This window comes from Scomber japonicus, chromosome 22 (assembly GCF_027409825.1).
Source record: "Scomber japonicus isolate fScoJap1 chromosome 22, fScoJap1.pri, whole genome shotgun sequence".
Taxonomy (NCBI): Eukaryota; Metazoa; Chordata; class Actinopteri; order Scombriformes; family Scombridae; genus Scomber; species Scomber japonicus.
In genome coordinates this window covers 25,315,275-25,387,363 of record NC_070599.1, presented here as the reverse complement: position 1 = coordinate 25,387,363, position 72,089 = coordinate 25,315,275, and the positions used below count along the sequence as shown (strand labels likewise).

The window sequence follows — 72,089 nt, the reverse complement described above, 5'->3', positions numbered from 1 at the left end:
AGTAGAAAAAGATACAGATAAGCTGTGACAAAATCCAGTCTCTGGGTCCACCCAGTGGTCATAACGTGCTTTGCAAGAATCCACCACTCCAGAATCCAAACAACCAATCAGAGCCTGGAGCCTCCTCCTTTGCTCTCACTCGGTCAAACAGTCTTCCTCTCTTACTTTGGGGACAAGCCTTCTTGTACGTGCAGCGCAGCAGAGAGGAAGAAGGAGGGACCTGCAGGCTGAACTCGTTCAAATTGTCTGGAGGCATGGACAGCAGCTTGGTGTATTTTGGGCCCTCAGCTCATTTTACAGGAGCCACTGATCAATAGAGGACTAATGAGATATGCAGGAGTATTGTAAGTCCACTTTTTTCTCACAACTACATATTGCAGCTTTAAGACACAAAACCCTAATTCAAATACTGCTGTCTGCACCTGTTGTCATTTGTGCAGTTATTCTGAGTATATATGCAATGTGTTGCACTGCACATGTAATGTATCATCTTGAATTGGGATCTTAGTAAATCAGGCCCTAAGACTGAAAAGTAGTGAATGACTAGAGAATTAGATGACAGTTGACATCGGGAACAATTTCCCGATTAGAGATGACAACTGCTAGTTGGGACAGTTTTTTGTCTTGGTGTTTATTCATGCCATAACAACATTTCCAATGATAAGCAAAAAATGTGCTTGCTGTAGGTGACCATAAGTTGGGGTTGATTTTTGTGGCAATAACAATGCCAATATTTCAAATGATCATTTTAACCCAAACCATGATCATTCCCTAACCATAACCAAGTGTTCTTTTTGTCTAACTTGTTGCTCTGACTATGTAAGATGGTTAGAAATGGGTCTGTTTCGGATTTAGTTAAATGTTTCTTAACCTATGCCATTCACTTATTTAGCTGTAGTCACATAAAGTAGCCTTTATTACGAGAGCTTTGTCAATTTAACACCATTCAAAATCTCTGAATACTGCCATATTAAGTGACGCTATCTAATTGTCCATCAAGCCAAGGCGTGTAAAATTAGCTGTCCTGTCATAATTTATCAAGTAGAACGCTTTCGACTTAGTCTACGATTTGAAAGAATCTGGTTTAAAGATTATTTAAGTTTTGACGTTTATTGTAGCACTAACAGACACTATGTGCTGACTATACTGCATCTACTTACCAACAACAAGCTCAACTAAGGACTCTTCATTCATGTCTGGAATGAAGCATCTGTATTTTCTTTTATCGGAAGTTTTCACTTTGGAGAGTTTCAATTAAATGTTTCCCTGCTTCAGTTCATCAATGGACAGTGATGTTCTTCCTTTGTAATTTGGATTTTATTCTATCTACAAGGTCCTGACTAGCACGCCACACAGAGACAAATCTGGGATCCAGATCAGGTCTTGTCCAGTCCAACGTCTTGGAAAAAACATCCACAGCCGGTTGAAGATGACATGGCAAAATTATGTCATTTCCAACTGTTGCCACTATAGGCTGAGATGGACCAATTAACTGAGACTGACCTGGAGAGAAATACATGTCTATTAGTTCTTGCAGTATGAACCAGCTAGAAGTGATTCTGAATAATAACTGCTGCTGTTTTAATTTTGTTTGGATGTGCTATCTATCTATCTATCTATCTCATCTTGTCTCTCTCCTCCCAGATTGAAGGAAAACAATCTATCTATCTAACTTTTAGTGCCTAAAACTTTGGTCCAGTACTGATATTTTAAGCTAACTAAAGATACATGATTCAGCTGGGAGGGTATAATTTGATCCATGACTAGAACGTAACGACTGACAAACTGCACAGGAAGAGGAAGTTCTCGATCACAATAGACTTCAGCTGTATTTCACTCTGTTGCTCAGTCAGTCAGCAGCAAGACAGCATGGAGGTTACAGCGCTGTGCGTCAGACTGTGTGAGTACTGAGTCTAAGGTTTCTTCTTTTTTGAAGGTTTTCTATGTTCCTGTACACCAGAGCAACTTTGGCTGATGTAGAACTTTGTTAATTTGTTTATTCAGTGTTGCTGCTGGGGATACAAGTTCAACACTGTTGTACTCAGGACAGTGGTGAGTAATACAGATAAATGTATAAAATACTGCCTTTAATTCCATTTAAGTACCAAATTCAGTTAATGCTTAACATATGTGCTATAAAATAACAAATAAAAAAATGTTTAATCATCACAGGAATCTTTATCCGTTATTATTCAAATATATAATACTTTTGATGTGTGATAGAAGCATAGTATATTCAATTATATGCAGTTCGTGTTCATGTTTCAGTAGTTTTGTATGAAGCAAATGTCTTAATTCATTCTCTGTCTTCTTCTTTGTCTCAGATGCAACTCTCTGTATCAACCCAAACAGACTGCAGTTCTTTGAATATGAGTCTGTAACTTTTCATTGTGGGGAGTTTGATGGTTCAATGGAATGGAAAATTGTATATAAAGTCAAAGGGGAAATACCGAATTGTGAAACTAATATGACAGAATCAATAGGCTTATACTGCAGGATTAAAAATGTTTATCTAGAGGACAGTGGTGAATACTGGTGTGAAGCTGCAGATGGGAGGAGAAGCAACAGCATCAACATCACAGTCACTGGTATGTTCACAATACGACAAGATATTTCTCATGAATGTATGTTCAACAATATATTAATATTAAACACTTCTTGCTCAGCTGGTTCTGTGATTCTGGAGAGTCCTACTCTTCCTGTGATGGAGGGAAATCCTGTGATTCTCCGCTGTAGAAACAAAACTACTTCTACCAACCTCTCTGCTGATTTCTATAAAGATGGACTCTTCATCAGGGGCAGCTCTATGGGAGAGATGATCATCTACAGTGTTTCCAAGTCTAATGAAGGACTCTACAAGTGTAAGATCTCAGGAGCTGAAGGATCAGCAGAGGGCTGGCTGGCTGTCAGAGGTGAGACACTGAAGGACTTTAACTTTTCTTTTAGAATTGTTTTTTCAATTTTTATCAATTTGCCAGTTGCTTTAGTTGCTTTATCGTCATTAGGTTTTAAAACAACAAATAATTTGATCTTGTATTAATTCTTGAAGACGACATATTCTATACATTTCCAGGTCTTTATTTATAGTTTAGAGCTCTATTGGAATATCTCTGCATAATTAACAGTTCAAATCTCTTTTTGTAGCCCTTCAATTCAGCCTCTGTCTGAAACAGTTCATTTTAGCTCCTGTCTCTTTAAGACCCTCTTCCACATGAAAACATCTCCATTGATGTACAGATCTATATCTACAGATCTTTCAATATGTAAGTCGACACAAAAAAGTCTTTTTGGGCCCAATAGCATCACATGACATTGTAATTTGGCCACTATGTGAAATTGGCCAAAAAGGCCGGCACAGTTCGTAGGAATTGAACTTTGCAAGAAGGACTATCCAAAGCAATTGAAACCATTGGTTTTGACTTGCAGGTGCTATTTTTACATCCCAGATAGCTTACAGAAATGGACCAATTCAGGCATTGACGTAGCACTATTAGCCGTCTTGTGGCCCAGACAAAATAGATGTGAGCCTAAAATGCCCCACATGTAAAATAACAAACATAGGCCTTCTTTGGTAAAGATGCAGTATTCTCTGGAGTGTGGGTTCTGGATGTGGGCCAGTTTTGATTTAACAGTTTTATTCTTGGTTGACATTAAAGCAATGCTATGGCTTGCCTGTGTCCCAAATCTGGTAAACAGAAGTCAAAGTGCCATCATTCTGTGTGGACTGTGGGCCATGTGGGAAAGTGCCCAGAATGTTGGGTATGGGTTGGACCCGGGCCACAGCAATTTTGTGACCTGGTATACGTTCTTAAGTTTTGAAGCTTTGACCATCTTTAACATTCGCCATTATCACAGTATAGAAATAACAGAAAAATCAGTTATATGTCTGCTTTACAGTCTGCCAATTTCCTAGAATGTAGAACCAGTATAACAAAATGCAGTTTGATAACTGGACATATCATCCAGCTGCCAAACATTATAACCCTCTTCATATTGTTAAACAATTCACCAACAATTGATTCCATTTAGTTATTGTTTCAGAATGGTGATAAAACAGAATAGATGACATTTAAGTATCACTGGCTCATGCTGATCATTTCTGTCATCTTTGCAGACCTTCATGAGGCGACTCGTCCATCCTCAGATCACTGCTCTCTTGTTTACCTCCTGACAGCAGTGTTGGCCTACAAGGTGCTGCTGCTGCTGTTAGGACTGCTTCACCATGGGACTCGGTGTCCTAAAAGCTAGTTTGGTCTCAATGATATTAAATTGAAGGCTCAATGTCCACTTTGTTTATCTGCGCATGTTTTATGATCTGTGTTTTATATGTATGCTTTTGATCGAATGTCCCATTTTTATATGGTTCATATTTTACTTATACACAGTCACACTGCATGATAATCCACTTTGACAATAACTCTGACAGACACACTCATTTTAAATACAGTATGTTTGACAAGATGGTGGTAACAACATCTCCTACTGCTCTTTCATTAATTGATTGGTCTAAAAGCATTTTGTTCTGTGCTGTGAGATTCTCAGAAGTCAAATAAAGACAGCTGTAGTGTTTCAAAACCAACCTGCTCGACTCTGACAAACCCTCTGCAGAATAACCACAGCAGCTCTACATCTCTATGAATAGACTCTGCGTGTGTCTGTGTCTGTGCTGTATGTATCATGGAACAATAAGCTTAAAATTAACCTTTAAGTTTCGAGTTTCATTTTCTGCTTGTTTCTTCTACTACCTAAAAATGTAATGAACTTGTAACTATTATAATTTACTTATTATCTTATTGTTTTATAATATTTAGAGGGGGACCATTTTGTAATATTTTCAAATTCTTAATGCGAATAAAAGATTTATCAATCACATTTATGTCTAATTTCTTGACTTAATACATTTTTCATTGAAATATGTGCATTTACATAGTATTCATGTTTGGGTTTAATGATACACAGTGATGTGAATAATGCACTGCAGGTGTTAGAGTAGGTCTCGTGAAATAGATGAGTTGTACTGTATACATTATATGCTGTGAGAGAGAGCGTTTAGAGAGGACCATAAAAACAAAGGAAGGAAGACTGCTATTCCCCTCCAAGCCCATGGTGGCATATTATCAACATCCGGGGTCTGTAGGTTGACCTACTAACCTCTGATCAGGATGATCAGACGTCTCTACCACAGCCCGGTTTATCATTGAGCTGGAAAACCTCCAGTGTTGTGATACAGACATTTATTGACACATCCAGACGCGTATCTCCTGGCCTCACATGCCACCACGGGCTCGGAGGGGAATAGCACTAATGTATCATAACAAAACATTGGTGAAATTAACTAGTTTCGCGGCAGATAATGCATTATATAGAGGTTGCGCTTCGGTGCCCTGTGTACTCGCATTATACGGATATACGAGGCGCTCCACTGGAGCTAATTTCGTCTGAACAACTCCAAATGACACCAAAGTTGTCTGGGTGAGTAAATGATCGTATTTTATGCTAGAAATAATGTCCAGGTTGTAAAAAACGGTAATTATCCTTTAAGGCCCATTTATGCCCAACGTTAAATACGAATCCGGACGGAGCCTTCTGTATGGCGTTATTTCAGTGCCAAATACCGCGCGCATGAAGACCACTCTCCGCGCGCTCGCCGTCACTCTCTGCGCGCTCGCCGTCACTCTCTGCGCGCTCGCCGCCACTCTCTGCGCGCTCACGGTCACTCTCTGTGCCTTCTACTTGCTCGCCTTTGCTGAGTTTTGGCTCAAAGGGGGCGGGCATTGAATAGACGGCCCCGTAAACCCCCCTCCTTTCTGATTGGTCACTACTGTCTCCAGGTCAGAGCCAATCTGACGCAGAGTAGGGCGGGTCATCATTGCGGGTCCAGATGTCAGAGACAGAAGAGGTAAGTTGAGGAACAGAGACAGATATACAATGCTAGCCTATAACAGTAGTGGCTACGTTTAAAGTTACGCTACGAAAAATTGCTGACCCAATACATAACATTCTCATAACCTTCCGTTATAGTGGTCTGATCACAGTGGAGAAGACCTGGCATTTTCATGGGGCTATCATGGCTGAGCAAGTAAGTCTTACACAGTTAGACTATCTCTCATATTATATATATAGGCTAGCATTGTATATATGTCTTTGTTCCTCAACTTACCTCTTCTTTGGTGCAGGCAACACCTGCTAAATACCAGCATGTTAACATTGTCAGTGTAAGAATGTTAGCATGATGACGTTTGCTCTGTTATTTGACTCCACCCACTCCATTCACTCCACTGCTTTAACTCAACCACTCAGTCTACTTCTACCACAAGAGTAGCTCCGCCTCTTAGAAGAAGATGAACTAAAACTAAATGGTCCAAAATAGGCCCCACAGCAAGAGCCTGTTTCCCACCAACAATACACCTCAGTCTGGTGTTCACACAGTCTGCAGCAAGACAGCATGGAGGTCACAGCTCTCTGCATCAGACTGTGTGAGTACTGAGTTTGTCTCCATTTCCTGTTACACTTACGAATTAACAAAATTGCAGAGAATTTTTTTGAAGTTGAAAAGTATACAATAAAAATATTCAGATTCTGGTGCACAAAACCAGATAATGTTTCACAGGTTTCATGTAGAGGAACTGGTTTTTAGCATCTAAATGTATTTTTCTGCACCTGTTATAATATTTTTAAACAATATGCTGCCTTAAAAAGAGAAGCTACTATTGGTTTAGTTTAGCTTTCAAGTCAGGCAGCAGTACACTCATAGATGTCAGCATGATTATGTATTTCAGAGTCCCTAAAGTGATCATGTATCATTGTTTTAAACAATAGAACAGAAATGATACAAAGCCAGACCTGCCAACCTTGGAGAAAGTGTTTGAGTACCGCTTTATGCTGGGGGGGAAACAATCGGATAATGTACATGTGTGCAGCAAAATATATAGAGGTTAGCCCATCTCTCTTCGACACAATTGAGCTCAATTTAACATCAATGTAAGATTTTTACATTTTCCTAAGACATAGCTTTCCTACTTGTGTCAGTGCAAGTCCAATTTCAACTCAACTGAAAATCTTAAAATACACTTTTGCTATTCTCTTGCTACTGATTTAGATCAGAATTCTATTATCTCTAAATGAGAGTTACTTTTTATTTGCAAGACAAAGACAATAGTGTTGTGAGCACAGCTGCAATATTTTCCTCTGGGATGTTATCTCCACTCTGGCCTACATGAATATACACCTTACCATTTTTGTTGTAGGCTAATTGTATCCTTTTTAATTCTCAACACAAAAAAATGCAGCATACCTCTTAAGTCTCATGTATATCACATCTTTTTTAACGGGCCATTTGTCATGTTTCACATTTTATGGATCTCACTAAGTATCATAGATGTAATTGCAAGCCCAATATGCTGCTTACGGCATGCCCCATTCATACACTGAACAGAGCCTAATGCACCATCTCTGATTCATACAATGTATCAAATTTTAGCGGGCACTTTCATCATTCAACAACTTTTCTCTATGGGGTACATTATGACGTATTTTTTTATCGGGTGGGGTTACCATGGTGCTCACTGCAATTACAGACTGGGGCAGGTGAGGGGGACGAATACGACACTATGATTGGACAAACTCTTCTTCTTTTACTTTTCGATAGGACAGAGATGTGTTGGCATACACTTGCTTACAGCACAACACAAGAAACTCACCTGGCATCATCAAGCTTTTAGCGTACTTTTAATGTAACATATCATACTAGCATGTCAAAATATGTGCCTGGTACACAAAATGCGTGCAGGTTGGCAGGTCTGCAAAGCATATTGATGCTCTAAATAAAAGTGTCTGTATGATGTTGAGCTCTCTTCTATTTTTTCTCATCAGTGATGACCATGTTGACCCTGCAGTGTTCATTTGCTCAGAAAGATGGTGAGTACCACATAGTTTCTCATTGATATCAAAATTACTTATGTTGAACATTGTTTGTGGTCAATTATTTAGGAAAAGTAGGAAAATATGTTTTTGTTGAACTGACCCTTTTCTTTATCATTTAATACAGGTATAATAATTGTTTCAGATGCAGCTCTTTATATCAACCCAAACAGACTACAGTTCTTTGAATATGAGTCTGTAACTTTTCGTTGTGGGGAGTTTGATGGTTCGACAGAATGGAAAATTTCATACGAGGTCAAAGGGGAAACACCCAATTGTGAAACTAATAAGGTGGGATCAATGGGCTTATACTGCAGCATTACAAATGTTTATCAAGCGGACAGTGGTGCATACTGGTGTGAAGCTGCAGGGGGGAGGAGAAGCAACAGCATCAACATCACAGTCACTGGTATGTTCACAATACGACAAGATATTACTCATAAATGTATGTTCAACAATGTATTAATATCAAACATTTGTCACTCAGCTGGTTCTGTGATTCTGGAGAGTCCTGCTCTTCCTGTGATGGAGGGAAATCCTGTGATTCTGCGCTGTAGAAACAAAACTACTTCTACCAACCTCCCTGCTGATTTCTATAAAGATGGACTCTTCATCAGGAGCAGCTCTATGGGAGAGATGATAATCTACAGTGTCTCCAAGTCTGATGAAGGACTCTACAAGTGTAAGATCTCAGGAGCTGGAGAATCAACGGCGAGCTGGCTGGCTGTCAAAGGTGAGTTATACCAAATAAAATTATAAAATATATTGTTTTACTTTTTTTGAACAGATTTTTTTAAGATGTTATTGTCTGTGGAATATTTTGCTTATGTTTGGTTTTTTTCTTTGTTAGTTCCCACCATGGTCATTTTGTTGATTTTGACCAAGTTTTTCAAATATTTTTATAGTCCCTTTTGTTTGTATATGATTTCCAGAATCTCCTCCCTGCTCCTGTACTGCCCCATGGATCATTGTGACTTTTTTACTAGTGGTTCTGTTGGTGGTGGTTGGCATACAGTACTTTGGAAAAGGTTATTGGCTCAGAGGTAAGAAACATAAAATGAAGGATTTCACTAATAGCTTTGTTGCTATAAGCACTCCATGCCTTTGCGGTACTGCTTACATTCACATCAGTCAAAATGTAGGCAGCTTTTTATAGGATTCTGTGTTCAAGAAATTTGGGAGTTTGCTAGTAGCACCTTCTTATTTTGTAGTCATGGACTAACTATCGTGACAACCCAGTTCTGCTTTTGTGTAGTCCAGCAAAACTTGGAATTGGGATTATTTAATGATATCAAGGCTGAAGGAATGAGTCAACAACAATGTAGGCCCAAACCTCAACTCAAAATTTGGTCACATACCAGATGCCAGACATGGCTACATTATCACTCTCGAATCAGTCTCTATAACTTATTTACAGCCTTATGCTGGTCTCGTATTTTATATACAAAACATTTTCTATTATATCTTTTGTTGCTGCTCTCTTCTTTCACCACATGTCATGTATATCATTTTATTACTTTTGAAGCATTTACATTGTTCCTTTTCTTATTTTTCAACTGATGCTGTCATTCTTCCTTTTTCTTACTGTTGTATTACTCTATTTGTCCTCACTTACACTCGGATCAGGTGCAGCTTTCCATCAAAGAGGTGCGTATATATATATATATATACGTATATATAAACCATGCATATATAGTCTATATAGGATACAATAAAAGTACACATTTTCTTGGGATTAAAAAAATAGCACAAAAATGTAAAGTAGATCATTACCCTGCTGTTCTTCCTTCCTCTTCATAGTGTTGCTTGTCATGAGGCCTTCTACGCTTATCACGGCACAGCCTTATACCCACTGCAGAGCCTCTTTAATATGATCTCTGGGCTCTCAGATATACTAATAACTCACTGTGTATTTGTTTACCTTTTAGTATCTGCTTTTTTCAGTCACTGTCCACTGTCCACAAGCTGATTCTGAGAGAATGACAAGATAGAAACAAAGAAAAGCATTGAATGGAACAAACAGATATATTTAGCTGATTTCCAATCTCTCTTACCTTCAGATGAAGAGGAACTCTCACCTGGGTCTGGAGCTGTTTACTACGCCTTGGATGAGACTCAACAACTGGGTGAGACTTAAAGGGGATCTTCACTAGTTTATGGTGTGTTTTAGATGTATTTGTGTGTCCAGAGGGAGCTGAAATCTGATTCATTGCCTCAAGTGGTGTCATTCAGGTGTCGGGTTAGAATAATTTGGGGCTGAAGACTACACATTTGAAAGTAACGGTAATCTGGGGTTGTAAGCTAGAAAGAAAGCCTACAGGATGGTGCTATCTGTCATGAATCCTCATATTTTAATATGTATTGATAATTAATTGTGTCTGTATTTGTTAACCTACTGTATCTGCTTTTTCCATCTCTGTAGAATCCAGTGCAGCTAATGAGGACAAATCGATATATGCTTCTGTAAAAAAAAACAGGAAGAAAGGTATTTCACTTGACGTGTTATTGGTCTTACATTTACTACTTTAATGTCAAGTACAGACAACAAAAGTGAGCTGTGCAAAATCTGCCAAATTACCTCAAGTGATGTCACTGAGCATTAGTTGGGGCTGAAGTAAGAAAGAAGTTAAGTTAACAGATCTCTGGAGACGACCCCCCATCTCAGCTTCAGGTTAGCTGCTCCAGGCTACATTAGATGCTTCCAGAATAACAAACCCAGAATTGTCAACAGTTGAGTTGCATTGTGGGTAATTGAGGCGCTTGAAATTGAGGGCTTGTTTATTGTGCTGTACCTACTCTTAAAAGATTTTCCTCTCCTCTCTTCTTTCACCACGTCATGTATATAATTTTTTTACTTTTTGAGCATTTACGTTGTTCCCTTTCTTATTTTTCAACTGATGCTGTCATTCTTTCTTTTTCTTACTGCTGTATTACTCTACTTGTCCTCACTTACAATCGGATCAGGTGCAGCTTGGCATCAAAGAGGTGCGTAAATAAACCATGCATATATAGTCTATATAGTATACAATAAAAGTGCACATTTTCTTAGAATTAAAAAAATAGCATAGACATGTGAAGTAGATCATTACCCTGCTGTTCTTCCTGCATATAGTCTTGAACTGCTTTATAATGTCAGTGAACTACACTGTTTCTGAATGGTGAATCATTTGTGGTATCAAAAAGGAATTGTGTCTAGATAATATAATTTACTGTTCGATTGCTCCAATATTGTTTGTTGTTGTGTATTTTGTATTGTTCAGATATTTCTTTATTAATTTGAGACTGAACCTCGGCCTTGTGAAGAAAATCTAAAGTGTGAAGAGATGTTAAATGAAAAGACTGATGTAATAATGTCCATTAGACTAGGTCAGGGCTAGAGGATAGTGTTGCTCATCATGAGGCCTGGTATACTTATCACGGCACAGCCTCTTTAACGTGATCTCTGGGCTCCCAGGGGAATCCCTACCCAATGTTTGGCATATTTTACTGCATACTAATAACTCACTATGCCTGTATTTGTTTACCTTTTAGTATCTGCTTTTTTCAGTCACTGTAGAATCCAGTGCAGCTGACGCAGACCAACCGACATATGCTTCTGCAACAAAAAACAGTAATGTCTTACATTACTACTGTGTTACATGTGTAAATGTTGGTGATGTTTGTTCCTGAATTCACACCACACAAGAAACCACAGAGAAAACAAGGCTGAACGGCCCCTTAGAATTTGATGTATTTTTGTAATTTATCATATTTAATCAACACATTAAAACATATTTTTGTATCATTTAAATCTCACTAATCTAAATTTGATTTCAAACTCTTTATGGATCAAGCTTAGATTTGTTTAGCAGAAATATAAATTTGACTGTCATATGCATTATAATGATTTTTTAAAATTAAAATGTGAACCTAATGATAAAATCAGTCAAAGTAAATTAAAAAAATGGATCAAGAGTTGAATCCTGGGCTACACCACAGCAGAACTCCCAACACTTCAAGATAGATACAAAGAAAAACATTGAGGGGAACACACAGTTCATATCATGTTCATATCAACATGAATCATAATATGTCATACACATTGTTCACATATGGGTGTTTGCTAGTAGAGACAGGATCTACTGCACAACATCCACAGTTTTAGCACCAGGTAGGCAGTGCCAGGTAATACATCGTCACAGCCCAGTGACACACATGTCCACCAGCTGATTCTGAGAGAGTGACCAAGATAGAAACAAAGAAAAGCATTGAAGGGAACAAACAGATATATTTAGCGGATTTCTAATTTCTCTCACTTTCAGATGAAGAGGAACTCTCACCTGGGTCTGGAACTGTTTACTCCGCCTCGAGCCTGGATGAGGCTCAACAACTGGGTGAGACTTAAAGGAGATCTCCACTACTTTTTGGTGTGTATTTTAGATGTATTTGTGTCTCCAGAGGGAGCTGAAATCTGATTCATTGCCTCAAGTGGTGTCATTCAGGTGTCGAGTTAGAATCATTTGGGGCTGAAGACAACAAATTTGAAAGTGACGGTAATCTGGGGTTGTAAGCTAGAACGAAGGCCTACAGGATGGTGCTATCTGTCATGAATCCTCATATTTTAATATGTATTGATAATTAATTGTGTCTGGATTTGTTCACCTACTGTATCTGCTTTTTCCATCTCTGTAGAATCCAGTGCAGCTAATGAGGACAAATCGATATATGCTTCTGTAAAAAAAAACAGGAAGAAAGGTATTTCACTTGACGTGTTATTTGTCTTACATTTACTACTTTAATGTCAAGTACAGACAACAAAAGGGACCTGTGTGAAATCTGACAAATTACCTCAAGTCTTGTCACTGAGCATTAGTTGGGGCTGAAGTAAGAAAGAAGTGAAGTTAACAGATCTCTGGAGACGACCCCCCATCTCAGCTTCAGGTTAGCTGCTCCAGGCTACATTAGCTGCTACCAGCTTAACAAACCCAGAACTGTCAACAGTTGATTGCATTGTGGGTAATTGAGGCGCTAGGTTTTGACAAGGACAGAGGATGCATAAGAAAGATGATATCTATAGTCTGGGTCCTTTTTCAACAGTCCACTGCGAGTTCTTTTTTTAAACATGGCTAAAAGTCCCAAGGTTAGTATGATTTATAATACCATAAAATTACCAGCAACACCTGTCCTACTGGATTATTTAATACTTTTATAGGAAAATAATCACCAGTTTGACCTTGCAGCCAAGGAAATATTAGTTTTTACTCAATTAAGTGAACATTTTGACAAGAAAATTACCTAATTTCATCTATTTTCAAAGCAGAAACCGGAGCATCCAGCATCACAACAGGAGCAGTTCTCTCAACCGACACCAACCCACATTCAGCAGAGGATGCTTCCTCTTCTACCATTGAATAGGTAAGACTGAGCAAAATATTGGTGTGTAGCTTCTGTTTTCTTAGCTTGTGTTTCCTTAACACCTATCTATATATTTCATATTATGTACATCAATTGTGTCTTACAGGTTGTTGAGAGCAAAGACACTGACTGAAAAAGGGGCTGCCATTTTAAAAAAAAACACAGTAACAACAGTAACAGAAGAACTAAGCTACACATACATTTATATAATAAAAACAGCACTGCTTTTTTTCAATTGAGACGTGGCAGTCTGCTTTATGTTATGTATCTGGGCATTGTTTAAAGTTTACAGAAAGTTTGAATAATTTCTAAAATGGAGTTATGTGGTTCATCTTGAAGTATTTCTTTGAGCCCTTCCTCTAGTTCACATCATCAGTGTTTATTTTTAAAAAAGCTTTCAGTTTCTTACATGTAGCTACTGTAACAGTTAACCACTTTGGCCTCTCTGCTCTTCCTGTTCACATGGTAAAAAGCTGCCTACAAGAATAGACCTGCTAAAAAGCTGCTGCAGCTCCGAGTTTACAGTTAGCGGTTTAATAATCCTATGAGAAGATGTAGAATCATTTTTGTACTTGTCATAATGTCACATTTGTATATTGTCTTTGTTATGCAATAATAAAAATATTTTCTTTGAGGTGATTGATCTGAACCTGCTTTAAAATAGTTTAGTCGTACATCACACAACGATGTAGGGCTGGGCGATAAACCGAAAATTTATCGATACCGAAATTTACGACAATAACGGACGTCATTTCGCCCATGTCGGTATATTCGGTTTTTAACCTCTTAACGCACGCTGTTCCGTCTACGGGACGGGACGGATGTTTGGAGGTAGCCACACGTTCTTCTGAATGTTTTAAACACCAACCCTTAAACATATATATTCATGCCGTACATTGTTGGAAAGCTTAGATTGCCCTGATTCATTCAAGACCACTCACGACTTATATGGTTGCTCACAGCCGTAATAGTATTAGCGATTAGCTCGGCTAGCCCCTCAGCTAGGTGAGAAAAGCTATAATGCCTACATACCTTCAAAGTCTTCCCTTTATCCACAACGATCATCTTATCACTCAGGACTTCCTGTACAGCTCACCAAGTATCCATTCTTGTGAAATATGAAATCCGTTTCCATAAAACCATAAAAAATACTTTCCTCAATATGTCAACATGTATTTAGTCCAACACGTAACGTGATAACACAAATAACAAACCATATACGGCCCGTTTACGTCATTTCCTGACCTGCACAGCCATCTCAGAGTACACGTGACTAGATGTTTACGACCGTGAGCCTCTCCTGCTTCGACACCACACACAAGCCAATCGGTGTTTAGGATTAGGCAGTACATGTCTCCAAAGCCAATGAGGACATGTGACCGGTGACAACGTGGCTTTGATTGACTGCTGTTCCAGCCAATGGAAGTATTCGGTGAAATGAAGTTGATAACCTTTTAGCCAATAGTCAGAGGTTTCTAGCGGTGTATGACACTAAGCTATCAAGTTTGGCTGTCCATAAACAAACTCCAAGCGTAACCAGCGTGCGCCCGTTGTGTAAAAGAGTTGAACCATATCATTATGCACTCGGCATTTTGGTACGCGGTTGGTTCTTCTTCGACTTGACATATGACTTATAGCAAAATAAACAGATAGATAGATAGATAGATGGAGGACAGTTCAAACGTCGAAGGGGCAGCTGCAGCGCCGGCGGCGGAGGTACACCTGGTGGAGGAGGAGGAAGAGCAGCAGCTTGTTCCCAAGAAAAACGCGTCTTCAATCGTGTGGCAACATTTTGGTTTCAAAAGGGAAGATACTGCTCAGAAAGATGTAAAATGTAAGTTGTGCAAAAAGCCAGGGCAATACATCTAACCAAACCTTTTTTTAGCGCACGGGGTGGTGGTAGTCAAAGCGATAGATGTAACATATGTTATAAAGATATAACCTATGTTATATCTATGCTCTGGTGGTAGTTATCGTCCATTTATCGTTATCGAGGTGAACTGCTCAATATACCGTGATATTGATTTTAGGCCATATCGCCCAGCCCTACAACGATGCAATGTTTGCAAAGATTGAATATGTGATTCATGGTGAAAAAGCAAAGTTGGAACATTTGGCATTGAAGCGTTCTCTGAGAGCTGATTGTCTTACCGCAAACCTTGTTCCTCTGCCCTCCTCCTTCCACAGGCATAGTTTAGGATTGCGCAGAGCTAAAGTCACAACAAAAACTTTATTATAAAAGGTGCAGCCCACCTGAATCCAGTTCTGCCAACATTAGTGTCAACGAGAGGGATGTCTAAGATTCAGTGATTACTGGATTTAAATGAGAGAAGAGATGTGTGGTACAGAGAACAATAATGAGTGTGAGGGTTTAACTCAAGGACAGACTGCAAGAGTAACATGGGTGACATTTAAAGTTTTAGGGTCCTATCTTAAGCCCGGCACACCGCGGATGGTGTGCACGACACGTGTCTTTGTTAGTTACAGACCGACATCATTTTCTCGCCCCGTGAGCACGTTGTCTAAATAGCAATTGCACTTGCAAGATGAGGTTTGGTCAGGCGCATTGACCAAAAAAACCACAGTCTGAAGTCACTGGCGCATATTTCTGTTATTTTAAGGGCACATTATCATGATTTTAACAGGCGGGTTCACAGTGCATGTACACTCTTGCCTGTTACACACACAGGGACAGGCAGTAGCACACAAACATGCAACTCTCTTTTAACTGAAATATTTAATTTTATTACTTGTAAAATCACAACTGCTGCTGTGCAATGCTTATGTTGTCTCCATGCACATTGATGAACAATAATACATTAAAAGTACTGCAAGCATAAAATATAATAAAAATTATGATGAGCAGTTTTAAACTTTAATTACACAGATTGATGTAGAGTCTATTAGACATATTTGTTTCTAGTTTGAAAACGTTTGTTCCAGATGTTCCAAACCTGTGGAGCATAGCAGCTAAAACATTAATTTTTATTCCCTAATATTCCCTAAAAAAGAACCTCTACAACGTCACCAGCAGAGGTCCCCGTCACCCTCTTTGAAGTTTATAACATTGACACCATTTTATAATAAAGTAATGATAATAATAATAATGATGGGCACTCACTGTATAAATGCAATGATCTGCTTGGTATTAATTAAGTAGGTCCCTTATTCCTACATTGCTAATGTGTGTCGGAGCAAGGCTGTAGCACAACTGTTGACCTTCCAACATTGGCAATGCCATTACGATGAAAAACACATTCACCAGCTACATGTAGAGGTAATATTTAGTTGAACATTTACAAAACTAAGCTATATTCAATTTTGATTTGCTGGTCTGGTAGTTCCTTCCTCTGGTAGAGGAAGTTCACCTACAGTACATCATATTCAACCTGATGAGTCAGACAGTCAGTCAGTGAGAAGACAACATGGAGGTCACATCTCTCTGCATCAGCCTGTGTGAGTACTGAGTCTCTAGATCTCTATTGAATCTCTATCTTATTTAAATGTCACATTTGTTTAAAAAGAATCGGATACACAGCTCTTCTTTCTTGTATCTCCAGTAATACATGTTTTAATGCTTCTGGTTGCTGGAGATAAACACTGTTGCTGTGCTGAGAAAGCTGGTGAGTAACATGTGCATAATTATTTCCATAGGGGACACACATTATGATGTATGTTTTATCAGGTTAATCTCATTCAAAGCCCTCAAAGTTATTGGAGTTCTGAACATTGACTCATGGGCTGAAAAAGTGCTGATAAACTTTGATGTAAACCTTTAACAGTTAAACTGTGTCTGTACTGACTGTCTAAATATATAGACCCCAATATTGTGCCTGTTAATTAAACTCTGCCCTTCTATATGTTTTAAAGTCAGTTTCAATTTTTTTTAACATTTGTGGAAATATTGTATGTATGATGTAACCTCGTTTAATGCTTTTTAAAATGCCTGCTTCTGTGTCTTACAGCAGGTTTGATGTAAACTGTCCTGATTTTGTAGCTACATGCCATTGTATCACAATAGTATAAAATAATTGAAAAATAATATCTAAAAAAATATTTCTTTGTGTCTTATTTTCAGCTTTCCTTCACATTGTTCCAGACAAGCTTCAGTTCTTTGAATACGACTCTGTCGTTTTTGACTGTGGGGGATTTGATGATTTGATCGAGTGGAGAGTGATGAGAATAATCAAGGGAATCACAACAATATGTGCTGCTCAGTGGGAGACATCAACAGGGCCCTGCAACATTAGACCCACCCTTTCATTAGACAGTGGAGAATACTGGTGTGAAGCTAAAGGAGCACAGAAAAGCAATTCTGTTCACATCAATGTTACTGGTACAGTATGTTAAGCCTGTTTATAAATAAATCTGTAACGTAAAAGAAAAGCTTGCATTTAGTGGAGTTAAAACCAGAGGTATAAGGAGTGTACAGGTAGATATTATTACTTAATTACTTACTCTAATGGAATGATAATGATTCTCTGTGTCTGCAGGTCATATGCAACTGTTTGCCATAATAATGTTATATCAACTTATTTTGGTGTTGTTGTCCCTAGTGGTCAAAAACAATCAATACAGCTTCAACAATCAATAGTAATGACAACATTTCAAGATTTTTGAACCTTTGTTGTTCAGATGGTCTCGTGATCCTGGAGAGTCCTGCTCTTCCTGTGATGGAAGGAGAAGCTGTTACTCTGAACTGCAGGACAAAGATGGCTTCCTCGAACATTACAATTTCTCATTTCATTTCTATAAAGATGGCATCCACATATGGAGTGGCTTTGAAAGCAACATGATCATCCATAATGTGTCTAAATCTGATGAAGGACTCTACAAGTGTAACATCTCTGGAGTTGGAGAATCAGCTGAGAGTTGGCTGGCTGTCAGAAGTGAGTTGTACAGTGAAGTTATCTTTTGCATCTGTCTTTCTGACAGATATATGATGGTCTGCACAAATGTTTTAAAATGTCCAAATGTCAAAACAGACAAACCACAAAATTGTTTAATTAAATACATACTTTTCTCTTCATCAGTTCATGAAGAGACACATCCTCCCCATCGTTCACCTACAGTCTTCATCCTGTGGGGCACTGCGACCATGATTTTAGTGGCTCTGTCATTGCTGGTGGTGGGACTACGTCTGTGTGGAAAACACAAAGGTACTGTATGTAGAAATATAGAACAACCTACAGACTTTATAAATAGAGGATATGAAGAACCAAGAACTGTTACTGTCTCTTTGCCTTTCAGTGTTCTTATTATTGCCATTCTTACAGAAGCTTTTCTGTTTTTCTGTATTCCTCAGAGACATCAACAGCAAGATCACAATCAGGTGAAAATCAAACAAGTAAGCAAAAACATTTATATGTCAGTAAATGTTTGTTATTATGGAGGTTATACTAATATAATAGTATAATAATTGTGCAGGCAAAAAAAGAAACACTTACCTTTTATTAAACTAATTATAAAAATAATAACTAAACTAATTAACTCTACCAAATCCGTAGTGGATACAACGTTTTTGATTTTAAAAAGGAAACTAAATTCCCACATGTTAAAGTCATGTTGAGGCAGTTCTAATGAACCTATATGTAATTTATATTCTGTGCTCTGAGACAGTAAAAACAAAGCATTTTACACGTTTTGAGTGCAATAGTGTGATCCCAAAAGAAGGTGAAGAACTTCTTGAAATAAATAGATTTTTAATGTAAGCAAATACAAATCTCATTGCATTAGCATTTTTGTCACTTGTATATACATTTGTTTTAACGTTATTGAAATACAGAGTAACAGCTAGGTTTTTTTTGTTTTTCCAGTGACTGGATGGAACACTGAAGATCATCCCGAAAATGCCACGTACTCTCTTCTCACAGCAAACAGGGGGGATCAAGGTACTTTACAAACACAGAATGCTGCATGTAAACCTGCTTTCAACCGTAGTTCTGTGGTAATGCTGCTTTTGGTGTCACAGAGAAAACAGTGTCTAAGCATGTTTGTTTCAGGTGTGTTTTAATATGCGAACCACACAAGAAAACCATAATGCCCCAAGTTGTGTAACAACATCAGTGTTTTGGGGAGGGTACTTCAGACTTGCATAGCAGTGCACCTTTTTCATCTGTTATATATGTTTAGGTTCTCAAGGGGGATTAACCACTGTGTTGGTGTATTGTTTGGTTTATAAATGTTATTTGGTACCCTGGCTAATAATGAGATGTACAGTTTGATGTTCTTGGCGGACCTTTGCTTTGCGATTGAACAAAAGACTAGTTGAGAGTGATGTCTTACCTCTTAACTAAGTTCTTGCCAAATGGTGTAAAGTATTTATCGATTCTTATTTTAGATTTTTTGACTCAAACAGAGGTCTGTGTAGATTTTCTGTTTCCCTGCAAAGTCAAGAAAGACCGATTTGTTGAAGAATAGATTAGATGAAAAAATAAATTAACAAATATTGCTTGCCGACATGCTGAAGCATATCACTTGTTTCCAAAGCAGGGCTAGAAGTAACCCAGATTACAGCAACACCAACCTGCAACATTCCCTCGGAGAGTACCAACCAAAGAAGAGATGCAGATGCCGTCTATTATACAGTTAATTGGGTAATTATAGTACTGACCTCTCAGTGCTTCCTTCCTCTAAATTTGTCTCATATACCATCTTTTATACTGCTTGTAGCACCTGATCAATCAGATGATCACAGAAACTCAGGAATTTACCATGTTTTTCCAAGATTGATCCAATGACACCAGAAATACAGATACAATGATAAAGTGTAAGCTTGAATGAATGCATCATACATGTTTATTACAATGGTGGATAGGGCAGAATGTACAGAGGTAATTCTTATGCTTTGAGTTGAAAAATATATTAAAATCTATAAAATAATGTCAATAATGATTTGTTGCAGTGAACCCTTTCTTTCTTTTCTCTATGTAATTTTTGTCTTCCAGGTCTCTGAAAGCAGAAACATCTGACTGAAGGAAGGACTCAACTTAAAGTTCTGCTTTGTTATTAGAGTCTGTAATGTTTTATTAAAGCATTTCATATCTGTATGTTTATGTGTTTTATTTGTATTTAGGTCTTACATCCATGCTAGATTGCCTTTCATGTTAACTCTTACACACAACGACTTCTGGTTTCAAACTTTGCACATTACTTTGAGTGCTGTCTATGCGCAAAATAATGAGAGTTTATGAAATGAATTGAACTTACTGTACAAATGTGTGGCTATCAAACCATTTAAAAATAACCTGACAGAGTTCACAGCAGCAGCAGCAGTCTGAGGTTTTATTGACAGTGAACCCACATTGTTCCATCTGCTTTGTCTGTTCACACGTCAGAAAATGCTGTTTACAAGAAAGCCGCTGATGCTAAATACACTTTCTGTGGTTGACTAGCTACGTGATGCTGTTGCTTCTGTTTGAGCTGAAGCAACAGTGTGAGCAAACTGCATCATTAACCAGCTGTAATTAATTAGAATCATGTTAATGTTTATGTATGTATTTTCTGTGTACAAGATACATCAACTTTACCTTCTAAAATTATAACCATTTTTACAATCACAGTAATTGTTAATGGACTAGTTCAGTTATTTAGCACTGCACTTCCATAAAGTCAAATGGTCTGTGATATTCTGACTTCCGAGCCCTATTACAGTCAGTCTGATGAAACTCTTTCATTATCTTCCTGTTAACATGTCTCTCAAACTCCCTGCTCCCATTTTGGCTTTCTGTTATAAAATCTGAAGTCTCAAACCCAACCTAAGATAACCACAACTGTCTGAGTATACAGTCACTCTTGATGGAACATTTACCAGCAATTTAGCTAACACACGTGTTGTGGCTCTGTTTACAGGGAAGACTTCCTGCTTTTGAGTAGTTGATATAAGCATATTGTAGTGAGATATTAGGATGTATCTCTCAGCATGATAACTTCCCTTGTTTGCTTCTTTCAGTACAGTATCATTACATTGTTAAACTTTTGTGATCTACAGGCCTCTCATTTCCTGAAAAATGAATTTCTAATCAAATCAAGCATTTTAATTGTTGGCGTTTAACAGGAGTGTCACTTGTCGCCTCACTGCTTTGTGATAATGACAGAGATGTTTTACATTGATAGATATATATATATATAAGATACTTTGGGGTTACCCACACTATCATCACTGCCATCCACATATTGTCTGAGCATTTTATTCTTGCATACAGAAAGTCATGAGAACAGGCATAACACGTCCAGTCTTCTCTTATAAAAGCCAAAAGGCCAAAGAGACAATCCATCTTGTTTATGTCATTTGTCTCTTCATTCCTTAACTTAGCGTTACAGATACAGAAGAGAAATATGTAAAATGCTTTATCATGATAGATGACACCAAATTCATCCAGTCATGTTTCTACAGATACATTAAGTTTCTGTTTCAGCTCAGGAATCACATGAGGATCATGGCACAGACAGATGGGAGCTTAGTCTCACAGTCCATGTCATCCAGGCATCCTGCCTCTTTTTCTGTAAGAGGCAAAAACACAGGAGTCAGTAAACGCCAAACTGTGGTGGAATGTAACAAAGTACATTTACTCAAATACTGTACTTTATTATTAATAATATATTAATTTTGCCAGAGTATTTCCATTTTATGCTACTTTATACTTTTACTCCACTACATCTGACAGGCTTAGTTGCAATTTTAGTATGATATGTAATAACATGATAAGCTTATAAACTAATAGTTCCCAACCTTAACGTTTTGTTACCCTTTGCTACCAGAACAGCTACCTAACGATAATTATTTAAAGCCCAAATGTATTTCATAAAACAAATATGTACCAGACATTTGCACATGAACTCTCACCTATAAGCACCACTCAAATGTATCTTTTGACCCTTATAAAGTCATTCAAATTAGTTCCAGTTTGAGCTGCTCCAACAGAAAAATACTGTTTACACACTGACTCATTAATATTAATGTACTTTATTAAACATATTTTATATACTGAAATAGCAGACCAAGTATTTGAATACTTCTAGTAAACTTCGTCAATAATACAATTTTTATGCAAAATTATAAATGCAATAGTTTGTGTGGTACCTGGGTTGTAGCTGAGCTAGAATTTCTGATGTCAAAAGCATATAAGATACTGCGATACTATTCAACAGTTAACTGATTAACAGAGGTTATTTGCTCATTTATCACTTTAAAAAAAAACTTTTCTACCACTCTCAAGTTTGACTGGTTTACCTTCAAACGTAAGTTGTGCACAGTGATGTTTATGCTCTTTAGAACATAAATCATGAAACTGATGAACACCCAAACCATCAGTCCAGGACCAGGATGGATTCTGGGAGGCAAAATACAAAATAATGTTGTTTGAGTATTAATTAATATAATATTGCCTTTAAAATATGGTCAGACCTTGTTCAATAATGAATTACAGTGTATACCTCTGCTGTATTATGGCCTCCAACCCATACTTTTCCATGCTCATGACCGGCATGCTTCAGCATGCCATGAATCTCATGGGCGCCTGCAGAGTCATACACAGATGCAAGGTTTGCGGTCCTGTGGGTTGCAAGTCCTCTGCAGTTTTTCTAACCAAGAAACAGAAGAAAAAATAACTCAACATTTAAATAATTATTGCTGTTATATTCTTAGGTTCATCTTAGGTAAAACATGACATGATATTGATTGTAGGTGTTTCTACTCCAAAAATGAGTGGACATAGAACATACTTCAAGGGTGTAGAATATGAACAGTATGCAAGGGTTAAAAATATAATTTAAATTTAAATGATCTACTTCTTCTCCCACTAGAGTTAGTGAACAAACATTCAGCACTGATAAGGTATTAATCCTGGTTACCTCAGCTTCAGCCCAGGTCATTTTTGTTGGAACATAGTGGAGACAATGAAAGATGAACTTAGTCCAGCCATCAGGGCAAGAAAAAGAAAGAGGAATTTCTGAAGACAAATACAGAAGAGAGAATTACATTGAGTCTCCAGGGGAGTTGAAAGAATATGTAGAGTGTTTTTGCATCCACTGACCTGGAAGAGGCATCGTGATTGGTAGTATGGTTCGAGAGTCTTGAGAATTTGAGATAGAAGTAAGATTAATATGATTATATTTATACTCAAACAGGTATCAATACACATATGAAGCCAAGCTACTGTTTCCCTATTGTTTGTGCTAAGTTAAACATTCTTACTGATCTTCCTCCTGATGTAATGTAAGTAATGGGGGACAAAATCCACACTCCTCGTTCTGTGTAAAACATAATTTAAAAGTTTATCTGAATATTTGAGGCTTCAGCAGTCTTAGTTAGTCATACCAACTGGATAGCTGCCACATTTATAGTCTTTTTAGCATCAAATTCCCTCTTTGTGTCTCCTCGGATATTGTTTCCCTGTTGAGCTGTGGTGGAAGTATAGTAACAAAAAGATTGACTTTGGCATTAAAAAACTATAACATTGAAACATACTGTAACTTCTTGATTTGACTCATTTGGATGGCCGAAGATTCATATTAGCTTCAGATAAACTTTTAAATACAGTTTTGATGAAAACGAGGACTGTGGATTTTATCTCCCATCACTTACTTTGTTAGTGCATAATGCATTATCTACTCACCAGCAGATGGGGTCAGAGCCATCATGACACAAATGAAGAAAGACACAGTCAGCATCTTCATGGTGTAGATGATGATTTTCTTCAATAAAGAGAGAAACACCACTTAGAAATAATTCTGCAGTGAAAGGTAGTAAATAAAGAAGACAATAGTGAATTTGTGGCAAACCTGCTGCAGAGTTAACTTCTGTTCTTCTCGGTGTCAGCTTGTAGCTTTGATCACTCTGTGTAGGAGTGATTAAGAACTGTGGAGGAAAGTAAAACCAGCTCTTAAATACACCTACATGACAGTGCAACTCACCTTTAGATACTTTAGAAAGGCAAACATAAATCTGATCTGCATTCCAAATCAAACAAATGCTGCTCAAAAGGCTTGCAGCGTAACGTTTTGTTTAATAATTTAGTTTTAATCAGCTGAGAAACAGACAAGGTACAAGAATTGAACTATTCAATGATATCTCGACTCAAGACATTAAGTCTGTTACTACAGTTAGATTTTGTTTTGCTCTTTTTGCTCTATGCTTCAGCACCTTACATTATCAACAAATAAAGTATTCTACATTAAAATACCAAGTGTGAGGTTTAAGTTGAGTATGTTTACATAACAGAAAGAATCTAGAGGGAGACATACTGTTGTCCTTCAACCATAATTCCCACATTTTGAAGGGACATATTTTGCACATTTTTGAGCAATGAAGATTCTATATTTGTAAAGTTTTCCTTGAGCCTAGAAAACAAACTTTAATATCTGACATCATCACAATGTAGTCTATGGGCCAAGAGGGGACTTGAACATTGGGCCAGCATGAGAAACACTGCAAAACCTGGAACCTGGACAAAAGGTCATCTTTAAGTCCAGTATCCAGTTCTTATAATACATATACTTAATAAAAACAAGCCTCCAGGAAGAGTGCTGGACTGTGATACCAATTTGACATAGTGGCCAAACCATGAGAATACAACTTCCAGGACAATCACATGATGTGGCCCAAAATGCATTTTACCCCACACACACAATCATTGTAAAAGGAGTGGCTGTAAAACTGTGAATAAATATATTTAGTGCCTATATAAAATGATATAGTGCCTTTGTAGTCTTTCAACTACTCAAACACTTTTACAATACATGTCACATTCACCCATTCATGCACCGATGACAGAGGGGCTGCCACTCAAGGTGCAAACCTGCTCATCAGGACCATTCGACATCAGGACACTTCGACATGTGGACTGGAGGAGCTGGGAATGGATTACCCACTCTGCTTCCCGAGCCACCCATTAAATTATTTTATCCCCTCTGCAGCAAACAGAAGACTCTACTTATGATCTTCAGCTATGAATAACATCTGAGTAACTTCTTTATTGCTGGAAGCTGTTGTTTTGGTTTCATGTGACAATGTGTGTTTCCCTGGTCTGGTTGATGTTGTTCTGGACTCTACAGGTGAAGTTGCTGCTGCATCTCTTCTCGACAATCACTCTGCTGCTGACAGTATAGAGACCATCAGGACCTCTGACTGTCTCTGTAGGTCCAGCAGAGAGAAAGTTTCCCTCACCGTCCAACCAAAACACCTCTTGATACCATTGATTGGGTCCCATATCTAGTTTTCCTTAATACATTCATGACACAAACAATAGTTGTTGTGTGTTTTCCATTCATCAAATTTAACCATAACATTGTTTGGTAAGGAGTTGCATGTTCAGCTTTTGCGGTGATGGAGATCAGTGGCAGATTTAGATATGGGGGCCAGTCAATGATATGATGTCACTGTGAAGGTCAATTAACCTTGTTGCAGTGGCCCTAGTTCTATTTTGTGAACCATCAGGCTTCTGCTTGGTGAAAACATCTCACAATAAGAAGTAAGAAATGAAGAGTGGGGCAGGAGTAAGTCAACCTCAGGTCTCTCCACTGAAAGCCTGAGGTAGGAGCGCTTCAACCTTGTCCTCAGCTCCGATGCTTCTTCCCTCTCAGTCCAGCCACTACTGCAGAGACAAAGGAGAGCTTTGTTAAAGCAGAAATAACAAAACAAAAAAGCAGTGGCAGTCAGTATCTACAAAAGAAAACAGATCAAATGAACTAACATGCAGCAAATGTATGTTTTTGCACCACACCCATACAGAAGGTTCAATATGTGGGAGCAGGTGGTAAAACACACAGCAGCACTGCCTTAATATAAAACTAAAATTACTACCTACTGTACCAGAATCCCTGACAGTCACAGCATGTCGCACCAAGAATCAGAGGTGAAAAGCAGTTTATTGCCACAGCTTAAACAACAAATTAAATCATGAAAAGAAGAAGGATCTAAGGCCTGACTAGCCTGTTTGCGGTAGCCCAGGAAGGACATGTCTACACTATGCAGTCCAATGCAGTGATGGGCCAACTCAAGACTACATCTGGAAGAAAAGGGACACTGTTTCAAGCACAGCAGTGTGCATTATTTTGCATAGTTAGTTAATCACAGTAAATACCACTTTGGAGCAGGATATTAAAAATGATTGTCTTAACTTACAGACTAGACATCAATGAAGACTTAGAGAATTGTCAGGCTGGAAGGGTGAAAAAACAGTCCTTCCTTGTAAAGTGCAGTTGGAAGCAGTGCCTTGTGAACTATTTTACATTTTATTATTGTTTTACTGTCTTCCCATTTCCCATTACATGAGTGGAAGGTCAGGTCTCTGTTATTAAAATAACCCAACAATATGATCCTCAGGTTGTGAGGATGTTTGTTGAGTACACTGTGACAGGCAGGGATGAGTTATCCAAACAATAATTAACAGATGATCTAGGTCTTGAGAACTTAATGGAAAGTATTACAGAGAAAGTATTAGTAAGATTATATAAGATTATATATTTACAATGGATCAAATCCAAATTAGCAATAGGGCAAATCAGCTGCTGCCTTGGGGCCTCATTTCCCATTGGTAATTTGATTAATTGCACCTTGTAAATATGCGCTGGAGCACTTATGCCAGACCTTTTTTATTTGTTTTTTACTTATTCTTCAAGTAGAAAACAGATGTTAAAGATGTTAAAACTATACTTTGTGTTTCTGGCACATTTCTAGAAAAATACCAACGCTAACATATTGTTCATGGCTAACCAACAGCTACAACCTAGGTTACATCAACTGCATAGCTTTAGTTTATTGTTGAATGTTTTACTAACAAAAATTTGGGTCATTTTATGATGAGCTATACAAATAAGATATAGAATAAGCCTTTTTTGAAACATTTTGATTTGTCAGTTTAATATAGTTATTATTCCAAATGATAGATAGATAGATAGATAGATAGATAGATAGATAGATAGATAGATAGATAGATAGATAGATAGATAGATAGATAGATAGATAGATAGATAGGTGCCCTCCTTTTACCACGTTGCTTCCAGAGTTGCTACAAAAGTATTTTGCTGCAGCAGCACCAGGGGTTTCAGAAAGCAGGTTCAGCTTAACTCTGAGTCAGTCACCATAGAAACATACTCAGTGAAACTAACCTGCTCACTGACAGGTTTTCTTTATCTAACCCTGAGTTTCTCTTCCTTTTTAGTTGAAGCCTGTAGACTAGAAGAGCTGTCACATATGGTGTGTCCTTTTCTTAAAGAGCCAGTTAATATTTAAGCACAAATACGAAGCACAAATTTCTGTCAGAGGGTGATCAGACCTGCTGGGATGTTTTATCTCTGATCATATTCTGTTTGTGTGTTTCCATTTTTCTGTACAATCAATCGTTTATCTGAACAATATTCTCAGCCCTCATATCATCTGAACGACACATCGGGGACATGCTCTCAGTTCAGAACAAGTTCTTTGTGTTGACAATGGCAGTTTTATATGTAACATCGATGATGCTGAGCATGTTTCCAAGGCTGTTGGGCTGTCAGAAACATCAGAAATGCAATACTTGAAGGGTCTTTGTGGTTAATGCGCATGTCTCATAATGACAGTGCCGCTGGTTTGATTCCAGTGAGGGACTTTTGCTGCAGGTCATCCCTCTTGCTTCCTGAAACAGGCCCCAGAAGCTTGCCTAAATTCATCAATTCTTGCCTCCTGAGTTACACCGATTCAAATATACTCCTAGCCAATAAAAAATATATACCCTGTGTTTGGAGTGAGTGGAAAAATTCACCTGGAAGAAAACATAAATTGTTTTAATTCTATTTATTGTAAAGCATCCTTGGGTTTGTGAAAAGCGCTATATAAGTCACATGTATTATTATTATTATTATTTATAACATGTAGAGGTGCACTTGGCACTTTAGTCTCTTGTGGCCAAAAAATGTATTACAACAACATACATTTGAAAAATGATCCTCGCAAATATATGAAAAAATAAATAATGGAAGTTATTGTTACCACGTCAGAAAAATAATGAAAGGATCAGTATCATGTTATAATGTGAAAAGTTTCATGTTATAACTGTTATTAATTTACAGTTGTTTTCATGCAAAGGTGGACTTCCCACTCTAATACGGCATCACAAAATGGTGTGTTTTTCAGTTCTGGTGTGTGGTGAGGTGCAAACATCATGCTCTCTACCTGATGTGACTATTTTCATTCAGCTGTTAGTAGATAGAAGTGAAGCTCGTGGTTAAAACATGCTGCTGCCATTTCATCCTACCATCAAGGCTACAGATAGAGAACTGTCTTTGTGCACCTTAAAAGGGGTCAGAAGACCACAAACTGTGGTGCCTTCCTTGGCATGTGTGTTAGTGCTTGTGGACCTTCTCAGTGTAATCACATGTTACAGGTCCCAGGGATGAGCGCTGTTAGTCACTGCCACTTTATTAGAGGGGCATTACGTATAGATTCCAGTGGAGGGCATATGCTTATAGAACTAGGGTTACAATGTCATAACCTTTGTTTTCTCTGTTGAACACACATACTGTCTTATTATGGAGAGTAAACCTGTGTGTTTCCAATTTAGCAGGTCAAGCTTCTCATAGATATTTGTAGAGTCAGACCTGCTGCAGCATCAACACCAGAAATACTTCAAACAGGAAGAGGAGGTTCTGACCTACATCGTGTTTTAGTTGCATGTCAGTCTGATTCTCAGACAGTCCACAGCAAGACATCATGGATGTTACAGCTCTCTGCATCAGACTGTGTGAGTACTGAGTTTGTATGTCAACCTTTCCTCCATTAATTTGTACAGCCAGCATATTTTATATCAGCTGTCCTCATTTGTCTCTCCAGTGTTGGAAGTTTTGGTTCTACAGATTCTACAAGTTCACCACGGTTACTTTGCTCAGAAAGCCGGTAAGTTGGGTATTGTTAATTAGCTGTTGGGCCAATATAGCCAGGGTTAAAGTCATTCTGGAAAGATATCCAGAAATTGAGCATATCATTCATTTCATTTTCATTTAGTAACCATAAATGTGTATCTCTGAGCAATATACTGTGAAATAGTTACTTTATTAAATGTAGAAAAGTATTATACAGAGTATCTGACTGTTGTGGACCAAAAAAAAGAGCCTATGACCATCAACGTAACATGTTATAACTTATTTAATTCACTGAATGTCTAGTGTAATGGAAATTCTTATTATTCATCTTGTCTGAGCAAATGAGTGGTTATGTTATTTGATTAGATGTATGTGTGTGTGTCATAATCTGTTGACCATGCCATGAAATGTTGATTTAATGAATATCATTGAACTTTGAATTAGAACATCATGTATGTTATAGTCTACTGATTAACTATTGTCCTGATTGTTTACACGTGATGACGTGCCTATTGTGATGACATAGTTCTGTTGATAGAACAATGCCTTCCTTTTCTATGATAATGTATTGTATATAATCTGACTGTTTCCTCTGCACGGGGCTCGCTTTTCCATCTCATGCCTGAGACAGAAGGAGTCCGTCTGCAGACGACTGAATAAACTAGAGAAAGACAACGTTACCGGCTTTGTGCTTTTTGATAAATAAAAATTGCCAGAACACTAGTTTTGTAAATAGTGAATGGTCAATTTGGATGATTTCTTTTTCTGTGTCTCCGATGCAGCGTTTCCACGTATTGTTCCAGACAGACTGCAGTTCTTTACATATGAGAACGTGTCTGTACATTGTGATGAGAATGATGGCTTCACTGGATGGAGGCTGAAGACGAACCTCAACAAAATCCCCTCAGCAAACTCTTCTGGCTGCCACTTATCATCCTGCACCATTTATCCTATCCTTCAGTCACACAGTGGAGAGTACTGGTGTGAAGACGAAGAGGGTGGAAAAAGTCATGCTGTCAATATCTCTGTCACTGGTATGATTAGCTTTTTTTTCTTTACAGACAATGACAAAAAATGATCTCATGTATTTTTTTAGTGATTCATTATATTGTAAGTTTGTATCTATGTTTAGACATTTATTTAAAGCTAATGCTAACAAAACTGCTACTAATAATAATTATAATTACAACTGCTGTTTATGATAAACCAAAGTATTTGTGTCTACATTTTGATATTTATTATATTTGTATGTATATGTACATATGTTTACAGTATAAAAACATCAAATATCATTTTATCATGTTGTTCAGTTGGTTCTGTGATCATGGAGAGTCCTGTCCATCCTGTGCTGGAGGGAGAAGACGTGATTCTTTATTGTAAAAACAAGAGAACTCAGTCAAAACACATTGCAGATTTCTACAAAGATGGATCTCGTCTCAGCACCCGGTATACTGGCAACCTGACAATCCAAAATGTTTCCAAGTCTGATGAAGGACTCTACAAGTGCAGCATCTCTGGAGCTGGAGAATCACCAGAGAGTTGGCTGAAAATTTCAAAACAAAGTAAACATGGTTTGTTTTTGTTTTTTGGCATGTATTTCTCTCCAAGTTCAAGATGTGAAACATATTGTTAAAACAAACCCTAATATCTTCTTTCCAGCAAATGATGAAAAGACCACCAACAGTCCCCGCAGTGACTCTTCTCACCTCCTCACACTGCTATGTATAGTTGTCAGTGCTCTACTGACGGCTCTGTTGCCAAGGCTGGTGGGACTGCTTCTCTGTAGGAAAGACACAGGTACAAAAACATAATGTTTCAATAAATGTTTTTTAAAAAGTTTTTAAAAGTTGTATAGATGCTACAGTAAGTGTGCATAATTAAGTAAAAACAACGTTAAAGAAAAAAATAATTAAGTCAGCAGCTTTCTCTTGCTATATTGGTGTTTGTAGGTGGTGACCCACTATTATACTATAGTAGACCAACATATCTGTCTGTCGAAGCTAGTGTCCCCTTTAACGTAGATGCAGGTGATAATTTGACCCACTCAGTTGTAAACTGTATGAGAAAGAAGTTGTGAGGTTTGACTGTGAGATGGAAAGCTAAAAATCCATTGAACATGCACACACAGAACAGTTTAAAATAATCTACAGCTGTATAAAATTGCTTGCTGCTGCTTGCATCATCATTATTTTTTCGTTTCACCTTTAAACATCTTCACAACAGTCACATTGGCTGGTTTCTGATAAGTTTATTAGTATTGAAGTCATTTATTCCTCCATTCATGTCATTTTTCTATCACAAAGTCTGATGTCACTCCACATCCAGCCACTTCCTCCTCTGTTTTGCTGTCTGTTGCTCCTAAACACTTTCCATCCCATTCCTTTATCACTTTGCCTGATTATTTTATGTACTGTCTAGTCATCACATTCCAACATTCATTCCACCAACCTCTTCCGATTCTTACCTTTCCTGTTTATGTTTCCCCTTACTTACTGGTTGCTTCTCACAGACCATTGCCTACTTGAGTAAAGAACTAATACCTCCTTCTGCCTCGTTGAGGCTTGCTTTTGAGTCCTCATCCCTGTGTTTAAAGATGTTACAACACTTTAAACTTCCAGCACCAAATAAAAAAAAAGATACATAAAAAGGCATCATGGAAATGCCAAAAGTAATGTAAACAAAAGTTTCAACGCTTCACAAGCAAACAGAAAATCACAAGCGTTTTTTCATGTGTTTTTCCCAAACAGAACCAGACGTGTCCAGAGCAGACATCAAGTCACTGTCACCAGAAGAGAGGATTTTCTATTCTCTAGTCGTCTACAGGTGAGTCGGAGGCTGATATGGCATCTCTTCCTCTAAAAATTGCAGTTAATGTTCTTGCAGAAGTTACAACCCCATGTCAAGTAAGGCAAGGCAAGTATAGCGCTCATCACTAACACAGGAGAGAATAGGACAAGAAACATTCAACTAGACAATGCTGTTACTTGAATATTTACCAATGAACCCTGTTATCCCATAACTCAATACACAACCGTCTTTGCTGTATATTGACATGACGTGATGACATACCCACATACTATATTCATGCATGTATTATGCTGTTTCAAGTCTCACTGAGAAGTCATGTCCCTCCAATTTTCCCTTTCTGACAGACCTTAATATAAATTGGGTCAAATATTGGTTACTAATTGTTTGTCCATGATGTGTGTTTTACAGGCCACTGACAACTAACTGAAGGACTGAGGACAGTCTGTTGCTCTACTTCTGTATTTTCAGCTTGTTCTCAAATCAGTGATGATGCAATAGTCTCTCCATTATCAATATTCCTATATGCATGTTTCACCATAAATTATCTGGTCATGAACATTTTACAAACCTTTTCAGGCTCTTATTGGTTGAATGATTTTATAGGCAAATATCAACAGTGCATTCACAGAAAATCAGTAATAACCAAAGTTTATAGTGAAATTTAGGGACAAAATGTAATATTCTCCAGCACATAGTATATTACTTGTCTTATCATTTTTGTTCTGCTAAGTGAGACACATTTTTCTACGTGAACAGACCTTTTAACAGCAACTATATTTAAACTGAAAAGGAGAATCTACTCTTAAAGAAGGGTCTGTGTAAGTTTCTCATTAGGCTCTTCTTATGTTGTATCTGTTGTGACAAGTTAATGGTTTATACATGTTTCTATATATGTATGTTTATATGTCATTCAATAAGGATGTTTTACTTTTAATGCTACAAGAACAGAAACAGACAAATAAAGTGAGCTTAATCTTGACTCTGTACAGTAAATTAATTATGACAGATTGTAGAGTTTATCAGAAATATAATTAAAAGCAGACACTGCAAACATTCATAGTCACTGGTATTTCACCTTTTGTAGCATTTTTTAAAAGGTCATTGTGGTTTATGTTGGGTTTTATACTCAGTTGCATCATCAGTGTCTGTTTTTAAAAACGAGCGGTTTATTCAGATGAGACAGTTAAACCACCTTGAACGTCTGTTCACACGTCTGGAGATGCTGTTCACAAGAACAGAGCTGCTGCTGCTGATTGTAAATACACTCACTGTGGTTGAAACATGATGCTGTTTCATTGGTTTGAGCTGAAGTAGAAGCACCAAGTTTAAACACACGTATAGCGCTACACAATAAACCACTGACATATTACACATACACTCTGGGGTCTGGTTACAAGAGAGACTTCACACCACAAGAAGATCGCTTGTAAATCCACACAGGCCCCACGAGTTTGCATTAGATTTTACTTTCTGTTATGACAACACACTAACACTGAACTCTGCAGGTCTCTCTACATCTTCTTCACTGGCTCTGCCCCTCTGCTGTCAGACTTAAATCCTCATACAGTATTTTTATCCTGTATTATAGAGACAGTAGAGCAAGTAGAGAAGAAATGGAGGGGGAAGAGAGAGATCTGTTGCAGGAACTGAAACACAGACGCTGCAGTTATGTAAGATGCAGCTTAACCAGAAGGCTACCAGAACACACCCAGGATCACATTTTACACATCAAGATAACACACAAGGCTGTTCATGTTTTTGGCTAAGAGTCATATTATTTAATCATCAAATAATATTTGGCTGTTTTTACTGAAATGTTAGTGCAATTATCAGTAATTATAAGGTCATGCCAGTCAGCATCTACTTTCTCAAGAAATAGAAAGTGAGGCCAATTACTTATCAAAGTTATCACGTTATCTAGTTTAGAAAAACTAAGGTTAAACCACAAAACTAAGCAATGCACAATGAAAAAGTAAAAGAATATCACCCTCCCTCCAAATAGGAGCAAAATGCCAAATCATCTAAACACACACACCTAGTTTTGCTATGGTTACAGATTCACTCTATAAATGGCCAAAATGGCTCTCTGTCACTGCTGACTGGGACCCCGGTCCTCTTAACAGCAGCAGTAATCACTAATGAATGAATGAACCTAATGAAAAAAACCCCCACAAAACAGGCGGGAAAAAAAACACCCCACTCCACCCGTAACACCAACTGTTCAACAAGGAAGTCAAGGTGACAAGAAACATTGATAGATAGCATAATGCTGTCCCCTAGTGACCAATTTTCATTCATGCCAAATTATAGAAACCCCCTATAATATAATAATACTGTGCAACTGCAGGATAAAACAACATGGAGAGATATTTTTCATTAAAATTCCAAAATTTGAGGTGAACATCTGTAAAGATACTTCAACCTGCTCTGAAAGCTATGTTTGCATTGTTACCTCTACTTCCTCGTCTTGATGACATCACATTGTTCACGCATACCCATGAACAGTCTGTTATGTGACCTTTTTCGCTAAGGTTGTTCACGTTGTCAAGTTGCATAAGCTATTTCTGATTGGATATCTGTCAGAACATACAGATGTATTTAAAAAGAAAAAACAAGTGAAATCCTGCTACTATAGTTTGTTTGTGAGGTCTCTGGAGCCAGAGGAAGCTTCCTGTCAGAACAGAGTGGGCTCATAAGGAGGGAGGCCTTAAAAAGACAGCAGCTAAAAGTACTCTTATCCTCACTCTCAAAGACAGGACCAAAACTCAATAAGTCCTCACAAAGATAGAATAAGAATTTAAAAAAAACACTCTCACACACACACACACACACACACACACACACACACAAATGTTTAAACTCATCACTTATGGCAACTTGTCCCACAGAGAACCCACCAGCCGTCAACATGGAGATGACACAGGGTGTTAAAAGAGGCAAGGCATTGGATAAGGACTATGTTAATGACGCTGCTGCTCACTTCACCACTGTGCATGACTTCTGATTTGGCTTTTCCAAGGAGTAAAGTAAGGAGTAATTTATGGTATTTTGAGGGATTCTTGTTTCATAATGAGAGTACAGTATATTCATTGTTTCTATAATTTGGCACTAACAACAACTGGTCTCTAGAGGGCAGCATAATGTGGCTAATGTTTCTTGAGTTTGTGTGAATTCATTCCATTTGAAAGACTAAACAACTTTTCATTATTTTTTCCCCAATTTATAATGTAACCCTGGTGTATTATGTTGATATCTGGTCCAACAGCAGCTGAAGGAATACAGCAAAGGAGAAGGAAAGGGAAAGAGAACAGAAAGTGAAGTTCTGGAGGAAACTTGTGTGAAAGTAGTGTCAAGTCTCTCCTGTGACCGGGCCCTTTATTTTTTATTTTATTTGGCGCAATATAGCACACCCAAAAAACACATAAGCTTGGAATATAAGACAAGGCATGTGGATGGTGTCAGTCCCCTTTTAGGTAATTGTTAATTGATTTAGTTATTCTTGACAGTATGGGGATTTTGTAGGAATTACAATGGACCGCCCCCAGAACCAACTGAGGGGAGAAGTCTACTGCTGAACTTCCTGCTTTGGATTGCCCCCCAGACCCATAAGAGGGAGCTGGTCTGATGTTGGTTTTGTTTTGGTTTGTTTGTTTTTGTTTATTAAATCCTCCTTCCGACCAGTCCATTTTTCTGAATCTCAAGCCTGCTAGGGATGCTGTTAGTATGAATTTCGAGTGGGCGGGACCTGACCTAAACCCCAGCTTTGTCCATGAGTGGCATGAAGGTAAAGACCTCAAGGATAATCAGCATTCATCCTACAAAGGAAGAACATCACTGTCCTTTGAGAGACTGAAGCATGGAGATATTTCATTAAAACTCTCTGATAATAGAGAATACAGACGCTACCTTAAAGATTTCAATAAAGACTCAACTGTTCAGCTGTTGTTGGTAAGTGTTCAACTGTGTTTAACTGTAATATGTGCAGCATACCAGCCCGAGTTTGATACTATACGGTATCACAATGTGTAAAACTTGATACTGGCTGTGTCCTGGTAGCCTAAGGGTTAAGATGCATACCACATAGCTGCAACGTCTGTGTTTCAGTTCCTGCAACAGTTCTCCCCACCTTCTCTTTGTTTGCTGTACTGTCACTACAATAAAGGCTAAAAATATTTAAAAATATATAATTTATTCAGAGGAGTCTCTCAGCTCTGACAGCAGAGGAACAGAGCAAGTGAAGATGACCTGCAGAGTTCAGTGTTAGGGAGCTGTCAAAACAGAAAGTGAAATCTAATGCAAACTCATGTCAAAATGTACTTATGTTGAACTCATGTGGTCTGTGTGGATTTATAAGTGACCTGCATGTGGTGAGAATCTCTCCTGTGACTGGGCCTCAAAGTGAGCATGTGTAGTATGTCAGTGGTTTACTGTGTAGCGCTATACGTGTGTTTAAACTTGGTGCTTCTGCTTCAGCTAAAACCGATGTAACAGCATCATGTTGGTATTCAACCACAATGAGTGTATTTACAATATGCAGCAGCTGCTCTGTTCTTGGAAACAGCGTCTCCAGCTGTGTGAACAGACAACAAGGTGGTTTAACTGTCTCACTTCAATAAACCGCTCACTAATAAAAATAGACACTGATAATGCGACTGAGCAAAAGAGCCTAGATAAACCACAAGAAACCTTTTTAAAAATGCTTACAGAAGGTCAACTGCAAGTGACTATTAATGTTTAGAATATGTATGAACTGCAAGCTGTCATAACGAGTTGAAATAATGCTCTTAACTGTACAATACATGCAAACAGTTTACTTTATTCCTCTGTTTCTATTCTTAAGGCAATTACAGCAAGTACAAACATTTCATTCACATTAAACATCTATGAATCATCAACTGATAATAAAGATCATACAACATCAGCAGAGCCTCATGTGAAACCTATGTGTGTGTGTGTTTTAACCACCTTTCCATAACCTGTATTGTGTACTTTTGCTTTGGTTATTGTGGGGCGGGGGAAGGTCGTTGTTACAACCCAGCTAGCTAGAGAAAAGGAAGCAACATAAAACCAGATGTTTATGGTTGAAATATAAATTATTTATTAGCCAGAGTTCAAACCAAATGAGATAATACAAAAGCAGAGGACGTTGAAAGGCCGGTGGATGTTGCTGAAATCAACAAATAAATATAACAAAAAGAAGGACTCCAAAACCAGAGCTATGCCTGCTTTACAAGGAAAACAATGAAAATAAACCTAACCAGATCTCTTCTAGTAATGATGGTAAAACAGAAATACAAAAATGACAGCACCCCTAATCCTGATGTAAATTATAAAGAAAACCAACTAATGTGTGTGATCTCAGTAATAAATGTACTAACTCTGGCCCAGTTCCCAGACACAAGCCACAAGCAACAATACATAGCATACAACCGTCCAAATCAAGTGAGGTGAACTGGCCACAGGGGTCAGCCGCCCCAACTGGCAATCCGGCAGACAATTTAAAAGCTCAGTCCCTGATTGCTGACTTCGTATTGGAGCCGCACCAAACAGAAACCACCACTGGAACCTGAGACGAGGGAGGAGTCTGATCCGGAACCAGAGAGCAACAGAGCAGGAGAGGGAGAGACCAAAAAGGGGACAAAACACATACACCCACCATGCAGGGCCGTAACAGTTTTTGTTTGACATTTCTCACTATGTGTAACAACTGTCTAATCAACTGTAGACGCAAACACTTCTCTCTGTGCTTTCTTCTCTCCGGTGGATTTTTCCATGTGTGATTTTGGTTGCTTCCGAGAAGGCCTAATTCTTTGAGTCTGAGGAACTGACACTGAAGCCTGACGTTTACTGTTGTTCCTTTTAGAGAACTGAAACATCCTTTTACTATTAAACTGTGGTACAACAACATAATACTTCTTGGACTGGAAAAAAAGTTGCCAGTGAACATAATCAGTCACAACTGTTACAAACATCAAACTTGCAAATGACTCAACTGATGACCTACACATTAAACACTGTACCCAAACTCAGTTGACTTATTTGAAAGTAACAAAAATTTAACCAAAACTATGAATGCCCGAAACTAACCTAAACTGTGAGAGCCAGGAGGCCTGGCCAAAAAGAACAAAAGAAGAGGAAGCCACTGGCCCGGCCCAACAGCGGCCGCAGGACCCAGGACTTCCCCTCTAAACTAAAGGAAAAATGCAAAAAACTAAACTATTGAAACAAAGCTGTGAAAACTGAACTACCAGGCCCCCATCCTCAAAAAGCAACAAAAGGAAACACAAAAAGAAAAGATCAGGCAGCGTGCAGGACACAGAGAGAGAGAGAGCTCCTGTGCTCTCCTCTATAAAGAGATCGCAGGTCCACCCACTAATTAGGGCATGGAGATCACCTCCAGGTAAGAGAAGAAGAGAGAAGGGTGGGGAACACATAACACAATTCCTCCAAGATGCATTGTGCAAAAGAATGTTTATAACAGTATATAAATTAATCAATCCATTTTTAGACTAAAGGGTAATTAGAAAAAGAAAAAACCATCCGTCCTTCAGTCAGGTGTCATATTCCTGTAAAACACACAATATGCAAAAACTCATAATACAGCAACATGAGTACATTCAGACCAGCTGACTTGCCTATGTCATGATGATTTATCAGCATCAGTCTTAAGGCCCATTTATGCTCAACGTTAAATACGGATACGGATACGGACGGAGCCTTCTGTCCATGCCCTGTGTTCATTTGGTCCGTATTTCTGCACGTTTCCATAAAGCTTGCAGATACGGACCAAACGGAGAAGTACCACCGGAAACCATGGGGGGGCAGTGTTGCTGCACACTCGATATGTAGCTCTAGTGAGACACGAAGAAGAAATAATAATGGCGGAACTTTTTGAGGAAAGGTTTTTGCAAGTGGGTTAGAAACTTTAAACATATCGTTTTTGTCTTTTATGCAAGAGGAACCTTATCAATATCTCCTCCACAGTCGCCATGTTTGTTTTTGAGTTTGTTGTTGTCATAAACTTTTGACGCTGCCCCATGGTGGATGTATTGGATAACATCCATGCCAATGTAAAGGACGTATGGAAGTATGTGAGCAGTGACGGTAACATCGTTTGAACGTTTACATTTTCGTACGTACGTTGAGCATAAATGGGCCCTTACCTGTAGTCAATTAAAGAGTACACAAAACTCTCTTCCTGTAAATGAGGATCAGTGTTTGCTCTGCACACCTTTGGCTCTGTTTAGGAGACGAAGAAACACATCTGTCAAATCACATGATATTCAGAATTCACTAATTAATTCTTTATGATTCATTCTTTATGAGTCATTTAGAGCTGTTAGTTTCAATATTTTGTAGGTGAGAGAATTAATCTCATTGCTTACCATACAGCTGTAGCTCATTTTAAACTGTTTGGTGTATTTATGTGAAATTGATTTTTGTTTTTACTTTCTACCTCATAGCGACTCAAATCAAACCTCATGACCTCTGGTACAGAACACAACAACATGAGGAGCTCTTCTGTTCTGTCTGTGGTTTTCTCGTCTGGTTTATAACTGTAAGGACCAAATCATTATTTGCACCTGTAAGTACTCAAAAGGAAACACCATGCTCCACAGACAGATATCTTAAATATTCCATTAGTAAAATGGTGAGTGTCAAATGTTTCACTTTGAAACAGCCATGTGACATTTACATTTTACTGCAAATAAACTGAGAACATTCTTTTTGTACAGTCTTTGTGTACATGTGCACATATGGCATCTTACTTAATAAAGTAAGATTTAAAATACATTAAAGTGAAGGTACCTGTTGTACTACATGTTGCACCACAGACCTGCAGCGGTCTTGTTTTCTAGAAAATAAATGCAAGTTAACAGTAAAGTAGAAGTAGAAGAAACATAATGTAAAGTACCTTTCTCCTCCATTTTGATAACACTGTATGTCATGTTCTCTGGGTCAGCTACATTGCCATGTCCTGAGACAGAAATAAAAACACTTAAAGGTACAGTTCACACACTTAAAACACATGAAATTGTGCAGACTGGTTGTGGCTTTGTGTTGTATAAACCTGAATGACAAGTGAGTAAAAGTGAAGTAGAAATGATATGTCACATACCTTTCTCCTTCCTTTGTTTTACGGCAACAGCATATGTTGCGTGGTTTGGATCAACTACACTTTCCTCTGGGACTGAAACAAAAGCAGGAAACCAGATGATTACTGTTGTATTTTAGCAGAAAACGCTAATATTTGGCATACCATACACATATATACATCAGACAGGAGTCTGATATCAGACAGGAGTATACATATTTGCCAAGTGGCAACTTCTGGAGCTGAAAAATGAAGCCAACATTCAGGTGCCAAAATCTGCCATTCCTTAAACAGCCACTTGAGACTTTAGAAAGCAAAACATCCCCATAAAATGTTAAAATGCTAAACTTTACACCAGAAATGAACATGTTTACAGCCTGGTACAAAAATGTTTTGGTCTCTGTCGCTAATATCCCTGTTTGTGACAACTGTATAGGGGAGAGGGGAATTTTTATAAAAAATGTAATAAGGTTAAGCATAATTAAGGGCGAGGCTGCTTTTAGTAACAGATTGGTGCTGTACGTTGACAAGTTGCTACGACAGCAACAATTTTGGTTAGCTAACATAACCATGGTGTAACTCAGAGTATAGGTGTAGTCAAAGCTGGCATTATTCCAGCGTGTTTTCAGTTCATGAAAGTTAATTGTAGCATTTTGGGTGCCTAAAAATACTTTTGGTTGTACTAAGGAGGCTCTCCGAGGAGTCAGATGGTCAGTTTTCACTAGCAGCTGGTGTTAGGGTCAGGTCCACCCTCTTGTCGACATATGGTCATTCTGACTCCTTGTTGTCTTTGCAGTCAGTTGTGTCTCCCTGTGGTCATTTTGCCTGTCTTTTTATTTCATCTCTTTGTGGCCACTTGACTCGTTTATTCCATCCAGTTTAATATTTCCAACAAAGGACTAATTGAATAATAAAATATCTTCTGACCATAACAATTAAAACACACATCTACAACATAAATTACACCAGATAGTCATAATGCATTTTCAGTAATGTTAGTGTCTGAAAGAAAATAATTTAGCATGTAATGTTAATTATGTTAAGCATATTTACATTGAAACATTTTTAGCATCCACATATGACATGATATGATGTTGGTATTCCTCACCTACGTGTGATCCTGGTGTTGGTTTTTCACATGAAAAGCTGACAAATACTGAAGGGCAGAAAACATTGGCATCAATAGAAAACCTGGCAAAAATGTGAAAAAAAGTAATTATTTGAAATGTTTTTGTACCATTGTGTTTCCTACAGAGAAATAGTCCCACTCCGAACAGCAGAGCCGTCAGTAAAGCACCGACAACTATACATAGCAGGGTGAGCAGGTGAGGAGAGTCACTGCGGGGACTGTTGGTGGTCTTTTCATCAGGTGCTGGAAAGAAGATTAGGGTTTGTTTTAACATTATGATTCATATCTTGAACTTGGAGAGAAATACACACCAAAAAAAAGAACAAACCATGTTTACTTTGTTTTGAAATTTTCAGCCAACTCTCTGGTGATTCTCCACCTCCAGAGATGCTGCACTTGTAGAGTCCTTCATCAGACATGGAAACATTTTGGATGATCAGGTTGCCAGTATACCGGGTGCCGAGACGAGATCCATCTTTGTAGAAATCTGCTATGTGTTTTGACTGAGTTTTCTGCTTTTTACAATAAAGAATCACGTCTTCTCCCTCCAGCACAGGATGGGCAGGACCCTCCATGATCACAGAACCAGCTGAACAACATGATAAAATGATATTTGATGTTTTTATACTGTAAACATATATACACATATACAAAATGTCAAAATGTAGACACAAATACTTTGGTTTATCATAAACAGCAATTGTAATTATAATTAAAGCTGCAAGCAGTGATGATCGGGCCCAAGCTCCCCGGCCCCGCCACGACTGAGTGAGACTTGCCGTGACGCATCTTCAAAGTCTTTAGATGACACAGAGTCAACATGAAGTTGGTCGGATTAGGAGGAATTCATTAAAGTACGTGGTGTGAAAATTGTCAAAAATGGTCAACTTCCTATTGGAGTGAGGGTATGGGTCCAAGAGACTTTTTTTGCATCTTTAGGCGTTACAAGATACATATGTGTACCAAATTTCGTTTGTCTATGTCAATCTGACTTGAAGGGCTCAATTTTTTTTTCAATTTTCAAGGGGGCGCTATTGTATCCAGTAGGTGGCGCTATGGAGCTGACACAGTATTGATGCATACGTGTTCAGGGTGGCACCATCTACATGCGTGATTAATTTGTCACAATGTCTGTAGGAGTTATAAGGACTTCCTGTTTAATGGTGAAGGATCGAATGGCGGAGGAAATTGTCGGCGCCGCCACGCTCAAACTGGATCCCTAATTAGAACGTTTTTGATAACTTATCATTTACAATGTCTCAAGATGTTTCTGATTAAATCCCTAGGACAAGTTTGTTAAAGTACAATGCGTGGAAAGCGCCAAAAACGCAGATTCGATACAAAATGACCGACTTCCAGTGGGAGTGAGGTATGGGTCCAAGAGACTTTTTTGTGCGTCTTTACATGATACATATGTGTACTGAATTTCGTTTGTCTACGATAATCTCAGTTGAGGGGCTCGATTTTTAAAAATTTTCTAGGGGGCGCTTTTGAGCCATTTTTTCTCGCCCATTTTCGTAATCCTTAAAATATCAAATTTTTCGCCGGGTCGGACATGATTGCAAATTTTGTTGACTTTCGGGCACGTTTAGGCTGTCAAAAAGGTCTTCGTTTTGTGAGACGAATAACAATAATCTTTACGATTACAATAGGGCCTTCACACTGTAGTGTGTATAGATACCATGACTAACAAAATACATGAGATCATTTTTTGTCATTGTCTGTAAAGAAAAAAAAGCTAATCATACCAGTGACAGAGATATTGACAGCGTGACTTATTCCACCCTCTTCGTCTTCACACCAGTATTCTCCACTGTGTGACTGAAGGATAGGAAAAATGGTGCAGGATGATAAGTGGCAGCCAGAAGAGTTTGCTGAGGGGATTTTGTTGAGGTTCGTCTTCAGCCTCCATCCAGTGAAGCCATCATTCTCATCACAATGTACAGACACGTTCTCATATAGAAAGAACTGCAGTCTGTCTGGAACAATAAGTGGAAAAGCTGCATCGGAGACACAGAAAAAGAAATCATCCAAATTGCCAATTAACTATTTACAAAACTAGACATTCAGTGACTTAAATAAGTGATAACATGTTACGTTGAGTTTTTCAGTCAGAACATAAGATACTCTCTATAATACTTTTCTACGTTTAAGAAAGTAACTATTTCACAGTATATTGCTCAGAGATACACATTTATGGTTACTAAATGAAAATGAAATGAATGATACGCTCAATTTCTGAATATCTTTCCAGAATGACTTAAACCCTGGTTATATTGGCCCAACAGCTATTTAACAATACCCAACTTACCAGCTTTCTGAGCAAAGTAACCGTGGTGAACTTGTGCAATCAGTAGAACCAAAACTTCCAACACTGGAGAGACAAATGAGGACAGCTGATATAACATATGCTGGCTGTACAAATTAATGGAGGAAAGGTTGACATACAAACTCAGTACTCACACAGTCTGATGCAGAGAGCTGTAACCTCCATGATGTCTTGCTGCGGACTGTCTGAGAATCAGACTGACATGCAACTAAAACACAATGTAGGTCTCCTCCTCTTCCTGTTTGAAGTACAGTATTTCTGGTGTTGATGCAGCAGCAGCTCTGATTCTACAAATATCTATGAGAAGCTTAGAGTCTGCTTCACTGGTTTGATCTCATGTTCAAAAGAGACAACCTGACTGATCAACCTTAAAATAATAACTTTATTTAAAAAAGGTTTGTGAAGCTGTCATCACCTGAACTGTCAATGTATGTGAGTCTACTTTGAAATAATAGCTCATTAAGTGCTAAATGGTCAGAGACAATAAAACGTTATCATTGTCTTTATAATATCATGGATATGAATGAACAAATTAATAAATATTACCAAATAAACATGTTGACATTTTTTTTTCTTTGGCCACTAACAAGAAAAATGTGTTTTACATTCACAAAGGTCCATGGTGATTGGGCCTACACTAATTGGTTACAAGTTTAAATTTGATCTGAAGAAAACAAAGAGATACTGTATTATTATTAAAGCTATTAGTGAATTGACTAATCACCATATTAGCTGTCGTCTATATAATCCACTGTCTGAGATAAAGATCTACATAGTTTTCAGTCTTTTGTACAGCTATGGTTACATTTGTATGGTGACATATATATATATATATACATATACACATATATATATATATATATATATACATATATATATACATATACATATATATACATATACATATATATACACATATATATATATATATATATGTATATATATATATATATATATATATATATATATATATATAAGAACAGTTCTGGGGACATTTGGTTAGAATTGAACCCTTGAGGACCCAGGACTCTGAAATGATCATGTTGTCATCTAATTTCTCTGTTGTCTACATCTGAATATCTGAAAGTAGCCCCACTCTGCCCTCTGCTGCCTGTAGGCTAGCTTTCATTTTAAGGGTTCTAAAAAAAATAAAGGTGAGCTGATTTGTATTGTTCATCTCATACAGAAAGTGTTTTTACGTAATGCATTAATAATAATAAGAAAAAAACAACAATACAAAAATGCCAATTAAAAAAATAAAACATTTTAAATTAAAATGTTAAAGATTACGTCTAATAGCACAGGATAAATAGACTAGGAATAGAGTTACAGTACACTTATACATTGTCGCAGAGTTGAGGCACATTTAAGATAACCAAGGGGTCGAGTCTGTTTGAAAGCTTTAGCACTTTTGTTTTTGAGGTATGAACTTTCTCTCTATTATAAAGTCCAATCCAATCCAACTTTATTTGTTTAGCACTTTAAAATACAGAAGAAAAGACTTAGCACACATGAGGCATAGAAACATGATACGTAACAGAAAAGTAAAAGCATACATCTCCCTAAGGACATGTATATTTCAAAAGTCTGTGCGACCAATTTTACAGAAATAGGAAAAATCTGCTAAATAGGTAATAACAAAGGTGAAAATTACAGTTACATAAAAATTATGAACAGGATCGGTGACAAAGGGCACCTTTAACTTAATATTGTGTCTTTTCAGCAAACACTGAACCTTCAGTGTACGAATCTATGTACCTTGTTATTCCACAGGTGTGGTAGTTGGCCTTTTGTCATATCTAGTTACTCTTAAACCTGCCTCATAAACATTCAAAGGTCATGTTGAACTGATAACAACTCATTCTGAAACTTAAATGAACAATGTGCTATCAGAGCTTTACTGTTCCATGATAGGAGAGAAAATAATTTACATTTTCATTATTGATAATCTCTAGAGTCGACATGCATGCACATGTGCACAATCTCAATACATATAATCACAACAAGGCACTTTTCACATAGATCACATTTAATTTAAAGAGAACCAACATTTACTCATCAGCACTCGGTGACAGTATAGCAAGGAAAAACTCCCCTTTAACTGGAAAGGGAGAAAGAGAGAAGAGGGGAGAGAGGAGACAGTGGAACAGTGACAAATAATCAATATGTATGCTTTAAGCAGAATTCTTGGCAGAGCTGTTATATTGGATTGCATTAGGTTACACAGGTGAATGAATGAAGTGGCTGTTGAGTTTACATTATTAGTGTGTAAAAGTTGTAAAAGAGCGCGAACAAACCTTTCCTGATTACAGGAGACCAAGATCAAAGTACCTTTTTTTTATTTGAGGATTGCGCAACCTCTGTGTCTCCAAGGCGAGGCAGCTTCGAAACACAAAACAGGTATGTGTGCTTTTAAAAATTCAAATATACAACATTTTAAAAAATAAACTAAAAAGCGAACAAGAAAATCTGCAGCAGCAAACAGATTACAGACCTACAACATTACACTCATTACATTGTCATACAAGAATTTTAAACATGAATGATTTTCTAGAGGAGCTGAAGTGACTTTTGCTCTGTTGATTTGCTTTTTTTTTATCATTCCAGCTGAATTTATTTCATCCTGTTGTACCTGTTGTATCACCGTTGTCATGCATTTCAAAGTCCTACAGGCTTTTGTGTTTCTCTCATTGTTTCACTTACGGAAAGGTGAGTCACAGCTCTTTATGGTGATTTGAGGATTGTCATTGAAGAAACATTAGAATATGCTGCTGGCTTAAAGTACTTGAAACACTTGAATGACTTATTTGCTGAAATGCTTTTATTTCTGCTTATAATACACGGTTTATAGTCTTGCCATCATGATGCTCTGTTCAATTTCAGACCAAAATGATGAGAAAATGCATCATGACAATCACGACAAGGTAAATTCACTGCTTCCCAAACAGTCAGAGAAGACAGAGAAAAACTGGACAGATGTGCTCCTTGATTTGATGGAACAGAAGAAGGATGTGAAGAGGCAGACAGAAAAACTCAAACCACAAATTAAAAAGGTAAGAGAAAGAAAAAGACTGCAAGAAGAAAAAAAAGAAAATGTGTCACACACAAAATTGACATAATGAAAGACTGAACCTCTTTTTTTTTGCAAAATACATTGTAGAACTAGCAGAATCTGATATTTAGCTTTTTAAAACAATTATTGAAGAATTTAATTTCAAAATATAATATTTTTTTCCTTTTAAACTTGCTAAAAAATTAGCCTATATGAAGATAATTATTAGGAGAAAGCAAGAGAAGGAAGAGGAGAGATTAAAAGTGAATAACATAATGTTATTCTACACTGTGAAGGATTATTCAATATGATTTTTATCCAACAGTGAATATACATGTTTATACAATATGACATAATATGAATCCTCTTTTGAGATTACAGCAAGTATATTTCATTTTGCAGAATTTCACGAAAGGAACCACAAAGGATGGACTATTCTTAAAATCTGCCTTCAGTTTTTTCAGTGGATCAATTCCCCTTGACGCAGTTTTCATTCTTCTCCTTATACACACATGTGGAGGTAAAGTAATACGATACTGTGCTCAGCTTTTGTTTAGGTTTTACTGTGGTGTTTAGTGGTTTGCATGATAGAAACTTCCTGTTGTAAATCACTCATTTTGATTTATTACAGAACATGATGTTTTAATAAACCTTTATTTAACAAAGAAATTTATGTTTATGACATTTTTAAATTCTAATAATTCAACATTTGTTGCACTTTTATTAGTGAAATGCTCCTGTTATAATAGAATCCATGTTGTTATGTGTTTTATGATTACAGCTCACCTGGCTGTATCCATTTCTACAGTGTATAACCACATTATCCTTATTAGTGTCATTGCTGAATTAGCTTTCTTTGCTGCTGTGTACAAATGGAAACGTAAGTCATTGTCCAATGATTTTATCTAACAATAACATCTGATAAGATATGGAATTTTCTCTCATGTTACAAGTTTAAATATTTGTCACTTCTCACGTTTCCCTTTCCCCCCAAAAAATGTCACTTAAACTTATTGTATAATTTCCATTGAATTTTACTTTTTTTCCTCCACAATAAGGTGTGCAGCGAAAGTTGGAGCGAGAGTTGGAGCAACATAAAATGATGTTTCAAAAAGAGTTGACGGCGATAAAGTACAAAGAGGAAGACACGAGACAGGTGGTTACCACACTGAAGAACCTGAATAGCGAACTGGAAAATCAGAGAGATCACTTCAAAAAGCAACTGGTGCAGGTGGAGGCAAAGATGGAGGAGAACAAGACAAAGCTTCAGTCAGTGGAGAAAGAGATAACACAGAGAGAGATGACATTTGACAAACCAGAGGCTTTGTTGAAAGAAAAAGAAAACGTATTAAGAGAGCAGTGGAAAATGGACGAGGCTAAAAAAATACATGAGAGAAATCTGCTGAATATTGAGAAATTGTTGGAGCCAATAGAGATTCAGATGGCTAAAATGAAAAGGAAGGATGAAACTGAATAGGATAGAAGAGATACACAAGCAAAAGGCAAATGTAACCAGAGCAAAATGTAATTGTTACTAAATCAAATTAATTAGTTTCAACGGCAAAAATTCAACAAAAGGCAAAACGAAGTGTAGGATCTAAAAAGTACTTAAATACTGAGTTGCAGATAGAAGAAAATAAACAGAAGCTTCAGTTAGACGGAGAGAGAGAAGTAGAAACTTGATCAGTCAAAGAAGGATAATGAGAGACATCTGCTCAACATGGAGAGACTGATGGAGCCAGTAGAGATGCAGGTCACAATAATACATATAAAAAAAGAAATAGACCTTAATGTGTGAAGTTGTTACTTATTTGCAACCTCCTCAAAAGTATGTTGCCACAGGGTTGTTTTTATATTAAATGTGTAAGAAAATGTATGTTTGGTTTTTTTGGTAGTAATGTAATATTTTACTGTAATACATCCACTACAGAACTTTTCTAAAACATTCTCTACATTAAAATGCTTTTTCCAAAGAATGTATACTACTTTTATTGTTCAGTCTGTTTATTATGTTAATGCTTTGTTTGGTTTCTTCCTTTTGAAGAAAAATAATTTTCTAAAAGCATCTTAGATATGATCGTAAAAACCATGTTACAAAACCTTTTTAAGCTTAAGAGGTGTTTCCCAATAGCACAGTAACTGAATGATCACAGAACAATGATCATAGCGAGTGTCTTCTACAGTACACTTGTAGGAGACTGAGAACATCTTAAAAAGCTGAAGGAATATTACTATATTATTATATGTATCATATATTCATGGTTTATGTGTGTTGTTTGCCTCACACTTACATACAGAAAGTCTAAACAGAAATATCACCACAGACAGCTAACATGGTGTGGGATTAACTTTTAACTGACTTTGGGAAAATATGGCCCTGATTGGTTAAAGACTGGGCCTTGATTACTAAGATTACGTCTCTTTAATGTAAAAGTCAATCAGATCAGTTCAGAAATGTGTCAGGTGTTATAAAGAAACAGCACTCACACTGACTCTGATCACAGACTACAAAGATTTAATATTAATCAGTGAATGTTGTTCACTCCAATATAATAAAGCAAGCAGCAGCCTGCAACTCCCAACATCAAATGCCTTCTGATTCAAATCTCTTCCTGTTGTATTTGATTTTATACTTTATTTTAAAGGTCTGCATTAAAAGCTTCATTACACCTGTGCAAGTTGTGTCTTTATAGTCAGTGTTTCAGAGGAGACTTAATATTCATGATATACAATCATTTTTCAATCTTATATTATGATAATAATATAGAAATGGGAAATTGTAATTTTTAAAAAAAGGAAACACTGCTAATTTTATTACTATGTTGTTCAAAGTACAAATCATTTTTCCTGAGGACTTTGATCGCAGATTACTGACCGAAGAGTCGACACTTTGCCGCTCTCAACAGGTAGGTGAGATTTTTTTAAAGCAATTTTATATTTATTAAATGCAGGAAAATCTACATATTGATTACATTTGGTGTTGCATTCTGTAGATTTGAACATACGCAAGCTCTGCTGATAAGTAGTAGACCCAGCTGTCTCAGGTCATATCAGTTTTTGACGGCACCTGGACATTGCTCATTGCCCTCCTGATCGCATTCTTCATTAGTTACAAATCAATTTGAATTTTTTTGTCCTGTTTCATGTTGTATTTCTGCTGTTTGGCTTTCTTAGTGTTTTCAGTTTATACATTTATTGCATATCTATTCACCCTCTGAGGCATCTAATTGACAAGAGCCGTGACACTGTTAACACACTGACCGTCCACCTCAAGGTTTAATTATCAGTCTTTACAGCTTGAGCACTTGATGTGGAAGTTAGTACGCACACAGACTATTTCAGTGGACAATATTTAACGATCTTGCTGACTGTAAATGTTAAATGTGTTTTAGTAACATAAAATTAAACATCCTTTGTACAATTCCTTGTAATTTTTCAGTTTGACTTTTCTGTATGAATAATACTTCAAATACAAGGGCTATCTAATTCATATTTCTTAAAAGTGCATCTGATTTTTTAGCACTCCAGGATGGCTCACATGAAGGAAGGACTGTGTCTTAAATTTCTTCTCAGAACCTCCAAACACATTATTGTCTTCATTCTCCTGACACACTTTGGTGAAGGTAAGTGAAACACAGGCACATAGGTCTATGAAAGCACATTGCATTGCATCATTGAGCATCTGTATAGTCAATTGATCAATCAATCAATCAATCAATCTTTATGTATATAGTGCCAAAACACAAACACGTTGTTAAGAGGAGAGACAGGAAGGATAGGAGAGAGAAGCACATTTAAAATCAACATTGAAGTTATATTTCTAAAGCCCCTTTCAAAACCGAAGTTACAAGGTGCTTCACACAAGCAATATTAACAGAATAACATACACACAACACAATAAAACAATCAAGTATAAAATAGATGAAACATACAATAAATAAAACAACAAGGAGCAGCGATTATAAAATATTATGAACAAGGGTGTTTTTAAAAGCTTTTTGAAAAGAGGCACCAACTCAGCTGACTTGATACTGTTCTACAGTGTTGGGGCAACAACAGTGAATGTGTGGTCTCCATTGGTCTGTCATCCAGACGTCTACAACCCCAAGTTACATGTGAGATGAGAAAGCTCACATGTAACAGAGAGGGAAGTTTAAGTCAGTGAATGCATTAATAGCACATGAATGGATAGAGAGAGGTAGGAGGGGAAAGGAGCTCAGTGCATCATGGGAGTCCACCTGCAGTCTAAGCCTATAGCAGCATAAAGTAGGAGCTGGTCCAGGACAAGCCTTGCCAGCAGGAAAGTTTTAAGCCTCTCGTAAACGTAGAGAGGGTGTCTGCCCCCCGGACCGAATCTGGAAGATGATTCCACAGGAGAACAATAATTGCAATAAAGTCTTGTAGTTCTAAAACTCTTAAGTCACAACAGAAGTCATGAATATTTAAACTTACAGATGTGAACTTTTGTTCTAAGATCAGAATTTTAAATAAAACAACTTTTTTCCAGGTCAGTCTCAGTCTATCATGACAATGGTTGGTGATGACGTTGTTTTGCCCTGTCAGCTGGAGCCTCCTGCAGATGCTACGACAATTATCCTGGAGTGGGCAAAACCTGACCTGAATCCCAGATTTGTCTTTGTGTGGCACAATGGTCAGGAACTTGTGGTGGATCAAAATAAGGCCTACAAGGGAAGAACGTCCCTGTTCATTGACAAACTAAAGCACGGAGACATTTCACTGAAACTCTCCAAAGTGAAAATCTCTGATGAGGGAACATACAGATGTTACATTCCAGATCTGGATAAAGAATATTTTGTTGAGCTTCTTGTTGGTAAGTAAATGGACCAAATTGCACTGCACCACACACTGAGTAGGATTTGTCATTTGTGGTTTGTAAAGTTCAACTCCACTCAGAAATCTGCTTTGTTTATTATTACTTCACATGAATGTTTGATGTAAACTGTGGAGAATGAGTTTGTTTTCACATTCATCTGCTGAAGTAGGATAGTTTCCCTGAACTCACCTTAAATCTGAGTTTAAGACGTGTAATTATGAGCATGATTTGTAACATCCTTAGCAGTTTGGAGTAACTTATGGGCCAGTATTGACCTTGCAATTTAGTTTATAATGTGGAAGCTTTCTAAGGATGGACCATGTGCTTTTATATGTGACAATCCACTGATTTCTGTTTGAAATGTCTTCTCTCTCATAATCAGTGGCTGTCTCCTCACCTGGTGTCAGCTTAGTGGGGACTGATAGATCCTCTAGTGGTGTTACAGTGGTGTTACAGTGTGAGTCTAAAGGCTGGTATCCACAGCCTGATGTGTTCTGGCTGAACAGTGAGGGAAACCTCCTCTCTGCTGGACCTACAAAGACAGTCAGAGGTCCTGATGGTCTCTATACTGTCAGCAGCAGAGTGACTGTGGAGAAGAGACAAAGCAACAACTTCACTTGTAGAGTTCAACAACACAACATCAACCAGACCAGAGAGACACACATTATTGTTCCAGGTAGGAATTATTTCTAAAATGAAAAGTTTCAACTGATGGAACACACTGTCTTATTGTTCTTTCTTATTTCAGAGGATTTCTTCATGGCTCCATCCAGTTGTGCTGCTTGTATCACCACCAGCGTGTTGTTTTGCGTCATGTTTATTCTAGCAGTTGCCATTTTTATCTGGAAGTGGAGACACTACAAAATTGGTAATGAACATATTTTCAATTCTTAAGATCTTAGATGGTGATGATATTATGAAGCAGTTTATCTCAAAACAGTAATGAAAGCCAACTCATTGATTATTGCTCAATATTGCAGAATATTCTAATGACATTTTATATCATGGATTTCCAAGATTTACCAAGTAGAGGAAACTGAAGTTGTGCTCCATGTTACCTTTTTATTTAAAAATATGTATTATTTATGATAAACCAATAGAGGTAATATTTGCTCTCATTTAAATGAAAGAATGTCAACTGAATTTCTGTTTGGCTTCAGTGTCTAATGTTGTTTCTGTTTCTGTACAGAGGTTAAGATGCACAAGAAGAATAAAAATGAACCAGAACATCATGGTTTGATGGAGGGAGAAGTTTCCGATTTCGAGCATAAACTTAATAAACAGTTACAGAAGAAAGAAGAAGAAAAGAATGACTTGGAGAAGCTGATTGATAAACTCATGAAACAAAAGAAGGAACTGGTGAACCAAAAGAAGCAAATAATTGTCCAAGTGGAGAAGACAGACGAAATGGATAGGGAGAATGAAGAAAAGGTTAAAGCAGTGGACAAAGAAATATCAGAGAAGGAGGGAGACAAAACAGAAAACAAAGCACTAGGATACTTGAAACTAAAAGAAATCATCATGCAGGTCAACGGGAACCTGAATGAGAGAAAAAAAATACAACAGGAGCTGATATTAAATAATGAAAAACAAATGAAGGCAGATGTTGAGTTTAATAGAGTGACAGACAAGAAAACGCAAATAGAGAACAACATGGAGGAAATTAATGAACAATTGGATAAGATCAAAAGACAAAGAGAGGAGATTCAGAAGAAACCTAGAAAGTAGAACAACAAAACAAATCCTTTAACACTTGATCGATTTACTCAGTCTTAACATATGCTTATTGATTCAAGAATTAGCAAATATTAAGTCTTTTAACACTATCACAAGATCCGTTTTCATCCACCTGTTTTCACTCACATTTTCATTTGCCCTTAAAAGTGTGACAAAGTGTAATCTAAACAAATATAGTGATTTTGAAGAAAACATGAGATCTGTGTGGACTGATGATGAGACTGTAACGTTTCTCAAATTAATACATGGAACAAACAAAGGTCCACATGTTTTTTCATTGTTTGAGTTTTGACTTCCCCTCTTTTAATGACATTATCTGGCTGTGTTCCTTTCCACAATGATTTTAAGGCATCGACTGAAAAATTAGTGCCATCTGTGGTTTATCCCAATGCACCAACTCCAAATAACTCCAATTTTCTTTTGCTGATATTGTGGAAATTAGATTCAAATTTGGATGGAAAACTAGCAACAGTTGAAATGTGTAAGATGATTAAGTATCCTTCACCCTGACACAGTTGGTGTTTATAAACCTCTTCCTGAAACATAACTGATAAAATGTTTATATAAGGAAGATTGTTAGAAAAAACAAAAAGCAATCATTTATAAAACAAAGAATTACATAAAACCTTGAATAACGTTTTCTAATAATGTTTTATGTTGTTTTTATGCTCACTTTTTTAATATTGTAAAGACGTGATGATTTTTTTTTGCATTTTTCTTTGATTAGAAGTCTCATGATGTTTAATTTCTGTGTAACACACATTTACAATATGACAAGTGTTTATTTGAATTTGTGTTGTCTGTGATAAAATGCATCCAATAGAGCTCTAAAGATATGACTGTACATAGTTTTCTCAACTTGCTCAAAACTCTATTTGTAAGCTAACATTGGAGCGAAAATACACCACATACAATATATATGATTGGATATACATGCAAAAAAGTGATATTAAAAATTTAAATGTTGTGATTGTAATGAACTCAAATACGAAAATGTTTTGTTTTTAATTTTCTTTTTAACTAAATAAATTGTTTCTGTTTTTCATATGAATTTCCTTAGATGTCTTTAATGTCAAGTTTTTAGAGTAACATTGGTTGAATTCATAATCTTTGCATGTGATATTGTAGTCTACTGTAGTATAAATAAAAATGAATACTTTTTGAATAAACGGCTGCTAAATTTTGTCTTCACCAAAACTGTGAGAAGGAAATTGAAAAAAATAAATGGACCAAAATATTTTGTAAAACAGAGTGCAACACTATATTCAATATTTGTCTAAATACTCAAACTGTTTTTTTATCTGATTAGCAAACATCCAAATTATAAGCAATCATTATATTGTCAGTAAATATGCAGTAATAGTAATTTATTAGAGACACAATACATTGTTATAAAAAGAACAGAAAAAAAAAGCGAAACAAAAAACTTCTACTTTTGTGCTGTGCTGTGTGAGTGTGTGTGTGTGTGTGTGTGTGTGTGTGTGTGTGTGTGTGTGTGTGTGTGTGTGTGTTTGTGTGTGTGTGTGTGTGTATGTTTATTACTCTCTATTTAATGATCAGTTCAGAAATGTGTCAGGTGTTATAAGAAAGAAGAACTAACTCTGAGTCTGATCATAGATTACAAAGATTGACTATCAAGCAGCAGCCTGCAAATCAAAAGTGGATCTTTGGCGCCCCCTAGGAATTATTGCGTTCCCCCGGTTGGGTATCACTGATCTAAGGGTATTCGTTTAAATTACAGCCTTTTACATTATAAGTCTTTCCAATTTACACTCATATTTTATACTTATGGTGTTTTAGTGCAGTACATACTAATACATAGATGTTAGTAGGTTACATATCCTTTAGGTATTTTAAATAATTCGCACCTATTCACAAGCAGCAAATCACAAGCAGGTGAGACTCAGGTCAATGCAGGTGAGACTCAGAGGCACACAGGTCAAAAATGAGCTTCCATCGACGTTTGCTGCTTAAATGAGAGACAGCTAGAATTGTCTTCAGTAGAGCTGTTGTTGAGGGACACTAGAGATGTTTTTATAACTATTACCTGTGCTTTTGGCTTTAAATCTGCTGACTTTGAAAGTTATGAAAGTACCCATAGCGACTCGTATTCTAATTTGATATTTGTCAGTGTCTCTGAATTACGTTATGACTAGTGTTTGTGTTCTTTGCTGTTTATGACAGATACTCTTGGACAGGACATAAAGTCAGTCATCTTCTACAACAACCATTATATATCTTAGAACTGTTGACTTGACTGTACTCCAGAACAGCAATGAACAGCACCCAGTGGAGCAAAAGTGTCAGTCAACATAAAGCCAGACTTCTGAAGCCCCCAGTACAATGTGTGCTCAGTACAACAAGATAAAGAGTAATGTACAAGCTCTAAACTTACAGTATGTTAATGATAATACTCTGATTCACAGGCCTCAAATTTATTCAGCAAGTACCCAAAAACTAGACAAAACTAAACAAAACTAGACAAAACAAAACTAGACAAAACTAAACAAAACTAGACAAATATATATATATACTTAATATAATGGCTGTAAAACTGTGAATAAATATGTGATTTTATCATCAAAATTTGATCCATGCGGTCAGTAACATTTGAAAAGAACTGCACGATTAAATTTAAACTCTGCATTTATATAGTGCCTTTGTAGTCTTTCAACCACTCAAACACTTACAATACATGTCACATTCACCCATTCATGCACAGATGACAGAGGGGCTGTCACTCAAGGTGCAAACCTGCTCATCAGGACCAACTACACTTCGACATGTGGACTGGAGGAGCTGGGAATGGATTACCTACTCTGCCTCCCGAGCCACCCATTAAATTATTTTATCCCCAGTGCAGCAAACAAAAGACTCTACTAATGATCTTCAGCTATGAATAACATCTGAGTAACTTCTTTATTGCTGGAAGCTGATTTTTTGGTTTCATGTGACAGTGTGTGTTTCCCTGATCTGGTTGATGTTGTTCTGGACTCTACAGGTGAAGTTATTGCTGCGTCTCTTCTCCACAATCACTCTGCTGCTGACAGTATAGAGACCATCAGGACCTCTGACTGTGTCTGTAGGTTCAGCAGAGAAAAAGTTTCCCTCACCGTCCAGCCAAAACACTTCAGGCTCTTGATACCATTGAATGGGTCCCATATCTAGTTCGGGTTAGGGTTAGGGTTATTCATGACACAAACAATAGTTGTAGAATTTCACCAGTTTTTCAGTTTTACTTATTGTCTTTACAGTGTGTTTTCCATTCATCAAATTTAACCATAACATTGTGATGGCCTTGTTTGGTAAGGAGTTGCATGTTCAGCTTCTGTGGTGATGGAGATCAGTGGCAGATTAAGATATGGGGGCCAGTCAACGATATAATGTCACTGTGAAGGTCAATTGACCTTGTTCCAGTGGCCCTAGTTTTATTTTGTGAACCATCAGGCTTCTGCTTGGTGAAAACATGCAGCAAATGTATGTTTTTGCACCACACCCATACAGAAGGTTCAATATGTGGGAGCAGGGGGTAAAACACACAGCAGCACTGCCTTAATATAAAACTAAAATGACTACCTACTGTACCAGAATCCCTGACAGTCACAGCATGTCGCACCAAGAATCAGAGGTGAAAAGCAGTTTATTGCCACAGCTTAAACAACAAATTAAATCATGAAAAGAAGAAGGATCTAAGGCCTGTCTAGCCTGTCTGCGGTAGCCCAAGCAGGACGTGTCTACACTATGCAGTCCAATGCAGTGATGGGCCAACTCAAGACTACATCTGGAAGAAAAGGGACACTTTTTCAAGGACAGCAGTGTGCATTATTTTGGATAGTTAGTTCCACTCTGTGGGGGGAAAAGCAAAAAAAAAATCTTAAATTGTAACAACAGGTTCAACTCCAAATATGTTGCAACATCATGAGCAACACATGTGGGGCAAGACCAGATCATTTTCTCTGTAGAGTACAAGTAAACTTTATTAATCCAATACAGGTCCTTGTTATATCTGAACCTGAAAACTGAGATTAGCATAACAGTAAATACCACTTTGGAGCAGGATATTAAAAATGATTGTCTTAACTTACAGGCTGGACATCATTGAAGGCCTTGAGAATCGTCGGACTGGAAGGGTGAAAAACAGTCCTTCCTTGTAAAGTGCAGTTGGAAGCAGCACCAAAACTGTAAAGAGCAATTTTCCACAGTAGCTTGTGAAGTATTTTAAATTTTATTATTGTTTTATTGTCTTCCCATTCTCCATTACATGAGTGGAAGGTCAGGTCTCTGTTATTAAAATAACCAGACAATATGATCCTCAGGTTGTGAGGATGTTTGTTGAGTACACTGTGACAGGCAGGGATCATCTAGGTCTTGAGAACTTAATGGAAAGTATTACAGAGAAAGTATGAGTAAGATTACTGTAAATATTTGAAGTCAAGTGTAGCTTCACTAATCAAATGTTTTATATTTACAGTGGATCACATCCAAAACCAAAATAGCAATAGGGCAAAGCAGCAGCTGCCCTGAGGCAAATATGCACAGGAGCACTTATGCCAGACCTTTTTTATTTGCTTTTTACTTATTCTTCAAGTAGAAAACAAATGTTAAAGATGTTAAAACTGTACTTTGTGTTTCTGGTACATTTCTAGTAAAATACCAATGCTAACATATTGTTCATGGCTAACCAACAGCTGTGTTTTACTAACAACAATGAGCAAAAAACAACCCTATGAGGGATATTTGGACTCTTGCAAAGAGAGTAGGATCATTTGGGTCATTTTATGATGAGCTATACAAATACGATACAGAATAAGCCTTTTTTTAAACATTTTGATTTGTCAGTTTAATATAGTTATTATTCCTAATGATATAGATAGATAGATAGATAGATAGATAGATAGATAGATAGATAGATAGATAGATAGATAGATAGATAGGTGCCCTCCTTTTACCACGTTGCTTCCAGAGTTGCTACAAAACTATTTTGCTGCAGCAGCACCAGGGGTTTCAGAAAGCAGGGTCAGCTTAACTCTGAGTCAGTCACCATGGAAACATACTCAGTGAAACTAACCTGCTCACTGACAGGTTTTCTTCATCTAACCCCGAGTTTCTCCTCCTTTTTAGTTGAAGCCTACAGACTGGAAGAGCTGTCACATATGGTGTGTCCTTTTCTTAAAGAGCCAGTTAATATTTAAGCACAAATACGAAGCACAAATTTCTGTCAGAGCGTTATCAGACCTGCTGGGATGTTTTATCTCTGATCATGTTCTGTTTGTGTGTTTCCATTTTTCTGTACAATCAATCGTTTATCTGAACAATATTCTCAGCCCTCGCATCGTCTGTACGACACATCGGCGACATGCTCTCAGTTCAGAACAAGTTCTTTGTGTTGCTAATGGCAGTTTTATATGTAACATCGCTGATGCTGAGCATGTTTCCAAGGCAACTGTCTGTTGGGCTGTCAGAAACATCAGAAATGCAATACTTGAAGGGTCTTTGTGGTTAATGCGCATGTCTCATAATGACAGTCCCGCTGGTTTGATTCCAGTGAGGGACTTTTGCTGCAGGTCATCCCTCTTGCTTCCTGAAACAGGCCCCACAAGCTTGCCTTAATTCATCAGTTCTTGCCTCCTGAATGTGAAGTTATAGTTTAATTCTATTTATTGTAAAGCATCCTTGGGTTTGTGAAAGGCGCTATATAAATCATGTATTATTATTATTATTTTTTTTTATAACATGTAGAGGTGCACTTCAGTCTCTTGTGGCCAAAAAATGTATTACAACATACATTTGAAAAATGATCCTGGCAAATATATGAAAAATAAATAATGGAAGCTATTGTTACCACGTCAGAAAAATAATGAAAGGATCAGTATCATGTTATAATGTGAAAAGTTTTATGTTATAACTGTCATTAACTTACAGTTGTTCTCATGCAAAGGTGGACTTCCCACTCTAATACGGCATCACAAAATGGTCTGTTTTTCAGTTCTGGTGTGCGGTGAGGTGCACACATCATGCTCTCTACCTGATATGACTATTTTCATCCAGCTGTTGCTGCTGCTGCCATTTCATCCTACAGAAGGCTACAGATAGAGATCTGTCTTTGCGCACCTTAAACGGGGTCAGAAGACCACAAACTGTGCCTTCCTTGGCATGTGTGTTAGTACTTGTGGACCTTCTAAGTGTAATCACATGTTACAGGTCCCAGGGATGAGCGCTGTTAGTCACTGCCACTTTATTAGAGGGGCATTACCTATAGATTCCTGTGGAGGGCTCTGCATATGCTTATAGAACTAGGATTAAAATGTCATAACCTTTGTTTTCTCTGTTGAACACACATACTGTCTTATTATGGAGAGTAAACCTGTGGGTTTCCAATTTAGCAGGTCAAGCTTCTCATAGATATTTGTAGAGTCAGAGCTGCTGCAGCATCAACACCAGAAATACTTCAAACAGGAAGAGGAGGTTCTGACCTACATTGTGTTTTAGTTGCATGTCAGTCTGATTCTCAGACAGTCCGCAGCAAGACATCATGGATGTTACAGCTCTCTGCATCAGACTGTGTGAGTACTGAGTCTGTCTGTCAACCTTCCCTCTATTAACTTGTACAGCCAGCATATATTATACCAGCTGCTTTCATTTGTCTCTCTAGTGTTGGATGTGTTGCTCCTACTGATTGCACAAGTTCAGCAAGGTTCCTTTGTTCTGAAAGCCGGTAAGTTGGGTATTCATACTTAGCTGTGGGGCCAACATCCCAACCATTGTCTGGTGATATCTTTGCTAATTGTCTTAACAGCTGGTCTTTCCCAGAGTTAACATCCTTTTTGAAAGATAAACACAAAGAAATGAAGAAATTTTCATTTAGTATTATCCATGAATTGGTGCCACTGAGGAAAATACTATGAGAATATGTAAACTAAGATACTATGTAGAAAATGGATTAAATAGTTGACCTACATCAAATAAACATTGATGATGAGGTTTACTCATCTTGTTCTGTATTTTAGATATTCAATATTGGGTTAGTTATAACTTGAATTTACACATTGTGTGTAGCACCATTCACTATTTGGGAATATATATATAATACTATGTTGTATGATATGCTATATATTGTATACCCTGTACTGCCACACTATATGCAAATGTATGCATCATTAGGCTAGATGAAATAATTAACTCATGTCAGAAGTGATACAATTTTTTGTATCATATAAAACATTACACAGAAGAAATATGTAATCTTAGGTATGTAAAATGATCAGGATTTAAAAAGCAGGTAAAAAAACCAAAAAAACAAATTGCATGGACTGCATTCCAGCTAGTTAATGTAAGCCAGAGAGCAGTTAAAGCTAATTCACATACTTTTTCCAAACTAATTTCTGGAATTAAAAAATATAAAAGAAAACCGAGTGTGTTGTACCACATTAAAAGTGAGGCTCTAGCTAAACGACACCAGATACATTTTTTATGCTAAAAGATAAATAGCCTAGCTTAGATGCTTTAGCCTAGTTTAGATTGTCCTAACATGGTGTTATATTTTATTTTATTTTATTCTGTTTAGTTTGGGAGGTTTAGGTTTTATAGTTTATATAGATATTACTTAACTTTTTAGTTTCTGTACCTGCTGTTTTTGCTCTTGTAACAGAGTACAATGCAGTTATAGTAACATTTCATTGTGATAACAATTCAAACATATAGTGTATATCTAGTTTTGTAAATGGTTAATTGGATAACAATTTAATTGCTTTCTTTCTCTGTGTCTCAGATGCAGCTTTTCCTCGTATTGTTCCTGACAGACTGCAGTTCTTTGAATATGAGACTGTCTCTGTTCACTGTGAGGACAAAGATGAGTCCAGTGGATGGAGAGTAATGACAAAGGAAAACAAAACCACTCTGTCAAACTCCTCTGACTGCCACACATCAGCTCCATCCTGCACCATTTATCTTATCTTTAAAAGACACAGTGGAGAGTACTGGTGTGAAGATGAAGAGGGACGAAAAAGTGATGCTGTGTATATCTCTGTCACTGGTAGGTTTATCAAAAAAATCTATTCACAAATATTTGACACATTAATCTCAAATTATCATTTTGGAAAAAGTTTTAATGATAGACTTAAAACTAATTTGTGGTAATAATACTGCTACTATAGGAGAGCTAGTATGAAAACAGATTAACGTAATTTTAAAAGATACATTTTACAGAAAACTAATTTTATTAATTAGTACATTTTGTACAAATGTCGTACGACTTCAGTATAATTTGACTTTGAATGTGAATAGCGCATTGTTACTTTTTGTTACTCAGTTGGGATGAAAGGAAGAAAGAGGTGGGACCAAAATAACAAAATACTTTATTCCTGCTTTTATTAGAAATATATGACAATGTTCAAATTTAAATTTCTATTTCAGCAAATGTTTCAAAAGTAACACAATGGAATAAACTTTAACTGGTTCTATCATTTTTTCTGTGAAGAGCAGCCTACCAATCCCTGCCCTCCTCCAGCATTTATCTATATAATGCTGTATTTGCTTTAACATTTTGACACAACATGCATAGCAGCAGTGCATGACATATTGAAATAACAGTATAATATTTAATATAATTACAGTATAATAACATTAAATATATTTTTCAGCTGGTTCTGTGATCCTGGAGAGCCCTGCCCGTCCTGTGTTTGAGGGAGAAGATGTGACTCTTTATTGTAAAAACAACAGAACTCAGTCAAAACACATAGCGGATTTCTACAAAGATGGTTACTCTCTCGGCACCCAGTACATGGACAACCTGATCATCCAAAATGTTTCCATGTCTGATGAAGGACTCTACAAGTGCAGCATCTCTGGAGCTGGAGAATCACCGGAGAGTTGGCTAAAAATTTCAAAACAAAGTAAATATAATTTGTTCTTTTGTGTGTGTGTGTGTATTTCTCTCCAAGTTCAAGATGTGAAACATGTTGTTAAAATAAAACAACCACATATCTTCTTTCCAGCACATGATGAAAAGACCACCGACAGTCCCCACAGGGATTCCCCTCACCTCCTCACCCCTCTGTGGATCGTTGTCAGTGCTTTATTGGTGGCTCTGCTGCCAAGGCTGGTGGGACTGCTTCTCTGTAGGAAAGACACAGGTACAAAAACACAATGTTTCAAAAAAAGTTTTTAAAAGTTATATAGATGCTAATTAAGTAAAAACAACATTAAAGAAAAATAAATTAAGTCAGCTGCTTTCTCTTCCTACATTGGTGTTTGTAGGTGGTGACCCACTATTATACTATAGTAGACTAGCATATCTAGCATTTCTGACGAAGCTAGTGTCCCCATTAAAGTAGATGCAGGTGATAATTTGATCCACTCAGTTATAAACCGTATGAGAAAACCACACACTGACACAAAAGGCCCATCAATACGTTTATTTAGCCATCTACAGACACACACACAGTTTAAAATAATCTACAGCAGTATAAAATTGCTTGCTGCTGCTTGCATCATCATTATTTTTTTGCACCTTTGAAAATATTCACGACAGTCACATTGGCTGGTTTCTGATAAGTTTATTAGTATTAATGTCATTTATTCCTCCATTCATGCCATTTTTCTATCACAAATTCTGATGTCACTCCACATCCAGCCACTTCCTCCTCTGTTTTGCTGTCTGTTGCTCCTAAACACTTTTCCATCCCATTCCTTTATCACTTTGCCTGATTATGTTATGTATTGCTTAGTCATCACATTCCAACAGTCATTCCTGTAACCGACCTCTTCCGATTCTTACCTTTTTTATGTTTCCCCTTACTGACTGGTTGCTTCTCATAGACTACTTAAGTAAGGAATGTTTACCTCTTTCTGCCTTATTGAGGCTTGCTTTTGAGTCCTCATCCCGGTGAGGGATGTAACATCAAAGATGTTACAACACCTTGAACTTCCAGCACCAAATTTTAAAAAATGATGCATAAAAATTGTCCATAACGAACACCATGTTCAAGCATAAGGGTGTCCATATGTGCACTTGGCACCAGGACAACCTAGGCCGCAGTTCAATGATTGACTTTGTAGTCGTGTCGTCGGACTTGTGGCCGCATGTCTTGGACACTCGGGTGAAGAGAGGGGCGGAGCTGTCAACTGATCACAACCTGGTGGTGAGTTGGCTACGATTGTGGGGGAGGATGCTGGTCAGACCTGGCAGACCCAAACGTATTGTGAGGGTCTACTGGAAACGTCTGGCAGAGTCTCCTGTCAGAGAGAGTTTCAACTCCCACCTCCGGGAGCTTCGACCATATACCGGGGGAGACGGAAGATATTGAGTCCGAGTGGGCCATGTTCCGTGCCTCCATTGTTAAGGTGGCTGACCGGAGCTGTGGCCGCAAGGTGATCATTTCCTGTCGTGGCGGCAAATCCCCGAAACTCTTTCTAAGAAGGGAGACCAGAGGGTGTGCTCCAACTATAGGGGGATCACACTCCTCAGCCTCCCTGGTATGGTCTATTTGGGGGTGCTGGGGAGGAGGGTCCGTCGTATAGTCGAACCTCGGATTTAGGAGGAGCAGTGTGGTTTTTGTCCAGGCCATGGAACTGTGAACCAGCTCTACACCCTCTGCAGGATCCTTGAGGGTGCATGGGAGTTGTCCACATGTGTTTTGTAGACTTGGAGAAGGCATTCGACCGTGTCCCTCGGGCAGTCCTGTGGGGGGTTCTCTGGGAATACGGGGTACCGGATCCCCTGATACGGGTCGTCCGTTCCCTGTATGACCGGTGTCAGAGCTTGGTCCGAATTGCCAGTAATAAGTCAGACTTGTTTCCACTGAGGGTTGGACTCTGCCAGGGCTGCCCTTTGTCACCGTTCCTGTTCATAATCTTTATGGACAGGATTTCTAGGTGCAGCCAGGGTGTGGAGGGGGTCCGGTTTGGTGACCTCAGGATTGGGTCACTGCTTTTTGCAAATGACGTGGTCCTGTTGACTTCATCAGACCGTGACCTCCAACTCTCACTGGGTCGGTTCGCAGCCGAGTGTGAAGCGGCCGGGATGAGAATCAGCACCTCCAAATCCAAGTCCATGGTCCTCAACTGGAAATGACCGTATGGTCATGAGCTTTGGGTAGTGACCGAAAGAACAAGATCATGGGTACAAGTGGCAGAAATTAACTTCCTCCGTAGGGTGGCTGGGCTCTCCCTTAAAGATAGGGTGAAAAGCTCAGTCATCCGGAGGGAGCTTGGAGTAGACCCGCTGCTCCTTCATGTCGAGAGGAGCCAGATGAGGTGGTTCGGGCATCTAATTAGGATGCCTCCCGGACGCCTCCCTGGTGAGGTGTTCAGGGCACGTCCCACCAGTAGGAGACCCCGGGGAAGACCCAGGACACGCTGGAGAGACTATGTCTTTTTCGGCTGGCCTGGGAACGCATCGGGATCCCCTGGGCAGAGCTGGACAAAGTGGCTGGGGAGAATGAAGTCTGGGCTTCCCTGCTTGGGCTGCTGCCCCCGCGACCCAACCACGGATAAGCGGAAGAGGACGGTAACGGTAACAGATACATAAAAAGGCATCATGGAAATGCCAAAAGTAATGTAAAGAAAAGTTTCAATGCTTCACAAGTTAACAGAAAATCACAAGCGTTTGAATACCATGTGTTTTTCCCAAACAGAACCAGACGTGTCCAGAGCAGACATCAAGTCACTGTCACCAGAAGAGAGGATTTTCTATTCTGTAGTCGTCTACAGGTGAGTCTGAGGCTGATATGGCATCTCTTCCTCTAAAAATTGCAGTTCATGTTCTTCCACTCATTCAAGTTACAACCCCATGTTAAGTAAGGCAAGGCAAGTATAGCGCTCATCACTAACACAGGAGAGAATAGGACAAGAAACACTCAACTAGACAATGCTGTTACTTGTATATTTACCGATGAACATTACACTGTTATCCCATAACTCATTGTACAACTGTCCTTGCTGTATATTGACATGATGATCTACCCGCATACTATATTCATGCATGTTTCAAGTCTCACTGAGAGAAGTCATGTAAACTCTGTCAATTTACGTCCCTCCAATTTTCCCTTTTTGACAGACCTTAATATAAATTGGGTCAAATATTGGTTACTAATTGTTTGTCTATGATGTGTGTTTTACAGGCCACTGACACCTAACTGAAGGACTGAGGACAGTCTGTTGCTCTACTTCTGCATTTACTGCCTGTTCTCAAATCAGTGATGATCCAATAGCTCAGTGACTTCAGAATTTGACTGATACTTTTAGTTTAGTTTTTAGTCTCTCCATTATCAATATTCCTATATGCATGTTTCACCATAAATGTTCTGGTCATGAACATTCTACAAACCTTTTCAGGCTCTTATTGGTTGAATGATTTTATAGGAAAATATCAGCAGTGCATTCACAGAAAATCAGTAAAGTTTATAGTGAAGCTTAGGGACAAAATGTAATATTCTCCAGCACATAGTATATTACCTGTTTTATCATTTTTGTTCTGCTAAGTGAGACACATTTTTCTATGTGAACAGACCTTTTAACAGCAACTATATTTAAACTGAAAAGGAGAATCTACTCTAAAAGAAGGGTCTGTGTAAGTTTCTCATTAGGCTATTCTTATGTTGTATCTGTTGTGACAAGTTAATGGTTCATACATGTTTCTATATATGTATGTGTCTATGTCATTCAATAAGAACGTTTTACTTTTAATGCTACAAGAACAGAAACAGACAAATAAAGTGAGCTTAATCTTGACTCTGTACAGTAAATTCATTATGTAGAGTTTATCAGAAATCATTAAAAGCAGACACTGCAAACATTCATAGTCACTGGTATTTGACCTTCTGTAGCATTTTTTAAAAGGTCATTGTGGTTTATGTTGGGTTTTATACTCAGTTGCATCATCAGTGTCTGTTTTTAAAAACGAGTGGTTTATTCAGGTGAGACAGTTAAACCACCTTGCTGTCTGTTCACACGTCTGGAGATGCTGTTCACAAGAACAGAGCTGCTGCTGCTGATTTTAAATACACCCACTGTGGTTGAAACATGATGCTGTTACATCGGTTTGAGCTGAAGCAGAAGCACCAAGTTTAAACACACGTATAGCGCTATACAGTATACCACTGACATATTACACATGCTCACTTTGAGGCCCAGTCACATGAGAGACTTCACACCACAAGATCACTTAGGTAAATCCACACAGGCCATGAGTTCAACTTCAGTACAGGAACTGAAACACAGATGTTGCAGCTATGTGGCATGCATCTTAATCAGAAGGCGACCAGGACACAGCCAGTATCAAGTTTTACATATCAAGATAACACATATCAAAAACAAAACTTCAGACAGACGAGTGGGTTATATCATTACGGTGAAAGTTGTTAAAACTGAACTGCTCATCATCAAATAATGATGATTTAATCCAGTCCAATCCAACTTTATTTGTTTAGCACTTTAAAACAACCACAGTGGACCACAGTGCTGAACAGAAGAAAAATATTTTGGATAATAATAATAATAACATGTATGTATCACAATGACATCTTGACATTTACCTATTGAAAAATGTTTTTAAAAAGTTTAAAACTCAGTTAATGTCAAACAAGTAACAACTTCACAGTTGAATGTCTATTTTCTTCTGCTTGTGACCTGCATTATCTTTCTTTGACTCATCAAGTTTCCGCTTCTTTCTCACCAACTTTTCTTTTTCTCTCAGTAATTTTTCCTGTTTGTCAAATGTCATCTCTCTCTGTCTCCACTGACTGAAGCTCTTCCCTCTGTGTCTCAGTATATGAGTACTTTTTTACATCCTACCACTGCTATAACAAAATATCATTGAAGTTTGCTTTTTCAAAATTACACTTCATTTTGCTTTTTCTTGAATTCTTGACATTTTCTTTGCTTTAATTTCAATTTTTACAACAGCTGAAAAAAATTAATTGGCTTTAATACTTGTCAAGTGTTAGCAGGAGTACTACTAACACACAGCAGGAGTCCAACAGTTACAACACAGAAGTAGACCAGGCGATTTCCCTCTTCAGCCTCAGGGCATATTTATTTTATAGAAAACAAATAAACTGCTCTTCCATCAGCAGGACAGACAGAGAGTCAGGCAAGAGAATGATCAAGTCCAGAACATTCATATATATAGGGGGTGTGACGTCACCAATAATATCAAATTGATAACACCCCCTTGTGGTGTGGAACAGGTAAGTACAGAATACATCTTATGTCAATCATACATACATATTATGTTAACACTCCCACTTATGAGTGACTCGTATTCCGTACAGCTTTTAACAACCACAATAAACACAGAATTAAATCAAAAGATTTATAGTACACACAGTACTTAAAATATATACAATTGATCAGACGCTTACACCAAACATGACTCCTGAAAATGTCATCAATTTACCCTTTGAGACAGGCTTGGTCATAGCATCTGCTATCATCTCATCAGTAGGACAGTAAACAAGTGTCATCCTTCCTTCTTTAATGGTTGACCTTATGAAGTGATACTTGATGTCCACATGTTTGCACCTTTGTCTGCACACAGGATTCTTCACAAGTGCAATGGTGCCCTGGTTATCCTCATGAACAACAGTTGGAATATATTCATAGGAATCCATATCCTTCAGTAATTGCTCTAAGTATATACACTCCTGTATAGTAAGAGCTAAAGCCATGTATTCGGCTTCACATGTCGATAACGCTACTGTGGGTTGCTTTTTACTTTTCCAAGATACCAGTGAGCTCTCTTTGCTCATGCTCACACAGTAGCCAGACGTGCTCCGTCTGTCGCTTGTGTCTCCGCCCCAATCTGCATCACTGTATGCCCGTAGGCCTAAACCATCGCTGCTTTTCCTAAAAGTCAGCTGCTTGTCAGTAGTACCTCTAAGATAACGTAGTACATGTTTCACTGTAATCCAGTTTTCCTCTGTGGGGTTTGCAAAATGTTGTGATAGCTTGCCTACCACAAAACATAGATCAGGTCGTGTACAAGTGGCTAAGTAGATGAGACTACCTACAGCTTCCCTGTATTTCCTAACATCAGTCATCTTCGGTGCATCATCAATGTAATCAACCTTTTGTTCACACAGTGTGTCACGTGTTCTGCACTCCTGCATATCGAATCGGTCGTGAATCTTTTCAGCATATCTCTGTTGTGACATTGTTACACTATCATTAGATTGAGTGAAGTCTATGCCTAGAAAATGCTTCAACCTGCCTAAGTCCTTCATCTTAAACCTGTTGGAGAGCATTGCCTTCACTTGCTCTAGACTAGTCATGTTGTTCGTTGCGATGATCAGATCATCCACCCATATGACTATGATCACCTTCCCTGCCTGCTTACACTCCTTTGTGTATACACAATGGTCCGCTGGGTTCTGTGTAAAGTCGTCATTGATCAAACATGTGTGTAGCATTTCGTTCCAGTTACGGCCCGATTGCTTCAGACCATAAATAGATTTCTCTAGTTTACACACTAGGTTTTCTCCCACTTTTTCGTAACCGTCAGGTTGGTCCATGTAAATGTCTCGGTCTATGGGTGCGTGTAGATACGCTGTCTTCACATCCATTTGGTGTACTACCAAGTTCTCTTGGGCTGCCTTTTGCATGACTACACGCACACTGGTCATATTGGCCGTGGGGGAAAATGTCTCACCATAGTCTATCCCCTCTCTCTGGCTATATCCCTTCGCTACAAATCTGGCCTTGTACTGCTCGTGCCCATCACCACCCTCCTTGATAGAGTATACCCACCTACCTCCCACTGTCTTTCTGCCCTCTGGCAATTTGGTCAGGGTAAAGGTCTGGTTCTCCTCTAGTGACTGCATCTCCTCGTCCATTGCCATCTTCCATTTACCTGCCTGTGGTGATGCCATAGCCTGATTAAAGGTCAGTGGCACACCACACACTGCTCGGTAGCAATAGTCAACACTGGTGAGTGTACTATCATCGTCACCACTATCTTCCTGAGTAGCGTAATCACAAAGATAACTTGGGGGCTTACGCTCTCTAGTGGGGTATCTCCCACTGCTTGGGGCCTGTGGCGTCACCCTGTGGTGCTCCTCGCCATCATCTCCTGGGGACTGTGGACTGTCAGTCTGTACGTCTGTGCTCTGAGCACTGGGGTGTGATGCGTCTGTCTTGTCACTATGCACAATGGGGTCAAGTCCTAAGTCCTGAGTCTGAGTCTCACTGTCACATGTGGTCTTTGTGATAAATTTAACCAGTCTGTGTTTCTGCACTTTCCCCTTGGTGGGGTAGTAAACTAGGTAGGCTGGGCTGCCCTTGTCGTGCCCTACGAAGAGCCCCTTCTCACACCTCGGATCTAGTTTACCCTTGTGTTGTTGTTGGTACGCATAACACTCTGACCCGAATTTGTGCATCTGGGCTAGATCACACTTCTTCCCTGTCAGTGCTGTGTACGGTGTTGTGCCGATGTGCTTGTTAAAGCATCGGTTCCTCGTGTAGGCTGCTTCCTGTACGGCATAATGCCATAGGCTCTTAGGTAAGTTACTGTCAATTAGTTTACACCTAGCCATCTCCATGAGAGTGCGCCCTTCCCTCTCAGCTATCCCGTTCTGGTGTGGGGAGTAAGGGCAGGACGTCTCGTGTCTGATTTTGTTCTTTCTCAGTAGTGTTTTAAACTCTCTGCTGGTAAACTCGGTCCCATTATCTGACCGGATGCATTTCACACTGCCATAAGGCGCTACGTCTGCCAGGAATTTTTCAGTAGCCTGTACGGCATCACTCTTTGCTTTGAGAAAGTATGTGAAAACTACTCCTGTGCACACATCTGTGAATGATTGCATGTACCTGTAACCATCAATGGAACCATTGGTCACTGGACCAGCTAAATCAGTATTCACCAGCTCAAGTGGTGTTTTCACCTTGTCAGTTGCATTTCTGTTTCTCGTCTGAGTAAACTTCCCCTCTATGCACACATGACATTCTTTCTCAGGCTTACGCTTTGCACCTTTAATGTGCATGCCTACTGTTACATCCTGCAGTTTCAGTATGTCATCATAGTTACAATGCCCCATAATCTCGTGCCAGGTTTGGATATCATGGCTAACATTGCACACATCACTGTCATCACACTCGGTTTGCAAGTAGTACATTCTGTCACACACTTGAATGTTAAACCTTGCACCATCAGGCGCCACAAGAACATTGTTACCTTCCTCGAAGAGTACCTTGGCACCGTGTGCAGTGGCACACTTCACGGAGAAGAGTTCTTGAGGGAATGAAGGAATGTACAGGGCGTTCCTAAGAGTCACTGTACACCTTCGTCCGTCGCCGTCGGTGAGACACACCTGTGCGTCTCCTCTGCCTTCCGCCAACCCGAATGTCCGCCTCCCGTCGGCCAGCTCCATGCTGTGGCTCTCCGGCTTGAATGAGCTGTCGAAGGACTTGAACCGGCTTCTGTCGTTCAGCATGTGGGATGTCGCGCCTGTGTCGACGATCAGCCCTTTTCCCTCGATCTGCCGCTGCTGCGCTGGCTTGCAGGTGTCCTCGGTCTCTGCCCGGAATGTGAAGTCACCGTCTCTCGCGGGTCCTCGCGCCTCGATCCGTCGTCCACCACTCGCTGCACGACCGCCACTGCTACCACCGCCGCCTCTGCTGCTGCCACCGCCGCTGCTGTTGCTGCCACCGCCTCTGCTGTTGCCACCACCGCTGCTACCACCACCGTGATCTTCAGCGCGTGCACACTTGGACCTTTGCGCACGCTCTTTCTTCCTGCAGGCATTGTCGCTGTGGCTTGTGCTTTTGCAGGAACCGCACCAAACTTTCCTTGTGCATTCATCTTTTCGATGTCCCCTTTCTCCGCACCGCCAACACGCCATGTCAGTTGAAGATCTGCCGTTCTTTTTCTTCAGTGCTGCGCGAGCCTTCAGCACCCTTTCTCCCGCCAACTCGGCTACTGGCTCAGCATCCTCCGACGCCTCGAAGTTTCGCAGCTTCGCCTTGAACTCCGCCAGTTTCATCTCCACTGAACCATGGGTTACCATCAGCGTAAACGGCTTGTAATTTTCTGGAAGTCCCCTCATAATCATTGCCATCATAAGTCCCTCACTCGGTGCCTCGCCTGTACCTCTGAGCGCTGTTATGATCTGCTCAGCCCGGATAATGTACTCAGTTACAGTCTCTGTATCCACTTTCTTCAGCGAGGTTAATGTAATGTACATCGAAACAATCCGTGGCCTACCTTTGCCAATGTAGTGCTCTCTCAGCACTTGCAGACTCTCACGTCCGTTGTTTTTACAGTCTCTGAAAATCAGTCCCAAACTGACGTTATCCAGCAATGGCGCCAACTCGCAGTAAGCATCAGCATTCAGCGCCTCATCCGTGGCTCGTTCCTCAGCCGTTAGCGGTCCACCAGGCTCCTTCAGAATCGTCTCTTTTAAACCGACCCGGTGCATACAGCACAGCATCCGCTCTTCCCAGAGTTCATATTCTTCGGCCCTACCGTCAAACGTCGGCCACTTTGTCTTTTGGCTCGCCATTCTCCTCAGCTGTAGCTTAGCTCCCCGGTTTTACCGCGTTAAACTAGCTACCACACTTTTAGCTAACTAGCTACCGTGTTCGTCGCCACACTTTCCGTTGTTGCAACTATTGTCGTCGTTACTGGGCCCATAACCTGTTAGCAGGAGTACTACTAACACACAGCAGGAGTCCAACAGTTACAACACAGAAGTAGACCAGGCGATTTCCCTCTTCAGCCTCAGGGCATATTCATTTTATAGAAAACAAATAAACTGCTCTTCCATCAGCAGGACAGACAGAGAGTCAGGCAAGAGAATGATCAAGTCCAGAACATTCATATATATAGGGGGTGTGACATCACCAATAATATCAAATTGATAACACCCCCTTGTGGTGTGGAACAGGTAAGTACAGAATACATCTTATGTCAATCATACATACATATTATGTTAACATCAAGTTTTATTTACTCTGATTACA

The 72,089-nt window shown here is 38.3% G+C and overlaps 2 protein-coding genes and 1 long non-coding RNA gene across 3 annotated transcripts; 2 read left to right on the top strand and 1 right to left on the bottom strand.

The window, feature by feature from the left end:
• Positions 1-18,617: 18,617 nt before the first annotated feature.
• LOC128384202 (uncharacterized) lies at positions 18,618-19,892 on the top strand. Its single transcript, XR_008324077.1, has 3 exons — positions 18,618-18,646; positions 19,131-19,205; positions 19,807-19,892. It is a non-coding gene; the product is annotated as an uncharacterized LOC128384202 (long non-coding RNA).
• Positions 19,893-30,890: 10,998 nt separating this feature from the next.
• On the bottom strand, positions 30,891-43,677 carry LOC128383612 (low affinity immunoglobulin gamma Fc region receptor II-c-like). The gene is made up of 8 exons (XM_053343207.1): positions 43,647-43,677; positions 43,495-43,557; positions 42,932-43,183; positions 41,545-41,772; positions 41,292-41,426; positions 40,079-40,150; positions 39,875-39,937; positions 30,891-30,931 (listed from the first exon to the last, which is right to left on the bottom strand). The coding sequence occupies exons 1-8, from the start codon at positions 43,675-43,677 to the stop codon at positions 30,891-30,893; spliced, it is 885 nt and encodes a 294-aa protein (XP_053199182.1).
• Positions 43,678-51,094: 7,417 nt separating this feature from the next.
• Positions 51,095-65,273, top strand: LOC128383611 (butyrophilin-like protein 1). Its single transcript, XM_053343206.1, has 10 exons — positions 51,095-51,395; positions 51,781-52,074; positions 52,147-52,266; positions 52,588-52,925; positions 57,452-57,521; positions 60,904-61,167; positions 61,775-62,002; positions 62,129-62,266; positions 64,769-64,844; positions 65,255-65,273. Exons 1-10 carry the CDS (start codon positions 51,095-51,097, stop codon positions 65,271-65,273), a joined length of 1,848 nt encoding a protein of 615 aa, XP_053199181.1.
• The last annotated feature ends 6,816 nt before the right edge of the window (positions 65,274-72,089 follow it).

Bases quoted from the DNA above. Each gene is read 5' to 3' on its own strand.
- LOC128383612 (XM_053343207.1), bottom strand. From the start codon at position 43,677: ATGGAGGTTACAGCTCTCTGCATCAGACTGT. The intron at 43,558-43,646 runs GTGAGTACTGAG...TTGTCTCTCCAG, and splicing joins AGCTCTCTGCATCAGACTGT to TGTTGGAAGTTTTGGTTCTA. The intron at 39,938-40,078 runs GTATGTGACATA...TTTCTGTCTCAG, and splicing joins AAAACAAAGGAAGGAGAAAG to GACATGGCAATGTAGCTGAC.
- LOC128383611 (XM_053343206.1), top strand. From the start codon at position 51,095: ATGGTTGGTGATGACGTTGTTTTGCCCTGTCAGCTGGAGCCTCCTGCA. The intron at 51,396-51,780 runs GTAAGTAAATGG...TCTCATAATCAG, and splicing joins TTTTGTTGAGCTTCTTGTTG to TGGCTGTCTCCTCACCTGGT. The intron at 52,926-57,451 runs GTCAACGGGAAC...TATGATCCTCAG, and splicing joins TAAAAGAAATCATCATGCAG to GTTGTGAGGATGTTTGTTGA.